General features: G+C 50.4%; 1 long non-coding RNA gene and 1 pseudogene across 1 annotated transcript; one reads left to right on the forward strand and one right to left on the reverse strand.

Annotated features, from left to right (window-relative positions):
* Positions 1 to 12135: 12135 nt before the first annotated feature.
* Positions 12136 to 12969, reverse strand: LOC144096871 (uncharacterized). Its single transcript, XR_013306860.1, has 2 exons — positions 12755 to 12969; positions 12136 to 12207 (listed from the first exon to the last, which is right to left on the reverse strand). It is a non-coding gene; the product is annotated as an uncharacterized LOC144096871 (long non-coding RNA).
* Positions 12970 to 34871: 21902 nt separating this feature from the next.
* Positions 34872 to 35001, forward strand: LOC144116711 (U2 spliceosomal RNA; annotated as a pseudogene).
* The last annotated feature ends 22022 nt before the right edge of the window (positions 35002 to 57023 follow it).

A 57023-nucleotide genomic window follows, 5' to 3' on the forward strand; every position in this document is an offset into this window, starting at 1 on the left:
TTAAAACTACTGACATATATAGCTTCAAGTGAATTCGATGCTACAAGCGAGTAATTAAGGGGAAACTTGAGACATTCTTATCACAGGCAAACTTAGAGAGCACACACAGCGTCTATCCCTATCGTCGTCAGGTACCCTGGAACATTCCTTTTTCGCGTACATACTATGGCCAACAAAGAATTGCGCACACGCTGCCAAGCATTCTTAACCGCTTCCACTCGGAAGGCGTGGATGTGGAAAGGCTTAGAAACAACCGCATTTTACTGATATTATCATGTCATAGTGAACATTTGTGATGTCAAGAGAAATTATCAATTCAGATAAGTCTTTCATTTCATTCAAATTATTAGTGTTTTCGCATTAGACAGATGCGTGTAGTATGTATGTGTCTCTTCCACGTGTATTTGTCCGAATCTTTCATTTTTTATATTTCTTTTTTTCTCCTGTAAACAATGATTGTCCTTTGCCTGGTCCCTTTGTAAACTTCTAGGCTTTGAAACCTGTAGTCTTGTATTCAGTATTTAATCTTTTTTTCTGTAATCTTGTAACGGGATATATGCAAGCTGTTACTGTTGCCTTTGGGGGGATGGAGCCCAGTCAAGCTGGGTTAAAACAGCTTTTCCTCCACCCTCCCTTCTCAATTTTTGTTCGGAATAAATAAATAAATGTTCAAATGTTCAAACCTGGAGGGGATACTTATGTAAGCTCCGCCTTGAGGTTATGACGCTATAGTGCAATGCGTCAATTCCCATATATGCAGAGGGTCATTCTCTACTTTACGTTCATAGATCCCCGGGAGTCCTCGTGCCCCTCCTGGCGCAGTGGTGCAGCGGTTAAGCGTGCTCCGCCGCCCTGCGATGGCAGGTTCTCCAAGCAGTGTGCCTTGTACGGTTTAAGTTGCCCTTCCCGAGCGACCAATCATTAATTTAACTGCTACCTGTCACGGTTGGCACTTTGCTCACTATGCGGTGGGCAGATTGTGGTGCACAGCAAGGTCTCGTGACCTATAGGCTGCCCACCTAAGCTGCTTCTCCGGGTTTGGCTGCCTGGGACACCCTACGTACGCCATTCTAATAATCGCTCACAACGCCAATGCCGACGCCGGTTGTTCTGGGTAGCGGGGTTTTTAACGCTATCGCTTTAAATGAAAGCGCTTTGGCTGCAGGAGAAATTTTCTTAACACTTTTTAAAACACCTTCCCTCGGACGTGCACAGTACATTATCCTGTACAATTGTGTTAGGAAGAGTGATTCACAAAAATCTTTGAACAGATTTTTCCCAGTCCTTGTACTGAGACAATCTGAAGTAAACCATGTATGCAGAAAATGACAGGACTGCACAACTTCCTGAAAATATCCACTAATTGCTTCTTGAGCTCAGTGTGATGTCATGAAGAATGCAGGCAAAACTCAGTCCAATCTCAGCTGACTACAGAACTTTAAAAAATGTCTCTAGCGTCCTTAAAGAAAAGAAAGTGGTTGACAAAGTGTCCGACAAACAAATTCACCCTGGCCAATCCCCCCCCCCCCCCGGGGATATGTGCACCCACTTCAGAGGAAACAACAAACCACAACCTCCATGGTGGATCCGCCGAATAAGGTTGGTTCGGCTAGCCCGCTCCCAAAAGAAACCCCACACAACCACTGCATGCGCTCTGTAGAGCTTTTTGTACATTCAGACGCGAACAATGTAAGACATGCATTGCGCACTACTGTTTGTTCACCAAGAAAACTGCATTGCGGTAACTGAACATCCCGCTGCCAGTTTCGCACTCTGCTCTGGATGCCATTTCTTCATCAGCTAACATCCGTGCGTTATAGATTCTAAACATACCGCTATAGCAATGCGCGCTAACTTGTAACTTTTGGAAATGAAAATCAATATTGGTTTTGGGGGAAAGGAAATGGCGCAGTATTTGTCTCACAACAACTCGCCGGACACCTGAACCGCGCCGTAAGGGAAGGGATGAAGGAGGAACAGAGAGAAGAAAGGAAGAAAGAGGTGCCGTAGTGGAGGGCTCCGGAATAATTTCGGCTGCCTGGGTATCTTTAACGTGCACTGACATCGCCCAACACACGGGCGCCTTCGCGTTTCGCCTCCATCGAAACGCAGCCGCCGCGGTCGGGTTCAACCCCGGGTAATGCGGATCAGAAGCCGAGCGCCCAAACCACTGAGCGACCACGGCGGGTAACTTTTGGGCGCATGTTTTCTTCTTTGTAATGATGCGTAAGGTACTACTATACATTGATCAACAAGTGGTATTCTCCTAGGCCAATAAATAATTTATAATAGAATTTCTTCCTCGTGCTGTTTCGATTTCAACAGCCGAAGGAGGACTGCGACGTCAGCGTTGCTTACAGGTGACGTGAGGCATAAAAGAAACATTGATATTACGAGTAACAATAACCTTGCGCGCATTAGCACGCCTGACGTGATTCTTGGTATTCTTGCGCAGGGCCGCTATTTGGCCAGGAATGTTAAGGATTTTGGCAGTCTCGAATATTTTTTTTCCGCCCCGTCAGCTCTTTGGGTTATGGCTCCATTCATGCCGCGCCGTTGTCCTTGTCGTAAAGCAGAATGAGCTGACGTCATGCATGCGTCATTGCAAGGCACGAAGATGATGGGCCAGAATACTGATCACTGATTGGTCTGAAAACAACGGATGACAGCTGCGGTCTCGTGGTCTCCCTTTGCTGCCCTTCTTCCCTGTCGTTCACTGTATCTGACGTGCTGAACGTCTGTCTTACATGGGGATCATGCGCCAACGTGCGTGACCTGCGTGACCTCATCCCCACGCAACTCCCCAACTCCACCTCCACACACATCAACTGGCGACTGCACTTGGCTACTCCCACCCGGTCGCAAAAAGGCACCCCTTCCCAAAATTACTAAACCATTCCTGCGTTTCCCCTCGAGCCCGCTGTCTCAGGAGTAAACGCCCCGTATTTTTTTCATTTGCATGTCTTACAGGTGAAGTTGTTCTTTGAAATCCGGGGTGGCCGCTGCCATCAGCAGCTCGTCGTCAGACCTAACAGCAAGCTGCTAGCTTTTCCTCATCATACAAGATATGCTACACCCGTGTCATTACGTTCTGATAATGCTTACTAGTATCGGGACGCCCGTTCCAAGCACAATGCGTGAAAATATAACTGCGCTTTGCCTAACAAATCTGCTCCTAGTAAAATATCATCTGGGGCCAGATTCTCGATATTCGCAAATCCGCCCAGAGCGGGGCGTACCCGTGAGTCCGTGACGTCCACATCGGGGCGGCACCAAGGAATGTAAACGCAGAATAGGATGACAAAAATGCAAAATAAAGTAGGAAAAAATAAATGCTGTCGCCAGCTGCCTCATTCCGAGAACAAAAGCTCCAATGCTCTAAAGTCATGCCTGAAGCCAGCTGCGGGCGATGGGGCTGAACGCAACGCGAAAGACCCAGCAAGGCGGTCGTCACTTGAACAAGAGTTTAGCGGTAATTATACTCATGAAGCGATAATACATGAAGCGATCTTCACGACGCTGCCACTGGTACATCAGCATGAAGCGATGAGACTTGGCGGCAGATCAGCGCGTTTCAGCAGCATTGCTCAGTTGTGGCCGCTTCTGTGTTCTGTCACCTCGCATTATGAGACAGTAGGCTTGTGGTAGCAGCCCGTTCAGACATCCGACAGCATGAAGGAGAATGAAGAGATGCCCTATACAACAGCCTTTTCTGTTCCACCACTCCTCCCAGGCTTTCACTCAACCATTTAGATCCATGGATATTTATTAAGCGGCGTCGGCAGCTTCGGAGAAACCGCTCTCAGCTCACTGCCCAAAGCCACCGCGCAGCACCTCGCGTCTAATTTTCTCCATATGCGGCGATTCCGCACTTGTGAGATCGAAGCGGATCAGCGTCACGGAGAGAGGAACTGGCGGAAAAACGGCTGGCTATCGGCTGCCTATCGTAACAACAACGCATCAATGGCGTTGTAAAGCTTGTGGGAAGCCTGCTAGATTCCCGCCGTGGCGTCTGCGTGGCATCCCGCGTCGCTCTCTAAAGGCGGAACCGCATGGCGCGATTCAGGCGCGATTGACGCGCGGATACTGGGACGCGCGCGTCGTTTTGACGCGTGCCCAGCACGAAATCGCGCCGCCGCGTGCTGCTGCTCGGAGTAGAAAAAAACGCCTCGCGCGGCGCGTCCGGGGCGCGTCCGCCAATCAGATTTCAAGTAAGTCACGTGGTATTTGGTCACGTGGCATTTTTGGTTTTTGGTTTTGCCACTAGATGGCCCTACTCTCTGCGCATCTCGACGGAACCTCTTCGGCGCATTTTTTTTTTTTCGCTCTGCAGAACCGGCGCGCACGTGAAAAACACGTGCTACTGTTTCGTGCGCGCATCGTGTTCACCGAAAATGGAGAAAGCAGTCTTCAACGAGGCCCTTATCACGGAAGTGGAGAGGCGTTGCGTCCTGTGGGATACACGCGACCGCCTCTTCTGCTCTGTAGTAAGCGCCCGACACTCCATTTTCTATGTCGAGTTGTAAACAAGCAGCGGCCTCTTGGCATGCAGAAAGTACATAGTCGCAGTTTCGCACACACTCTTCCTGCTTGAAATTAAGCTTGATAAATATACTTCGGAAAAAAAATGTCGTTGTGTAATTACACTTAGATTATTTCTATTGCAGTGTTGCGTAAGTTTAAGGGCATATTACATATGTGGTAGCAGGGACAATTCATGTCGTTGGGAGTTACGTTGTCTGGCAACCCGGAAAACGCGCCGCGAAGGCGCCGCTCCCCTTTTTTCGTGCGGGTGCTCGCGCGTTGACGGCAACGCGGGCGTCCACCGCGCGTCGCGTTTTTCGCTCGCGGAAAACGCGCCATGCGGTTCCGCCTTAACCCTTTCTCCCGCCTCGGGCGGCGGAGAGACCGCTGGTGGCTAATCGCTGTCATTCGGCCGCCGCTCCGCCCCCGGCTTCCCAAGGGCCTTTGCCATTGGTGACTTTTGGCGGGAATTCGGGACCCGTTTGGGGTGGTCGCGCGGCGCGCGACCGTCCGAGCGGGGCCCCGTGAGAGAGATCCCTCCGAGACAGCGTAAGGTGCGTACGTTACTGTTCGTCCGGGCCGGCCTCTGCCGTTCGGACCAGTTCATACTCGAGCTCGCCAGCGTGGGTCCTCGATCCGCCGCGGCTCGAGCCTGTCCAGGGGTCCAACGACCTCTGACAGGCGCACCTTGCGTTGACTGCCCACTCTCTCTCGCAAACGGCCCAACGGCCGACACGAGAGAGATCACAGCACTGCCGCGGGGACAATCTCCTGCAGCGGCGTGCTAGCGGCGCGCATTTCTCTTGTTGCCCCGAGCGCGCACCGGAGCCTTGCTCTGAGCGCGCCCCGGGACGGGGTGACTGTTGAGTGTGTGTATGTACCGCTGGAGGACGGCGTCAATAAACGTCTCCTTTGTGAACTTGGAGGCCTGTTTCTTGCGGCGAGCCGCTCTCCTCTCTGCCGAGGTTGAACGCCGCCGCAGCGGTGCCCCAGGGTGCGTGTGGTGACGGCTGATCGGGGCCCTTGGCTCGCGCGAAGCTCGAACCCGCGGTGGGTAGTGGCCTGTGCCTACAGAGAAACCCACAACTGGCGCCCAACGTGCTAAGTCACTGGCTCTTAGCCTTTGATAGCACATTTGCCGAGCAGGTCGCCATGACGATCACGCTTGCGCACCATGTCTGCCACCCCCATCGGGGCACTCGGCAGCTACGTGTCGGCTCCCTTAGGAGTCGTAGCGTCCTTTGATCCGTTGGCTGCTGTTCCTTCGAATAGCCAAACACCGTGGGTGGCCGCGGACCCCATTATGGCATACGGCGCTACAACCCCCAACGTCGATCACGCAGCTTCCATTGGAGCTGTATCGGGAGCACCCTGCGGTGCACCCGTCAATCACATGCCTCCGCTGTGCGTGCTTTGCGCCCCGTGCGAAAGCGGTGCGTGCGACGCTGCCACAACCGGCCGTCCTGCACAGCAGCAGCCGTGCCCCGCGAGCAGTCAATTCTGCTCTGGGAACGGTGAGGCGCTGGCCCGGCTCCCTGTGGAAACCGCGCCGCTCATCGAACTGGGCGCCTTGCCTCCTGCGTTCGTGCAGCCCGCCCAAGCCTCCTCTGAGGCCGGGGCGCAGTCGCTGCTAAGGAGTGCTGCCCAGATGATTCAGTCGCTGTCAGGGACGGTTGAGACGCTTTTGGCCACGCAGAAGGTGTCTCACCCCGCGGTCAAGTTGCCCATGCCAACGTACCGCGGGTATGATGACCTCCTCAGTGCCCGGGATTTCCTTGAGTCCCTCACCCATTACCAGATAGCTAAGGGTCTCACTGATCAGGTTGTGCTTGCACACATCATCCCCGCAGCACTGACTGACACGGCAGCTAGGTGGCATCGGCTTTCCGGCCACCGATCAGCGACTCTCGAGGAGTTCCGTGCAGCATTCTTGCGCGAATTCCTGCCCGCTGACTATGAGCGTAGGATGCGGCGAGAGTTGGAGCTCCGTACACAGGCTCCGGATGAGTCACTCCTGGAGTACGTACGTGCGATGGAGGACCTTTTCTCAATCGCCGAGCCCAGAGCCTCGAACGAGGAACGTGTGGCGACCTGCACCTAGGCCTAGTAGGCTGCGCTTCGGCATCGCCATGGTGTGCGTGTTGAAGTTCCTGCTTTTGTCGGCGGCTCTCGTCAGCGACCCTTGTGTAGAGATTTTGCGCACTACGAGACGAAAAATGCAATGCTCTGGTTTCAGGCATGCACGTTAGGCAGAAACAGAACTTTGTTCCAGTGCAAAGTGGAGAATCTGTGAATGCTAATGACCACAACCATTTCAGCCGATCCAAGCAAAAAAGAAATGGGTTCAATTTATATCTGGTGTCAGCCTCAACTGATCCAGAGTTGCGTCAATACTGCATGGCTCGCAGGAATGAGTGCAGACTGGTATTGCAAAGCCAACCGCCACGCAACAGTGCATAGCACATTTCAAGGCATTAAAAAAGCCTTGTAACTGTTGTTTGATAACATGTGCAGGAATAGTGCTGTCATGACCATGAAACAGATGGGATCGGATAAGTGTTGCAGGCAACTTATATAAGTGAGGAATGTTCAATTATGAATTTACTGATGAGCAAATAAATTTCTGCTCGTGGAAAATGCGAGGAGGGCTAAGAAAATCCCGGAACATACTATATTGCCGACACAAGTTCTTGCAGGCCAACCAGGGTTATCATCACCCTGCAGGCAAATAATCGTGTTCATAGGCAGTCACAAACAAATGAAGGCAGCATATGAACATGCAAATGTGCATGGATTACATCTCTTGAAGGCTTCGATAATGCCTCATCAAATAAACTAATGCAGCTGATAGCATTAAGCGCTGCTGCTCAACAACTGCTCGGCAATGACAAAATCATGTTGGCAAACAGGCCTCCAACAAAAGCATAGAGACAGCTTAATTCACTTTGGTACCTTTGTTTGACGTGTGGCACACACACACACACACATACAAAATGACGGTGCCCCCGAACTGACATTTGCACTGCGCACCGATTTTTTTCACACAGGCTACATAATGCCGCTGGCACACTGTCTCAACCTGCGCACCCATGATCATAAAACGTACCACTGTATCGTGCACCAAGACGCACAAGACTGGCGACGCTGCTGTTGTCGCAGCAGAAAACACTGCGACGGCCGTGCAGCCAAGATCGTGTCAAGTCGCACACGCAGCAGTTTGCTATGCAGCAGAAACAACGTCGTGGGCTCGCCTCGGTCACGATCACTGCAGCCATCGCAACGGAAGCGACCAGCTGCACAGCTCCAAGTTCATTTCAACATTCGGAAAACGGCGGGCGTCGCGAGTTTTTCGCAGATGAACATATCGCTGATTTGAAGGGAAAGCACTCGCACCGACCATAATCACTTTCACTACGCGGACACTTGTCGCTATGCTGTGAAACTTGCGCACGCACAGGAAAATAACTCGCAGCAGAAATTCAAAACGCTTGCCACAACCACAAACAGCTCGAAATAAACACTTCGTGACACCGCCATTGCACAGGTCTTGCGTCGGTTTGCAGAGCCGCAGCAGGAATTACAAACGCATGCAAAAACCAAAAACAGCTCGAAATAAACACTTCGTGACACCGCCACTGCACAGGTTTGCATCGGTTTGAAGAGGCGCTCTGTCAACTCCGTCAACGTAGATGATTACAGAATTCAACTAGTGGAACTATCGCTCGCCACTGCTGAACGCGGCGAAGTTTGCAGTCGCTCTGAACACTGGTAATATCAAGATGTGTACAATATAATATGCTTCGCGACATCGCTGCCACTGCCCAGGCCGCGCTCCCCAGTTCAGTCGACGGATGGCCATCTTGCCCCGGCAGGCCGGGGCAGAGCAGAACCGAGGCGGAGGGAGGAGGGGCTCGGACGTCACTGACGTCACGGGAAAAGCAGCCAATAGCTGCAATCCGGTCCCCGGCCGGATGCGCTCGTCCGCCAGAAAGTTGAAGTTCACCAACTTTCCATCCGTTCGCCGAACGAGGCGGATCCGCCAGCTCCGCTCCCGAAGCGGACGAGGCGGAAGGCGCTCCGAAACGATCGTAAAACGGCCCTAACCCATTCCGCTAGCCAGGCAAGCAGCGCTTCGCAAAGCGGGCGAGAGGCAAAGCTCCGCGTGAGCGCCTCGGAGACGCCGTCGCGAGCGGAAATTTTGGCTACAAAACCTGAAGGGGGACGAGACCAGGCCCCCTTCTGGGGTAACTGGAATCGTTTTCAGCCGGAAAGAGCTGCTGAAAGCCCAGCAAAATGACTCCATGTGTCGCGAGATGAGCGACGGACTCAGGGAGACGGAGCGCCGGGACGCTGCTTGTATTGAAGCGGGCGCAGAGGGTAAAAGCCAGCGTGTGTCGCAGCGAGCCCCGGGGGATTCATATTTGCTGGACCATGACGGGCTCGTGCTGAAATACATAGCCACCGATGATGAGTCCATTGACCCGTTCAAGGTGGTTATCCCCAAAAGTCTGAGAGGCGCACTGTTGCGATTTTCTCATGACGAACCACTGGCCGGTCACCTGAGTAGCTCCAAAGTTTTTGCAAAACTGAGTCAATCGGTGACGTGGCCCGGCATGAAGCGTGACATTTTCCGCTATTGCCGTTCCTGCCATGTCTGTCAAGCGGTGAAGTCAAGGGGCGGCAAGCCGCCCGGAATGATGAAACCAATTGACAGTGTGCGTCCGTGGCAGATGGCCACCTGCGATCTGATGGGGCCTTTCCCCAGGAGTAAGCAGGGGTTCATTCACCTGATGGTAGTAGCTGACCATTTTTCCAAATGGGTCGAGTTGTACCCGCTTCGGAAAGTGTCAGCACGAGCGGTGCTGGATAAACTCCAGGAAGTGTTCTGTCGGTTCGGCTTTCCGGAAAGACTGATCACGGACAATGCGTCCTATTTCACCGCTCGGGTGTTCGGTAACGCGTGCCGTTCCCTCGGAATTGAGCACTACACCACTTCACCCTACCATCCCCAGTCCAACTTGACCGAGCGAATCAACCGAACGCTCAAGCCAATGCTGGCGGCCTTTGCCGAGTGTCAAAAGAACTGGGCAGACCATTTGAGCGAATTTGCGTTCGCCATTCGAACAGCTGAGAACCGCTCAACTGGTTTCTCTCCCGCCTTCCTCAATTTCGGGAGGGAGCTGGCGAATCCGATGTCAAACGTCGTGCAGAGCCAGCTCGGGGATGAGCAGACGCGGGCAGACTGCCCTGCTTATGCGTCGACGCTTCGGGACCGGCTTGGTCGGGCTCTCAACAGAGCAAGGCAGAGTTTGGCGGCAGCCAGAGCCCAACAGAAGGCTCAGTATGACCGCAAGCACCGCAGCCTGACTTTTCAGGCGGGCGATCTTGTCCTGAAGCGCAACCACGTTCTTAGTGATGCGAGCAAGGGGTTCTCAGCCTCGCTCGCTCCTAAGTGGCTTGGTCCGTACCGAGTGGTCAGAGTCTGGTCGCCGCTCGCGTACCTGTTGGAGGATCCCCTTACGGGGAAAACCAGCCGTGCCCACATCGCAGACCTGAAGGCCTATGCGTCACGGTCTGACGAGTTTGCGTCGGTACCCATTGGTATGACAAGCAAGCGCAAAGGCATAACTGGTGCTGCGGAACGCAACCGTACCGAGCACCGGTACAATCTGAGGCGACGGTCACCGATGTGATTGATGCCGGATGGCGGACTCTTCCGCAACCGAAGGCACGCAGCCTCAGCTAGCTGGCGAGCTTTCTCGTCGGGCCCTACCCCAGGTGAAGCACGGCGGTTTCTTTCTTTTTTTGTTTGCTGCATGCTCAGTTCCAGCCTTGTGCAGTTATTTAGTCGTTTGTTTGTTTTAGTCAGTCTTTAACATGTTTTTGTTTCCAGTTTATTCGTTGTTTCTTCTAACGTTCCGGGATGTGTACATATGTAATATACGTTTGCGTTGGCGTTGTTTTTTTGAACCAGTCTTGTACATATGTAAACTTCAGCCTACTCGCGATTGCACTTTTCTTGTAGCGCAGAGATGGCCTTCTTTTGTACAGCGCGCTTTCTTTTCATTTACGTTCTGACCCCACGGGTGCGGCCTTCCTCGCGAACACGGGGACCGGCTGGTTCGCGGAGGGGTCGGCGAAAGTCCCCCCTTCCGGCTGGGGAGTGGTTTGCTCGTTAAAGAGCGAGTGTCTCGCGGCATGGTTTTTGTGTGGCTATGGGGAGCGTGAAGAGTGCGTCTGTGTGTCCTTTGACCCCTGCCACGGCGCCTCGGGACGATTCCGACGAGCGGGTCGTTGTCACTGATGAATGTCCGCTTCTGTGCCGGTGCGTGCCTGGGATGATGTGCGTGCTCCCAAGATCAAAGGCAACGCCGAGAGGGGGGCAGGAAGGACAGCACCGAAGGTCGCTGCAGTCTCTGACGTCGAGCTTGCGGCGCTGTGCCGCCGGCGGGCGGAGGCCAGCCCGGCGTTCGCCGCGCTGTTGGCGCCCGGAGTGCCGGCGCCTAGCGGCGGCCAGGCAAGTGGTCCACCGGGATCGGAAGCTCCAGGCGAGGAGGTGTCGGGCTGCGGGTCCTCTTCGGGATCGTCGAGCGTCGTCGACGTCCTCATGCTCAACTTTGACGACCTTGTGGAGGACATGGGACCGCCGTCAATAAATCGTCCACCAGGAACCTGAAGGCAGCAAAGGCGTGAGTTGGCCGCCGACAGGCCCAATGGGCCGCGCCACCGAACATTATGAGGCAGCAGGCCACCTGTCAGCTGGCCTTGTGTACAGTGTAGTTAGTTTTGTCTCTTTGAAACGTACGCAAGTGTTGTTTGTTTTCTGTTCTTGTTTTTTTGTCGTTTGAGTTTATGGCTGGAACTGAAGTGTGGTAGTTTTATATGGATTAATTTCTTTTATTTTTTTATTTTGCCGCACGCTTTCGCCGATGGGTAGGAGGGCATTTAAGGAGAGGAGGATGTGGTAAGGCTGCTAGATTCCCGCCGTGGCGTCTGCGCGGCATCCCGCGTCGCTCTCTTTCCCTTTCTCCCGCCTTGGGCGGCGGAGAGACCGCTGGTGGCTAATCGCTGTCATTCGGCCGCAGCTCCGCCCCCGGCTTCTCAAGGGCCTTTGCCATTGGTGACTTTTGGCGGGAATTCGGGACCCGTTTGGGGTGGTCGCGCGGCGCGCGACCGTCCGAGCGGGGCCCAGTGAGAGAGACCCCTCCGAGACAGCGTAAGGTGCGTACGTTACTGTTCGTCCGGGCCGGCCTCTGCCGTTCGGACCAGTTTATACTCGAGCTCGCCAGCGTGGGTCCTCGGCTGCGTTCCAATACTCTAGACGTCTAACAAGACGTCTAGTGTGACGTCTAGGAAGCAGTCTACATGTCCATGTATTGGAACTTGTCTACTGCTCACGCCGCCTCGCGGCATAATAATGTAACTAAAGCTTATGAACAGTTGTACTACCATTTTTCACAAAGTGAGCAATAACGATAATTAAAAACGTGTTTTCAACAAGTTTACACATTTCTTCTGCAATGACTTTGCGCGTAAACCAGACTGGTGGATGTGCCTATCGGTCAATCTACTTGTAGCAGACGGGGCCGCTCTCCGAAGACGACGCTAAAGAGATATGCGATTATTCTTTTATTATTGATGCTCAACTGTACATGCTCCTCGAACGTGCTCGTTCAGACGGTCCTGTAAACATAAGAAAGAATACGAAAGACTGTAATCAATATGCGCGAAATGCGATACGGCTAATATACACTGCAAAAGGAAAACACATACGTGACATTAAACCTGCTGTCTGCCCTACGTGGCACTCGGAGAAAGCGAGAGACCTAAATACAGCAGCGATCTTTAATCCTGCAAAGACTAAAATCAATTCGCAACATGCCGGTGTATTTGTTCTGAGAGTGTAGAGATAAAAAAGAATGCACCCGAAACAGTTGATGCAACTAATACAGCAACAGAAGAACACATTTGTTAACCGTCACGCCAGCCGTCTTAACGCCCGTCGAGGAAACCAACGACAGCGACCAGTATTCCCTAAAATCAAGGTGCTAATTAAGATCCGGCATCGTCAGATGCCGGACCATGTAAACAGACCTACAGCGTCCGCTACTGTAGCAAAGCTCTCAACTGCACGATTTTCTCCTGCGTGATTCACTTCTAGGAATCGCACGTCCAAGAAGATTAATTAGCCACTAGTTTGCGTACCAAATAACATAATAGAATGACTCACATTTTTCCTTTCCTATACTCCGTGTACAGTCCGACGCCCGCAAGAGCACGACTCGCTCATCCGCGTACATCAGCTCCGCCATCTTTAGACAGCAAGTTAGCCTGCATCGATGTGGACTTCGGCGAAGCAGTCTTATGAGACTGCTTCGCCGAGAAATGGAACGCGTCCCAAGATGGCGGCTGTCCGGCTAGACGTCTAAGTAGCCGTCTACTTGGGAGTATTGGAACGCAGCCCTCGATCTGCCGCGGCTCGAGCCTGTCCAGGGGTCCAACGACCTCTGACAGGCGCAACTTGCGTTGACTGCCCACTCTCTCTCGCAAACGGCCCAACGGCCGACACGAGAGAGATCACAGCACTGCCGCGGGGACAATCTCCTGCAGCGGCGTGCTAGCGGCGCGCATTTCTCTTGTTGCCCCGAGCGCGCACCGAAGCCTTGCTCTGAGCGCGCCCCGGGACGGGGTGACTGTTGAGTGTGTGTATGTACCGCTGGAGGACGGCGTCAATAAACGTCTCCTTTGTGAACTTGGAGGCCTGTTTCTTGCGGCGAGCCGCTCTCCTCTCTGCCGATGTTGAACGCCGCCGCAGCGGTGCCCCAGGGTGCGTGTGGTGACGGCTGATCGGGGCCCTTGGCTCGCGCGAAGCTCGAAACCGCGGTGGGTAGTGGCCTGTATCTACAGAGAAACCCACAAGCTTAACCTCAATGTGTCCCCTTCAGCGGTGTACCGCGTGGGGTGGAACGGTGTAGTGCGCGCAGGAGGTTGGACTAAACAAGTGGGGCTTTACACAGCGAGTGCTGGCTGCGAAAACGCATGCTTAGCACGGCAATCCGTTATAGATTTTAGGAATCGAGGTTTATCAAATCAACGCTATACTTGGTTACGTTTGCAAGCGGCCGCACACGAAACGTACACGACTTCGAACCGCGTCAAACGCAACGCTCCGAACACGTAGTGTCTTATTGTCAAAAGCTTGAAATGCGAAAGCGAAATAGAGATATTCACTATTTGAGGACATACACCTCATTAGCATGCCTTGAGATACTGAACCTTTGCTTTGTGAACATTCAATATAAAGTGCGCCTGCATGCAGACTTCACAAAAACTGTATAAAGCACGACACGTATCCAGTGTGTACAGTGGCAGGTACACTATTTTATTTCAAAAAAAGCTCTCAAGAATGCTAGTCGCTTTTCAATGTTTGGAAAGGCCCTCAATCTCATTAATTCTCTCTGACATGAGCACATAGCTCTTACCAAAAGCATATAGGCAGCTACACTGCTCGTGTGATGCAAGTACATATCAAAATGAGATGTGAAACGAAGTTTGTCATGCACAGCCCTACATTCCTTTGCTGGATAAAAACTGCAATGTATCTACAGCAGCGCCAAGCTGCACCTTTCAATGCAGCAATACTCCTCGTAAAAGGGAAAGGTTTAATTTCAGGAAAGGTGAAGTCGAATGGAAAAAATGTATTCACATATGCTACTCAAGATTGGGGAAGGAGAGGAACATAGAGGCAGAAAGTAAAGATGGAAGGTGAAGACATTTTACAATGGCTTTAATTTTTACTGCTCAAACAAACCGCTCATGTGTGCAGAAGTGTTCAAGAAAAGTTCTGTTTTCATGGTCATGGTTGTGGTGAGCAAAAAAGGAAAAAAAACTTTTCAGGGATGAACAAGAAAAAACATCTGAGACCCCTGCGGTAACCCGCATTAGAGGAATGCGAAAGCATGGACGCCTCCTCGCCATTCTTCCATCAATTTCCCATTTTGAGTTTTCAAATTTGGCTCCACACTTCGGTTTCAACTTTCGTGCCACGCTTGGCTTCACTCACACTTTTGGTTTTTCAAATTCAGCGCCACACTTGGCTCCGCCCACTTCAGGTGCAACATTAAAAATTGGCTAGCGTGGCTCGCACAAGGACATGAATTTTTTTGACAGAGCTGCATTCTATGAACAAAAAGTGGAGAAGCCAACAGTAGCTTTGTTAAACTGTAAAATGGCAACATGTTCATCATCGATGGCCCAGTCATACTAAGATTGTAGAGGGTAAGCAGGTTGTCTGCAGTTTTCCTTAAATCACCAAAAAGCATCACCAACTTCCATAGAGCAAAGTGCAAAATGCGGAGTCAATGAAAGTGTGATATAACACAGTGCCACTGGGCGTACAGGTCGACAGTGATCTTGTGTCACAAGTATACAAGTTTGAGAGCCCAGGTAAAAAAGAGATCTCATTTCAAGTTTGATTACTGCGGTGGAAATCACATCCTTCCAGCTGGAAACCATTCTATTCCAGCTGCAAAATGTCTTTCGCGGCTTAATTAATGGCACATAAATTATGTACAACTGGATAATTTATACTTTCAGTTAGCTTCAGCTGAATTAATGAAGAATTTGTCGGTTTCCATCTGGCATACCCATTCCGAATAGAAAAGCTAAGAATGGTTTGCCTGCCAACACTCTGTTTAAGTCTTGCATTTTCATCACGAATTTAATGACCATGAAACAATTGCCTGACTTTTCACCCAAGAAAAATAGTTCTTTGATGTGTAACTACATGCAGCACGAGAAAAAAGCAGTCTAAAGCAAGCACAGAGGCAACCAAACGCCACGAGGCAAAGAAGCTTGCGATCTTATCACACAAAGAGTGCCACACAAAATGTGTTCCACCCTGAAGAAGAGATGTAAATGAGTACAGATGTAGTGGCCATGCTGTACGCTGGGCACGTTATGGACTGAACGCTCTCCACAAGCACCAAAGCAAAGAGAAAAGCAGTGGTGAAAGCATGTTCAGTCAATACCATGGTGCTAGAAAGAAAACATTTTGGTGCCATCCTGTTTTTCACTGAACTGAAGCACCAAATAAAATGTGCGGTGCGTATAAGCAGAACACATAAGGAGGCGCCAAACCAAGGAATGGCATTTCTTCACCATCACAAAAGCTTGTGTTGAAGCACACACTTAGCAAGTTGGCAGACGGTAGGCGGGAAGTGTGCCAACACTTGGCACACTTCCCGACTCACAAGAAATTGCAGCACCAGGGAAACCTGATCTCTATTGTGATGCATACCACTAATAAATTGAAAGCCAGAAATATGGTCCTGTTTATAGAAGAGCACCAAAGTGATGACTTCACCAGCTTCCTTGCAGTATGCTATCAAACTTGAAGCAGAGAAATTGTACAGTGATTGCTTGGACAATAGCTACCCGAGAAAACAACTGAGTGAGATTCCCACACGCAGTTACTGTCTATCAGGCAAAATACAAAGGGTGCTATGTCCTGCTCCATGTTGTAGATGTTGGTGTTCCTGCTATTATAACAACTCTCAGGTGGTGTCATGGTCCTGCAGCTGAGTGTGGATGAATATGTTGTGTTGCACAATGCAAACTGTGCAGATCTTCGAAGAGAACCCTTGACCATGTCGTACAGCACTCGACACCCTTGCAGACATACCATGTAGTCGTTCAGGAACCTGGTATAGCCACCCACCTAGGTAGCTATTCCTGCCAAGAGGTGATTGAAGACGAATCTGGCATCAGGGCTCTGAACACATGAGACCCCATGGTGAGACCGGTGCGCCACATCTGCACAAGGTGCATACATCACCTGGATGTTAACCCTGTGCACTGAAACATTTGAACGGGCTAGACATTGGGCTCCCAAGTATGTTAAATTGTTGAAGCTGCAAGTTAAACTACAGTCTAGTTTTACATAAAAATGTAAAATGTAATGCCCTCTGCAAAACCAATCATTAGTACCGAAACGAACTGTTTCCCTAACTGCTACAGGTACTTGATGGCAGATTTCCCAAAATGATGGGCAAAAAAATTATTAGTCTTTTTATACTCAAAGGAAACCACAACACAATGCATTGCAGGGAAGGGCACAAGCTCAATTATTTATGACTACCTTGAGTTTTGCACCAATCAAAATGAGGCTGCCGTGACATTGTGGTCATTAAGAGAAATCCAAAGCCACCGAACTCGTATGACCCACACCTATCTCTACTCTCATCTGAAAATTATAGACATGATTCATTTACACTATTTTGATATGCAGGCTCTGTTTACGTTGTCCTTCTTTGCTCAATAAGACATATATAAATGCAATCAGATATCACTAGCCATATGCAATCTTACTCCAGGTGAACACATTATCCCTTCATCACTGTCACAGAACACTAAGCATGTGCTCACCAGTTTCACGATTTCCATGCGGGCTGTACAGGAGAATGAAGAGGTATTCCACACATGGATGAATTCCACTCATACTTATGTGCTGGAACCTTCGCCGGCATGTACAGCACACCTGTAAAAAGAAATGCACAAGACTCATATATTTGTTTTCGCGTGCCCTTACACAAAGTTTTTCTGCGGTCATTTCTACGTGACTGCTATCAACACTGCTATGAAAATTTCAGCTTGAGCAGCGCAATTTTATGCGCTTTATTATTAATGCTTAAGTCCGGTTATAGTAAATTTTTTACGCTGTCACGCAATTTTTTTTGCACACTTAAGGAGACGACTTCTCCCAGCTGATTTCACCTATGCTTTCTTTCACATACACCGACACCGAAAACCAACAAATCGTCCAACGCACTAGCATGCTAGGCTTTGTCTTCTCAATTTGGCGCTGCGCGCAATAACTGAAACACAGTATGGTGCACGAAGCAACGCGAAATCCCGAAAACAAATTTTGGATTCGAAGCATGCGTCCTGCACATACTCATTTCCAGCCTGCATGCAAAAGAATGGGGATGAGACTGCACTAATTATTTCCTTACCTCAATGATGCTAGAGACGATGTCACGTTGTACCTTTCCCGGCAGGCGTTCACGCTGTCTTGCTGACACCGCTGTGATCAAATAGTGCGCCAGTGCACACGGATGTCTCGTCGAGAAGGCCTACACATTCCTGGAGTTTGTTGCTCGGCAGCGCGAACATCTGTCGTGTCATCCACTCATCACGCGCGCAAAGCCCATCCGTTCAACGACGTTCACGACTGGCGACCGCACTTCACAGCTCGACAGTTAGGCACTGCTCACTGCAATGCATCCTTGCATATCCACCACACCATACGTCTCGTCAGGTCACGCACGAGCTGTCTAGTCAGAGACAGCTCGACAGCACCGTGGTGCTCGCGAAAGTGGATCACCTCTCGCAGTTCTCGGGTTTAAATAGAGGACGAATAAATGCAACGAGCAGCAGAACTCATCAAAGCGCACAGCGGCTGGCGCCGCCATCGCCACCCTACATTAACCGCACAGACCAATGATTCATCCGTGCGAGCGAAGGGTTTGCAACGGGAGAGCAGTTAGCGCCCCTATGCGGCTGTACATTTAACCTCTCGCTATTAATGCTCTTAAACGCTGCTAATTTCAGACGTGCCCTTATGACGCCGTTTCATTGCACACACTTTTATGAGCTGAGTTTTGACTTCAAATAAATACCTGTTAAACTGCGGCGACATAATGCCGAATAAACCAGCGTTTCATTCACTCATTCGGGTACCTTGCATCAGGGCGATATTATGGCGGTGAATAATAATAATAATAATAATAATAATAATTGGTTTTGAGGAAAGGAAATTGCGCAGTATCTGTCTCATCATCGTTGGACACCTGAACTGCGCCGTAAAGGAAGGAATAAAGGAGGGAGTGAAAGAAGAAAGGAAGGAAGATGTGCCCTAGTTGAGGGCTTCGGAATAAATTCGACCACCTGGGGATCTTTAACGTGCACTGACATCGCACAGCACACGGGCCCCTTAGCGTTTTGCCTCCATAAAAACGCAGCCGGCGTGGTCGGGTTCGAAGGTGGCGAATTCGAAGTCCCCGGTATCGAACTCGACCGCCGCGGCTGCGTTTTGGTTGAGGCGAAACGCTAAGGCGCCCGTGTGCTGTGCGATGTCAGTGCAAGTTAAAGATCCCCAGGTTGGCCGAAATTATTCCGGAGCCCTCCAGTGCGGCACCTCTTTCTTCCTTTCTTCTCACACTTCACCTTTATCCCTTCCCTTACGGAGCGGCTCAGGTGTCAGCTGGTATGCGAGACAGAGAATGTGCCATTTCCTTTCCCCAAAAACCAATTTTCATTTTTGCCTTTTTTGCCAATGGCGACCCATTGTATATATGGTGACACGTCATGTTTACATCACTCCATAATACGTGCGTATCACGTATTTCACGTGACATTGTTGCAGCAATCAGATTTAAGGAAGCGCCTATTTCTAGTACGCAGCTGTTTTCTCCAAATTGGCAAGTCGAGAGCATGTATTCTCGCACGTACCAGTTGTAGATTCTTTTGCTCACCACAATCATACATAATTTCCGGGCACCAAGAACAGCGCTCCTAAATATCTATTTTCGACGCCACGTCAAATTGACGTCGACGGGAAAAGAGCGTCTGTAACTGCAGAAAGTGACGCACACTGTGACGCTGACTGACACATCTGAGAGCCAATCAGAGAGGAAGCATGGCGCCGACAGGTGAATATTAATATCGAGAATCGGGCCCCTGGATACTTGTGAACTAGAGCTGGTGGGACCTGCATGACGCCCGGCTGAACCTTAACACGCGCCCTGACCGAAGGCATTGAACTCAGGGTTCCAAGCAGCCTAGAAAAAAATCCCGCAAGTGCATCAAAGCCGCTCGGCAGAGTAGAAGGCTTAGAAGCGAACTCACCCTGCCGGTTGCGGGGAACGGCTGACGGCTGTGGCCGGCTGCGTGTATTTCTGCGCAGGCGCTTCTCGGAGCTTAAGCACCTCTTCGCCTTTCCCACGGAGGTGGTGGTGGTCACCAGCGGCTTGTCCTCCGATGGTGCTGCGTGGCCCCGAGGCGACGAAGCACTTGGAAAGCTCGAAGTCCGGTGGCTGCCCCGATGGCCGCGTGGCACAGGTTGCGATGTTCCGGCAGCTCTCACGGTAGCTGTCAGCTCCTTGGCCAAGATCGTTCTGCATCGCGAGTTGGAGCCTGCAACCATTCTGACGGGTCTGAGCAGCCGACTGTTCGAGAGGGACGGTGTGGACGCACATATCTTGGCGGTGCCTCATGATGGAACGGCTCTAAAGAAAAGATGGCGTGCGTTCGATGTCTCGTGCAGCTCGAGCATAGAGAGCTAGAGCAGCCGACTCGAGATGATAATTATGATGATGATATTTTCGGTATGAATGGCAAATACCCACGGCGGCGTATTGTTGTTGTTACCCTCTTACAATGACACATGCCCACATAGGGGGATTGGCCAAGAATTGGGGACACGGAGAGTTTTTCAGATAGATATTTCCTGGGCGAAAATAAAATGAATGCTGAGGAAGGAAGAAGTAAACAAAAAGGAACAGCGAAATGAAACTGGAAATACATAAGGCACGCAGGAGGTCGAGACTGATGTTTATTGCCAAATGGTTAAATGTAATGATAATTGTAAAAATAAAAATAATATTGTAAAAATATATTATTACCAAGGTAGCGTATTTAATTCCATTAAAAATTGTCTGTGCTTTAGCTCTGGTTAACCCTAGTCGAATTGCGAAAGCTTCGTTTCCTCGGCACGTCGTCTACGCAGCGTCTCATTCCGACGCTCTCGAGAATTCAAAGCGGTCTCTTCCGCAGTTGAAGAGTAACTAAGGGAGGTGTCACTTCTAGCCGCATCTGCGTTACGACGCTTCTCGAGTCTTGCGGCGCGTTCTTCTGGCGTCTCTTGAGCGCGTTGTCTCTTGCTCGCTTTGTTCTGTCATTGTTGCGTCTCTTTCGCGCTCTCCATAACGACTACAATATGCACGCCGTTTAGCTAAACGTTGTTCCCGCTCTTCATCTGTTTCTTCCGCACGCCGCCACTTCTTAGCTGAAGCACATCGTTGCAGCTTCACCTTATGCACATCATCCGACATACCGTGGAGGATTCGCTGGGACGATCGCGACGAGCCGAGTTGGGGGAAGAGAGAGAGAACAAACTTTATTTTGCTCTAGTTTTGTTCATCTGCGGTGTCAGATGACTTGGGTCATCTTCTCTTGCACAGGGTCGTCTGCCCTTATTCCAGTGCTCCGTTGGATGCCGCCGCCAGCTTGGCCCGCTGGATTAGACCAATTTGGTCGCACCGGCGGTGGCTGGAGAGCAATCCCTCCCACTGCTCCGCACTCGGGTTTGGTATGGCTGGGACCACGGTATTTTCGGGCATTCCCACGAAATATGATATAGCGTGGGCGTTTCGTTACACCATGGACATGTAACTTTATATTGCATGGGGTGAATTTTGCTTAGTATATGTAGGTTACGGTAGGTACCCGTTTGCAGCTGCCTCCAAGCTACAGCCTCTTCCCTGCTAAGTGATTTGTGTGGTGGGGGTAGCGTCTTCCGAACCCCTTAAAATAATCTAAAATCGCCGTATATCCCTGAGGGATAGGTACGAAAACCTCGGGGCCGCCTACGCGGGAAGCTCGACTTTTCGTATGCTCTCGAGCTACCCTGTCGGCCTCTTGGTTGCCGGCCGCTCCTTCGTGACCTGGCGTCCATACTATCGTATGCAAAAGTGGTCTTCCTTGCTTATCCTTTTGGGGTGCGCTGCAAGAGCGCAGTATGCGGAGCGCGCTGCGGCTGACTCTGCCGTTCATATAGTTTCGGCAGGCTGCTTGCGAGTCTGATATGATCGTTAAAGACTGCTTGGACCGGTAGCCCTCCGCTGCCGCTAGAGCTACGGCCGCCTCTTCGGCCTCGACTACCGTGCAGTCGTTTAGAGATTCGCTAGTGATCTCGCGTAGGTCCGAGCCTATCACCGTCGCCACCATGTTGTAATTGCCTTGTCCTGGAATTTTAAGTATCTGGCTGCGTCCACATACACAATTGTGTACCTCAGGGCTAGTTTTGTTTGTATATAGGTGATATAGGTGGCTCTGGCCGCTCTGCGTGCAGTGTGCAGATTTGTGTCCATATTTTTTGGCAGTAGAGCCACCTTTAATATTTGTCTGTGTTCGTCGGGTATTGTGTCTGTTCTTTGAATTTCTACTAGCGCTCCTTCACAACCCAGTTTTCTTAATACTTGCCTCCCCGTTGGTGTAAGCAATAAACGTTGTAGCTGGGTTACAAGCTGAGCTCTTTTGAGCTCGTCTATTGTGTTTAGGACACCTAGGGCCATCAACTTTTCGGTCGGTGTGCTGTTTGGTAATTGTAGGGCAGCTTTGTAGGCGCGACGTAGAATTGCTTCTGCTTGTTGTGTTTCTCCTTGGGTAAGGTTTAAGTAGGGGAGACTATAGGTCATCCTGCTCACCACTAGGCTCCTTACGAGTTTAATCGTGTCTTCCTCGCGCATGCGTACCATCTCTGCGAGACCCGCTTAATCATGCGAGCAACCTGCAGCGTCGATGCTTTTAGTAGGGAGAGGGTGTGAGTACAGCGCTGGTTCGATTGTATCCACACACCTAAGATTCTAATCATGGGTTTCTCTGGGATCGGTTTGCCTTCGAGGTAGATTTCGAGTTTTAGCTCCTCGTCATCTGGCGGAACCCTGCGATTCTGTTTGCCTGCCAGGCGCGGAGAATTTTCGATTTTTCTGTCGAGCACGCGAGGCTTCTGGCCTTGACATAGATTTCTACTCATGTCGCGGCTTCCTGAAGTTTCTCTTCCTTTTCCTCTAGCGACTCTCTGGTCATCCAGATTGTGATATCACCGGCGTACATGGCGTGGTGTATGCCGTTGATTGTTTATAATTGTTTAGCTAACCCAATCATCGCCACGTTAAAGAGCGTGGAAGAGATGACTGAGCCCTGGGGCGTTCCTTTGTTTGGGGTGGAGAATTTATCCGATCTAAGTTCTCCTAGTCCAATCGTAGCTTTTCTGCCTAAAAGAAACGCTTTAACATAGCCATGGATCCTCCTCCCGCAGTTTAGGTCGTCTAGACCCGTAAGGATGGCGTCGTGGCTGACATTGTCGAAAGCTCCCTTCATGTCAAGTGTCATTATAACGTGTTCCCCGTTGTAAGGTACTCCTAAGAGTACTTCTTCTTTGATTTGGAGAAGTATATCATGGGTGGATAGTGTGGCTCGGAAACAAAACATAGAGTGGGGGTACAGCTCATTATCCTCCATATTCTGTTGTAGCCTGCGCGTTACCACTCTCTCGTATAGTTTGCCTAAGCACGAGGGGAGCGATATTGGTCTTAGATTTTCAATCTGTAGCTTTTTGCCCGGTTTAGGAATCATGACTACCTAAGCATGTTTACATTCCGCCGGTACAGTTTCCGCTTCCCAATGTGTATTGAGAAATTCGCTTAGTTCCTCTACCAGGGTGTCGCTAAGATTGCGGATGAGCGCGTTTGTAACTTTGTCCGCGCCTGTGGCCGTATTTTTAGTCGCGCACTGCATAGCCGCTTAGACTTCCTCCCTCGTAATGGGTCTGTCTATATATAGATCGTTATTTTCTTTGCCCCTGTACCCGTCCGTGTAGGCTGCCGGGTTTGAGTCCCCGTAGCATTTAAGGCGAACCTTCTCGAGGAGCTCCGCATCCGGTCCTTTGTATTGACGGACAAGACGGTATATGGCCTTATTATTTTTCGATTTAGTTTTGGTTGGGTCGATGAGCGCCTTGAGAATACGCCAAGTTCTCGTTGTGCTCAGGGTCCCGTTAAGTGAATCGCTAAATTGCTACGAATTTTGCCTCGCCAGTAGGGTGGCGTGCTCTTCGGCCTTCGCCGTAATCTCCGCAATTTTGCGTTTAAATTTCTTGTTGTACTTTTGGTACTTCCACCTTTAGGTGAGCCCTCCCCTAGCCTCCCAAAGCCCTAGTAACCTTGTGTCTACTTCGGGTGTTTGGGTCGTTTTCGCTATCTCTTCGGTGAAATGGTTCTGTTTTCCTTTTAGCATTTTAGTCCAATCCTCGATCGATTGTATCCCCGTTTATTCTAGTTTGTCGCATGCCTTTCGGAAGGCGTCCCACTCAGTAATTTTCGCGGTTCCTAATTGACGTTTAAGTCTTTCGGAAGAGATTTGCGTTTTTATGATGTAATGATCGCTACCTAGATTCTCCATTAAGTTTTCCCATTGCGCCAGCTCCGTGCCGCGAGTAAAAGTGAGGTCGGAGCTCGTGTCGTTACTGACGCTGTTGCCTATTCTAGTCGGGGAGTCTGGGTCTGTGAGGAGCTCGCATTCGGTAATTTCGGCCGCCTCCGCGATTGCCTTTCCCTTGGCTACGGTAGTCCTGTATCCCGAGATCGCGTTCCTAGCATTAGTCTTAAAATTAACATTATTAGGGCGTTGTCCTTTGCTAGTTTTCGCGCGCCCTGAAACAGTTCCTTAAATTTTGCTTTCCTTTTGTTTCCGAGGGTTATAAGCATTTACTGTGAAAATGCTGCCGCGTTTGCTCTTCTTTTTGGGTATAATTTCGACTATTACGTGTTCTACGTCCGTTTCCTCGATTATGTCGTGGCTGATGGCCACCAACGATTTACTGACCAGGGTGGCCGTCCTGCGTTGTTCGATCGGCTCGTAGCACGTGTAAACTGATAGTGGGGGGTTGCGCCAGTCTCCTGAAGCGCTATAACGTCCCGTGGGGTGTCGTTTGTGTATATGTATTGTTGCAGTAGGCCCTGTTTTCTGCGGTAGCCTCTACAGTTCGACTGCCAGATGTTGAAGTATTCTTTTCTTCCTTTAGTCGTTCTGGCGATATTAGTTTTAGCGGTGGTGTTGCTTTGTGCATCTAGGGCGGCGAGGCCTGGACGGTGAAAGTGGTGGGCCTTTTCCCTTATATTTCTCGAAAATTCTTGCTTTCTGAGATTACTTCTTATTTCAGCAAACTGTGATTGTGTTTGCTGCATAAATTGTAACAGAAATTGCATCGTAGCTTGCATTTCTTCCTTGAATTTTGAAAACTCGTCATCTCCCTGCTGTTGCATGGGTGTTGACGGTGTCCTAACAATTTGGGGCTGTGGGTGCGGAGGGCTGCCGGTCCTCAGTTCCTGCATTTCTCGTCTAATTGCGGCAATTTGTCTTTTTAGTCCTTCGTTACAGGCTAGCGATTGTTCTAGTTTCCTTCTCAGTTCTGCTTTTTCGGGATCATCCTGTTTAAGAGCGGAGGGATTTTGTTGTTTGCCCGAGTGCGGAGCAGTGTTGGAAGGGCCTGCTCCCCAGCTCACCTTGGTGCCGGGCTTTTTCTTCTTCTTGTTAGAGGGGTTATTGTTGGCCCAGGCCCCCTGTGGTGGTGGTGGTGGTAGTGGCGCCTTAGAACTCGAACGGCTCCTCGAACTGCTCCGTGTTCGACTCCTGGATCTCGAGTGGCTCTGCGACGAGGCGTCTCCCTCCGAGCTGAACCATCTCGGTTTCCTGGCGTCCTTGTTGCGGCGGCGACTCTGCCTGCCGCCGTCGTATCTCGAATTTTTCTTTAGGCGCTCTTGACATTCTCTTGAGACGGTGACGTGGCCGCCCCCACAGATCATGCACTTTGGAGGGCATTGATGACCTTCGGTCGGGTTTTGCGTCCCGCATTGCTTGCATGCCTTGGCGTCCGGTGTTGGGCAAACATCGCACCGGTGACCATGCTGGCAGCAAACGTGACAGTATTGTTTGGTTGGTTGGTATGGAAAACATCTGAACTCGCCTCCGCCGTACATGACGAATTTGAGTACAAATGGTCCCGCACGCAAGGCGTCACCATCCACAGCGCCTGAAGATTGGGAAAAACGACAGCCGTCATCATTTTCAACGGACCATTTGTACCCGACTTGGGGGGGGGGGAGCTTTTCTACAGCTGGCATGACGTCACGTACAGCGAGCGCCCCTCGCGGCATTGGCGCGCAGTTGCAGCATGGAGGATTCGCTTGGACGATCGCGACGAGCCGAGTTGGGGCCCCGTTTTTCCACAGCTGGTATGACGTCACACATAGGTAACGCTAAAGGTCAATGGTGGATTCTCCGGGACGACGGCCGAAAGCGGAAACCTCGAGCAGTATTGCTTTCGCAATGAAATTTTTGGACGGCGGCAAGAACAGAGTTGTGGTTGTACCCAAGTATGGGTACAGCCACAAGTCTGGGTACAGCCCGGCATCGGAGTCAGGCTCAGTTCCTTCCTGCCCGCTGCCCGCCTGCGTTCGGCGTCCAGCAAGGGCCGCAACACCGCAATATATTTAATATAACTTCGGTAATATTTACCAGTATATTATTGATCGTTGTATGCAGAGATATGGAACCAAATCATGTTCCAAATAAAGCGCAAACACTGCAGATATTTTCAGAAAGCCAAATTGAAAAATAGGCTTTTGGGGAAGGGAAATGGCGCAATGTGAGACAGGTTTTATTTGTTTTTCTTAAAACGAAATTTCATTTTCCTTCCCTTACGGTGCAGTTCGGGTGTCCACCGAGATATGTGAGAGAGGCGTCATTTCCTTCCTTTCAAACCAATATAAATTTCATTTTCCTTCCCTTAACCGTCGCGGTGGCTGATCTGAAGTACCCGGGTTCGAACCCGAACGCAGCGACCGAGTTTCGATGGAGGCGAAACGCTGAAGGCGCCCGTGTGCTGAGCGAAGTCGGTGCACATACGTTAAAGATCCCCAGGTAGTCGAAATTATTTACGCGCCGCGGTGGCTCAGTGGTTAGCACGCTCGGCTACTGATCCGGAGTACCTGGGTGCAGTACCGACCACTTCGGCCGCGTTTCGATTAAGGCGAAGCGCTAAGGCGCCCGTGTGCTTTGCAATGTCAGTGCATGGTAAAGATCCCCAGGTGGTCAAATTTATTCCGGAGCCCTCCACTACGGCACATCGTTCTTGTTTTAACGCGACAGCGTTAAGGAGCTCGTGTCGCAGAAAAGCCGGTGTCATCGGCGTCTTTGGCCGTGAGCGAAAAATGGCGCATCTCGGTGGACACCTAAACCGCGCTGTAAGGGAAGGGATTTTCCGTCCCTTACGGCGCGGTACGGGTGTCCAGCGAGAATTGTGAGATAGACGTCCTTTCCTTACCCTAAAAAACAATTTCATTTCAATTTCGACCCGCCGCGGTGGCTCAGTGGTTAGGGCGCTCGACTACTGATCCAGAGTTCCCGGGTTCGAACCCCACCGCGGCGGCTGCGTTTTTATGGAGGAAAAACGCTAAGGCGCCCGTGTGCTGTGCGATGTCAGTGCACGTTAAAGATCCTCAGGTGGTAGAAATTATTCCGGAGCCCTCCACTACGGCACCTCTCTCTTCCTTTCTACTTTCACTCCCTCCTTTACCCTTCCCTTACGGCGCGGTTCAGGTGTCCAACGATATATGAGACAGATACTGCGCCATTTCCTTTCCCCCAAAACCAATTATTATTATTACTCCATAAAAACGCAGCCGCCGCGGTCGGGTTCGAACCCGGGAACCCCGGATCAGTAGTCGAGCGCCCTAACCACTTAGCCACAGCGGCGGGTCTTTGAAGGGCCGGCCTTCGCCAATACGGTACCAATGTTGGGCAAATTACCTGTGCTGCTTGAGTATGCCCCCTTCCTTTGCTCAAAGCCATCGCAGTCTAGAACATTGTCAACGCCAACGCCAATGAACAAAGTGAACGCCGATATCTTTCGCTTTGTATATCCTGGATTAGCTGAGCTAATCCACATTACAGTTTTCCTTCCTTCTTTAACAACCCAATTACCCAACAAACGGCCTTGAGCCTCCCTTAATAAACAGCTTATCCATACATACATTCATCAAAATTGTTGGTCTCAGGTTCCTTTGCTCCTCTTAAACAAAATGATAAAACAAGAGCGACTATTGTCGCCTAAGGGCCGCAAACAATATCAACAGAGAGTGCCCATTTCTGAGTGTTAATTCTGTTCAAGGAAGATACTCGCCTCATACCTTCATGCAGTACTGCCGAACGGTCGTACAAGCACTGGTTGTTCTTAAGCTTTTGCTTCTTGAACTGCAAAATATACGTGAGATGTCAGCGCACATCGCATAGCCTTCAATTATTGCGCCCCTTCCGAAATTCTCTTAACCCAATTTTACTTTATCAGAGTAGCCTGAAGGATAAGCTTACTTTCTGCCCGCATTCGCTACCTTATTCATCACTGCTCTGATGGCAACGGTCTGGTGTCCACTTAGTGTGCGGCAGTTGTCGCGTTTTTTTCCTTATAAATAATAATAATAATTGGTTTTTGGGGAAAGGAAATGGTGCAGTATCTGTCTCATATATCGTTGGACACCTGAACCGCGCCGAAAGGGAAGGGATAAAGAAGGGAGTGTAAGAAGGAAGCAAAGAACGCATTCTTTGTCGTTTGAAGGCGGCCGTGCCCCTGCACGAGCCTGCGCGGTAACAAAGGAGTAGCTCAAGAGCACTGCCAGGATAACAAAAAATATACATTTGTTTCAGGAAAGCAAAAACGCAGTAATTTTCTCACTCGCGCTGTACACTTCATTCGATGTCTTTTTTTAAAGGTGCCGCAACTGTCGTTTATCGGTGGACCCCACAACGGGTACCTGGGGGACGCTCTTCTCTGCGTTTCTACTCGCCGCGGTGGCTCAGTGGTTAGGGCGCTCGGATACTGATCCGGAGTTCCTGGGTTCGAACTCGACCGCGGCGGCTGCGTTTTTATGCAGGAAAAACGCTAAGGCGCCCGTGTGCTGTGCGATGTCAGTGCACGTTAAAGATCCTCAGGTGGTCGATATTATTCCGGAGCCCTCCACTGCGGCACCTCTTTCTTTCTTCTTTCACTCCCTCCTTTATTCTTTCCCTTACGGCGCTGTTCAGGTGTCCAACGTTATATGAGACAGGTAGGTAAGTAGGTAGGTGAAAACTTCGTTGATGAGCCTTATGAATGTGTTAATGCCTGGGATTGCTCTGGCTCTTGATCCCGGGTGGTGGCCAACAGTCCATAACGTGAGGCAACCTTTCCAGCCCTCTCTAACAGCCGCCTTTCTGAGGCCGGTTCGGACCTGGAGACCGCGATTTCCCAATCCTCTTTGTCCGTGAGGTTCCAACGAGATGCTGGTTGGAAGTCTCGGCAGAGATTAAAATGTGGTCAAAGTTCACCCTCGGAGCCCCACAAAGAGAGCATTCGGGTCTGTATTGGCCTGGGTGGATAAGGGCTAACAAAGCCGGTGAAGGGAATGTCTGAGCCTGGAGCTGTCTCCAGGGAGTTTGTTGTTCTTTCGGCAGGTAGATGTGTGTGGGGGGGGTGGGTGGGATAGACGAGCATTTGCTCCCTGTAATGGAGGGTTATTTCGTGATAGGTGACGAGCCGGTTCCTAGCGCTACCCCGGTCTACGGTCTGCCCTGCTCGGCTGACGTACACTCGAGCAAGAGAGTGGGCCACTTCGTTGCTGGGGTAGCCTGCGTGGGCTGGGACCCAAACTTTTTGAAGTGGTCAGGGATCTGAGGAGCAAGAATCGAGAATTTTTCGCGTGATAGAATGAATCTGTCCCCTTGCAAAATTCGTGATTGCTGTTTAGAGTCACTCGGAATGAGTGTTGCAGCGGAGGAGAAAATGACAAGCGCTGTGTCTGCTTCTTCGGCTTCAAGTGAGGTTGTTGTCTTGATCGAGCACGAGGCTTGGTGTTTAAGGTTATGCGATGCTAGTCTTGGCGTAGGCCGAATTGTGTATGTACTCTGCCGCGCCCACATAGACCGCGTCTTGGTAGTTTGCATGAGCTTTATGTAATGCCTTCGCACGAGCTTCGCGTCTGGCCTGGTTGTGAACTGGGTGTACATATTTGGGAAAAGGGTGAACTATGGGTCTGTCCCTGATGTATGTCGGGGTGGCGTGGGTGTTGTTGGGGGGTGGGGGTGGACCTGTTGGTTGAATCTTTAGAGAGGCAAGAATGTGTCTACCTGTATTTGTGCAGGAGTCTGTCACACTGAGCCGTTAGATTAGCTTCAGTTAGTTCTTGCAGTGTACTGCGAACTCCCATACGTCGGAGATGGCTGGTTGGAGCTCGTTGTGGGAGATTTAAGGCTGACTTGTATGCGTGTCTTATTAGTTCATCTGCTTTCTCCTTTTCCGCCTTTCTGAGGTAGAGGTCGGGAAGAGAGTAAACCATCCGACAAATCACGAAAGCCTGCACCAGCCGCCCCAGGTCATGTTCACGCATGCCTCGGTGCTTGTTGACTATTCTTCTAATCAGTCGGATGGTTTGATATGTCGTGATTGTAAGTTTGGAGATGGTCTCCGTATTGCGTCCATTGTTTTGTAAGTACATGCCTAGGATGCGTATCTTTTCAACCTCTGGCACTGGTAGACCATTGACCTCGACGTGTATGGAGGGGTTTTCTTTCCTGTTGCGGTTCGGGGTCGGGTGGAGTAGCAAGAGTTCAAACTTAGCAGAGGAGCACTCGAGGCCTATAGAGGCTGCGAACTCCACTACCACGTCCGCACCTGCTTGAAGGGTTTCTTCCATGGTCCCAACATTGCCCACGGTGGTCCACAAGGCAATGTCGTTTGCATAGAAGGAGTGGGAGAGGTTCGGGATGCGCTGTAGCTTGCGAGCCGAGGGAATGAGAGTGATATTAAAGAGTAGGGAGATAATACTGACCCCTGGGGTGTCCTCCTGCTGCCCAGAGGGAAGGAGGGGGACTCTATAGGGCCTAGTTTGATTTCTGCTGTGCGGTCTCGTAGGAAAGCTGCTATGTAGGTATGTGTTCGAGTCCCGACTCCTAGATTGGATAAGGCATCCAGTATGGCTGTGTGTTGGACATTGTCAAACGCCTTAGTGAGGTCTAAGGCTAGCAGCGCTCGTGTGCGTTTTCAATGTCTGTTAAGGAGGATTTCTTCTGAAATTTGAAGCATTGCGTCTTGTGTTGATAGATGGCTTCGGAATCCCAGCATTGTGTCGGGAAAGAGCTCTTTTGTCTGCATGTAATTTTGAAGTCTGTTTAGGATTACGTGCTCAAATAGCTTTCGCAAGCATGAGGTGAGGTAGATTGGCCTGAGATTTAAAAGGTCCTGCGGTTTTCCGGGCTTGGGGATGAAAGTGACCCTCACGTGGGTCCACTCGGAAGGAAGAGTGCCTTCCTTCCAGTGCTTGTTGAAAAGTTCTGTAAGGGCTTGGATGGAGTTCTCGTCCAAATTTCGGATCGTTTTGTTTGTGATCCTGTCGGCTCCTGGCGCAGACGTGGTGCGAAGTTTGAACATTGCTGCTCTAACCTCCCACGTTGTTATGTCCGCGTCGAGCTCAGGATTTTCTACGCCCAAGTAGGAAGGGGGGGGGGGGTAATTTAGGAGTGGTTGTGAGGTACCTGTCTTTGAGATTCTGGATCAGGGTATCATCATTCATAACTATTCTGTGAATGAGGCGCATTACATTACGCTGTTGGGTGCTCTTCGTGTTGTGGGGTTCTAAGAGTCAGAGTACAAATTTTCATGTTCCGTGTATCCCTTACGCCCAGGTTGCCCTCCATGCGGTTGCATAGCTGTCCCCATTGCTGACGGGTTAGTTACGCCGCGTGTGTCTCTATTTCCTTGATCAAGGCTGATATCCTTAACTTGAGTGATCTGTTGTGTTTGTTACGAAGCCATCGGTTTTGCAGGCCGGAGTGAGCCTCCCACATGTGGAGGAGTCTGCTTCGACCACGTCCGATCCCTGATTGCTCGGGATCTCAGATGTGGCTGTAGCGACGTCCTTTGTGAGTCCTGCCACCAATCTCGCAAGGTGATTGATTTTGGGTGGGGGCGTCGTTCCGGAGGTTCCAAAACTTGTCCCAGTCTGTGATCTGCACCTTCTTTTTCGTGAAGGGGGTGATTGCGTTTAGCGAGAGTGAGGTTTGAATTATGTAGTGGTCGCTGCCTAGGGAGGTCTGTGTGTGCGACCACTTAGATTGTGTGATTTTTTTGTGAGTGTGAGATCGGGGGTGATGTTGTGTTGCACGCTGTTACCGATGCGAGTATTATGTTGCGGATCATTGACAAGGATGAATTCCTCGTTCTGAATTAGTGTCCAGAGCTGTGCTCCTTTCCTGCAGTTGAATTTGTACCCCCAGCTGACGTGTCTGGCGTTAAAGTCACCAACCACTATAAGCGGGTGTTTAGCGCTGATCAGGAGTGCTTTGCGTATGGCAGCGAGGAGGGGCTGCTTTGCCTTTCGGGCTGCTGTATGTGTTGAGGATGTATAGGCTAGTGCTATTTCTAGTTATAGGAAGGAGCTCTATTAGGTGAAAATCTATGTCTTCAACATCTATGGTGTGATCTGTAGCGGTGTATACTCTGTGAACTAGGGTTGCTACCCTTTGTGTGGGTTTGTTCATTGGAGTGTGGGGAGTGTAGTTGACTAATTTGACAGGAGCTTGAGTTTCCTGCAGTGCGATAACTGTGGGGACTTCTGTGTCGGAGCGAGATTGAATGTGGAGTTGCAGATTGCTTCGCTTGGAGCGATATCCTCTGCAATTCCACTGCCACACTCGAAGTTCCTTCTGGTTTGCTGCCATTATTTACTGGTCTGGAGGCAAATGGGTTGTATTAAATTTATCTAGGGGGAAACACATGCTCTAATTTGCTCTGCACCTGAGCAGCGATGGCGTCGTGGGCGCTTGATCTCTGCTCGAGTGTCGTCATTCTGTTGTTGAGATTGCTGAACCATGTGCTGATGTCTTTGGTCATGACTTCTAATTTTTTTTCCATTTTCTGTTTAAGGGTAGTGATCGCGTTGATCAGGGTTCCTAACATTGTGACTTCCTGAGTGGAAGTGCCTTCTTTTGCTCTGCGCTTAGCAGGAGTGCTTTGGGTGGGTGAGTTCGGTGTGCTAACTACCGAAGTGAGAGAGGGGATATCTTGAGAGATTTCAATTTTCTCTGTTGGTGGGATTCTTTTGTAGCAGCGATTGAATTTACTTGCTAAGGCTATCGATTTGTTGACTCTTGAGTTTAATTTGCTCGCTCTGCTGTTCGAGCTGTGCTTTAAGTTGATTATTCTCACGGACAAGAGAAGGAGATCGCGGACCCCAACTGACCTGTTTGTCAGATGTGGACTGTCCGGTCTTTCCTTGATTCTCAGACGTGGGCTGTCAGGTCAGGGGTGAGAATGACTCGGACCGGGACCGGCACCGGTGACGGGAGTTGGCGCTTCTTCTCGAGCTTGATCGCTGCCTGCGGCGGGATTCCAGGAGGGTTGCGTTCTTTGTCGTATCTTCTTTGGGTGTAGGCCTTTTGTTGCCCGCTCGGTTGAAACGCTGCTTGCTGCAGTCCTTGGAGCCCGTGAAGTGGGATTCATTGCAGATGATGCATTTGGCTGCGCATGTGGGTGGCTCGACTGGTGGATGAGTCTCTCAACAGCGCTGGCAGAGATTTTGCTTGGGTTTGACACAGACGTCGCTTCTGTGACCGGCTTGCCGGCAGTTGATGCATGCCTCGGCTTTCGCCAGGAAGAGATAGGACTTATATACGGATCCGTAAAAACGTAGTTGATTAGGAACCGACTTTGTGTTGACGAAAGTGACGAGTATGGACTTAGTCTTGTCCAACTGTCTTGTGTCTGTAAAGTCATACGAACAACTTTAGTTGAAAGTCTAGTTCTTGAACTATCTTTTCAGGCGTCTGGTCGTAGATAGCGTTGTAGAGAACGCCTCGGATGGCGTTCTCTGGTTGGGCGATGTAGGCCTTTAATGAGTAGGTCATGTTGGGGATTTGAAGAGACTGTAACCTAACGAAGCGTTCCGCTCTGTTTTCTGATGGGGTGCTGATTGTGAAGGAGTTGTTTCGAGGATTTATGCGTATGGCGTCTTGTTGACGTACTGCCTCTATGGGGAGTTTCAGGGCGGCGCATACCAGGGATAGGATGTTGCCTCCATTGTGTTTTCGGAGATCTAGGCCGTCGCTCGGGCGGTAGATGATTTTCAGGCCTAAAGCGGGTAGCTTGGGAAGCGGAGCCTGACGCTTTATAGTTGGTGGAGAAGACTTGCATTGCTTGGGCTGGGCCGGTGTGGCGGGTCCGTCCGGTGGCTTGAGAGGCGAGCTCGAGGTGGCGGGCTCGTGGAGCGGTGCTGGGTGCGCCAGTTTAAGGGCTGTGAGGGCCCTGGTCCATCTAGGATCTGTGGCGAATTCTTCAGGCGAGATTGCTTCTCCACCGACTTGGTATACTCTGCTGCTGCAGGCAGGCTTGGCGTTTGGTGAAGGCATGTGCGCACTGTGAGGCTAGACCTAGCCTAGCCTAGGCGCGGCAAGTTCCTGCTAGGCCTACTGCAAGGCCCAGCGAAGCGTCTGCCGCTCTGTGTCAAGTACAAAATTCGGCCTCGAAAGTCCCGAAAAGTGGATGAAAATGCTGCACTACACCTTCACGAGCCGTTTTCAGCACTTTTAGTCCATGAACAGTCGAAAAACCGCACAGAAATGTAGAAAACTCTGGAGCCGACGTGAGACGCGTCCGTGTACTCCGGCTGCCACCTGGCGGTCTCCATATATAAGACAGATACTGCGCCATTACGTTTTCCCAAACACCAATTATTATTATCATTATTAACATTATTATTATAGTGGAGGGCCCCGGAATAATTTCAACACAGCACAGCACTCGGGCGCATACTCCAGGAATGTGCTCGAATAGCACGCAAAAACCAGCTTAAAGTATTAAGTGGCGTGAACGCGCCCCTTACGACCTGGGGGTATACAAAGCAGACCAGAAAAGGCACCTCCTTGTTGGAAACAGAGGACAGGGAAGGCTTCAGGCTTGCCACGGACCTTACGACACCTACCAGAATCGGCAACAGCGTATGCAGAGACACCACTCCCGATCTATCATTTACAATGAACGCTACTAACGTCACATGGACAAACTTCGGTGAGACCCTAGGGAGTGATCATTAAACCCTGAGTACAGCAATCTCCGCTCCCAAGCTCAGACGTTTCACTGGAGATTGGAAGATCACTAATTGGACAGCATTTCGTAAATTCCCCGCACTCGAAGAATGGATCACGAGCGTAACAGAGTGGACACGACACATACGAGATACTCATGCTTCCGCTACCCAAACCATAAATCGCACGGCCGTCACTCTGGAAATCGATCAACATCTTCTACAGCTGTGGGAGACGAGAAACTCATAAGACGTTGGAAACAGCAGAGACTCAATAAACAACTCCGCCTGCGCATTGCCTCCATCACGAAGGAAGCTCAGCAATATTCCATCCAACTTGCCCACAATATTGGGTACAGTTCTGTGCCGACTTGAAAGGAACCCCCAGTACTGCTCAAACCTGGTCCCATTTGGACCCAAGATAATAAACTTATTTTTGTAAATATGGCGGAGGGCTTGAAGTTTGCTTCGTCTCCGCCACAGGTTGGCCCCGTATTGCACTACCTCCGGGACTGGCCTGGGACATTATAGCGCGCGTCTTTTCTATGCCATCTTTCAACTCTCCTACTTTCAGCACGTAGTAGCAATTGTGGCTCAGCTTGAGCCGGTGGGCAGGCCTGTGCACTTTACTTTTCATTCTTCCTGACAACAACAGCAAGCAAGCAAGCCAACCTGGTCCATCCTCCGCAGTCTCATTGAACCCGACAAAGCCAAATCGGCCACAAATCGTATACTCTAAACAAAAGCTCAACAATTCCATGGGACTGACAAGGAACTCACGGACGCTTTGCGGTCACGTTACATTGATGGCACTCGAATACCACCTTGTCCAACCACCTACAACGGCCTTCCGAACACCACGCTGGATGCCGCAATAACCATAGCCTAGGTACAACCCGCAGCCCGTGCATCGCAGCGCAACACAGCTCCTGGAGCGGATAAAATCACAAATGCTATTATTCGTAATCTCAGTCATGCCCATATCCAAGCCATCACTGACTACTTCAATGATAAACTCTGGCAGAAGGGATTGGCGTCAGGATTGGCGTCATGCCGAAATTATCGCCATTTCCAAGCCCGTCAAGCGGCTGTCATTTGATTCCATCCGGCCCATCTCCCTAACAACATATTTAGAAAAACTTTATGAACGCGTCATCCACACTCGCCTCCAAAATTATATTGAAGACAATGATCTCTTCCCTCCTACTATGGTTGAATTCAGGCTATGGCTTGCGGCTCAAGACGCCTTCCTGCTCTTGCGAGAAGTGCTTACCAAGATCCCCAGAGGTCAAAAACGTGTCACCTTGGCCTGAGATTTAAAGAGCGCCTTCGACAACATATCCCACGAGGCTATCCTTCAAGCCATAAATGACCTTAACTGCGGAGAAAATGTCTTTGCTTACGTGCGTGCGTTCCTCACTGGCCGCGCGGCCACGATAGGCATCAGTCAAACCCGCTCCGAGGTCAAAGATATGCCACAGAAAGGCACACCTCAGGGAGATATTATTTCTGCCCTGCTATTCAACATTGCTACGGTCAGGCTGTCGCGTGCACTACAAGCACTTCCAAATGTAGTGTTTATCATATACGCGGATGATATAACTATATGGGTCACAAAGGTTTCCCTAGGCCAAAAAGAAGTCACCTTACAATCAGCAGCCCGGATCGTCGAGGACTTCGCCTCTCAAAGCGGCCTCCACTGCGCCCCGGAGAAATCGGAGGTAACACGAGTATATGGCCAGAGATACGTCTCTCCAGGTCCCATCAACCTCACGATCGAGGGTCAAGCCATCAGGGAAGTTAACCTGATCCGCACTCTTGGCCTTCGGATACAAATCAACCTCCATGTTACCCACACCATCCAGACTCTCAAAGCCACCGCAAACCAGATAGCTCGAATGATCAGCCGCATTACCAAGCATCACCAAGGAATGCGAGAAGACACTCTTCGGCTGGTGGAAACACTGGTACTTAGCCGAATCACATAAGAACTACCCTTTCACACGCTAACAAAGAGAGAGGAGCAGCAAGTTGACATCATCATAACGAGGGTATACAAGACGGCCCTTCACCTTCCTAAAAACACTTCGGCGAAGTGTCTGACCGCACTAGGAATCTTCAACACATTTACGGAACTAACAACCCATCCGTGCATCTCTAACACTAAGATTTCAGACCACCCAAGCTGGACGAGCTTTCCTATGCCGAGTAGGCACAGTTGCGGACATCCGCGCACTAGATGCTCAATCCTCTCTATAAAAACAACGCAGGAAATACATCAGCGTGGCCCCGATCCCGAAACATATGCTTAAATACATTCACACAGGCAGACGACGAGCGCGATTATCCTACCTACGCCGACTGCTAGCCGATTCCCCGAACGTGGTTTACGTTGACGCCGCAGCATACCTTGACCATGAAAATTACGCAGTGGCGGCAGTGGACCACCGCTTCTCCAATCTTTCACTGCTTCAGTGAGAGCCGAAACCCCAGCGGCCGCGGAGACCACCGCCGTGGCCATTGCCATTAGGCATTACGAGTCGCAAGGTCGAAACGCTCATGTGATAACAGACTCGCAACACGCGTGTCGAAACTTCCTGAGAGGCCATGTTCCCAAGTACGTCAGTCGGCTCATGGGCACCAAACCCCTCACCAAGCACCACCAAATCGCCTGGACCACAGGCCACGAGGGTCTGGCAGGAAATGAGAGGGCACATGCTCTAGCTCGAGGCATCATCAACCGAGCGGAGCCACAAACCGTGTCCGCTTTTACCCATCTACCTTCTAGGTAAAGTTTTTGCTTCAAAATCTGCACAATTTCAGTGAGATCTCAGCGCACACCGTATAGCCTTCAATTATTGCGCACTATTCCGAAATTATTTTAAACCAATTTAATTTAATCACATTTGCCTGAAGGATAAGCTTACCTTCTGTCTGCCTGAAGGGAGCAGCGTAAGCTGCCTGCTCGCTTCATAGCACCGGCCTGGCGTCCACCTAGAGTTTGACACTTGTTGCGCGTTGCTAAGCCTTTTAAACGAACGCACTGCTTGTCGTCTGAAGGCGGCCCGCGCACATGCCAGCACGTTAACTACGCAATAGGGCAATATCGTGGCCAATAAAAATATATAATTTTTGTAGGAAAGGAATAAGGCACTAACTCTCTCACTAGTGCTGGACATCCCATTAGTGTCTTTTTCCTTTTTCGAATAAAGGAAACGTGCAGTAACTTCCTCATTTCTCGGTGGATACATCGACCCCACCTTGAGAGAAGGGAAGAAGGTTGGAGTAAAAGAAGGAAAGAGAGAAAGAGGTGCAGTAGTGGAGGGCCCACGAATAATATCACCAACATCGAACAGCACCCGGGCGCATCTTGCTTTTCTCTTTTATTTAAACAATGCCACCGCAGCCGGATTCTCATCCGGATTCTTCAGCTGAGTAGTCGAGTGCTCTCACCACGAGCTACGGCGCCGACCATGGTCTCTGCCCTGTTCTTGCCTACTTTCGCATTGAAGTCGCCCATGAGTACAGTGTACTGTGATTTTACTTTATTCATTGCCAATTCGAAGTCTTCATAGAAGCTTTCAACGAAGGCGCGTAGACCTACACCACCTTCAGCATCTACCTCTTAGGCCTAATTACGATACCTGCCACCCTCTCGCTAATGCTTGTGGGGAATCAGGCCCGCAGTTTCCCCTTGCGGTTTGCTTTCACGCGATGCGCCGTGCAGCCGCACCCTCGCCTCAAGATGGGGCGCATTCCCTGGTTAGTTACCTTAACTAACAAGACAGGGCGCCAACGTCACAGCGTGAGAGACGGCTTGTAGCTCACGCGCGGCAGAAAGCAGGGCTCTTCAGCTGGGATCGTCGGCGCAAGCGGACGTGTCGCTCGTAGCTCCGCTCTTCGCCAGCGGGGCGAGGAAGTGGCGGGGAGACTCGCTCCGGTATCTCGTCCCGTCCGGCCTCGGAGTATCCCTTGCCCTAGAGCGGGCGAACATTCGCTTGCTACCTTGCTAGTGAGTCGGACGACCTCGATTCCTTAGTGCGTTTTGTTACTAGCTGGCGTTATTGTTGCTGTAGCAATAAATGCCTGTTCGTGTCAGCCAATGTGTCGTTCCTTTGTTCCTCAGAGCAAGGCCCGCCGTGGTCGACATGCGCTCGGTAGCGTACGCGATCACGGGGTGGGGTCTAGCCGTTTTGAACTGTCAGCCGCGGTTAAGTGGGGAGAACGTATTTATCTCCCCAATTAAAAACCCAACATCTGGCGCCCAACGTAGGGCCTGCTCTTGATCATTGGACGTCTGTCCGTTCGGTTCGAGGAACGCTCTTTGTCCGGACTTGAAAAGTGCTAGGCCTAGAGCAAATTTTGATCGCTAGGACCTGCGGCATGCTTTCTTGGGTGCGAGGCGTATTGCGCTGCAGCATGTTTGAACTTTTCGACATGCTCAGCACATTTGTGGTGAAGTTTTCCCTGGAGTCTCTTCACGAGAACCACTTGGTCCGCATCGAGGGAGCGCGAGGCTTAGCGCCCGCACAGTTCCCGAGCCCGAAGCAAGTGAGTACGGAAGCCGCGTGGGTGGTCCGAATTTCTGTATATATTTTTCTCTGCTCTCTCTTCTTCGACTCTGGGAGTCGCGGCTCCGGGAACTGGGAGGCCTGGGGCCACGGGTGCCGCTACGAGCTCGCTGGTATTGCAGCTTGGCACCGGGCGCTCCGACACCGTCCGATACGGTGGGCGCCGACCGCTCAGAAGCTGCTTCGTGCAGTGAGCGGGGTAGGACCACCCCGCAAAGCTGATGTCTCCTCGCGGCTCCTATATGCTGCCAGCTATATCCTGATTGATGAGGAGCCCACACCCAGTTCTCGCACTGTCCGCTATTCCACGATAGCACAGTACGTTCCCGCCCCTTTGTACTGTATACGCCTAATCTGTCCTCCTACCTCACTAAGCCCTATGACATCCCATTTCCCGCTTGTTCCTCGAACAGCACTGCTGAGCTAGCCTCACTGAATAAGGTTCTAGCGTTAAACGATGCCAGGTTCAGTTTCCAATGGCGGCCTGTCCGGAGCCAGAGATTATTAGCACTCGCCGCTGCGTCACAGGTCTCACCTTCGCCTTGTCCAGTTGCTTCGCAGCCAGTATGGACTGAAGGCCTAGAATTAATTGGGTTGTTCATAGAAGGTTTTGGCTAAGTACGACACCAGGGTGGCCAAGTCCTGCTCTGGTCAGGGAGTGCGTCGTCGGTTCTGGTCACCGAGAGGTCCAGGCCGCATCCCAGGCCTGGTTATCCAATTCCATCTAGATGCGGAGATTTTTTTTTGTAACCCGGTGGAGAATTTTGCGGCACCGGAGTTCGAGCCCCGGTCCTCTTGCACGTGAGACCAATGCTCTACTTCTAGGCCATCACTGCCTTCTCTAAATGGAATAAATAACGCAGCAGTATTCTTCCCTTAACAATTGAGTGACTGTATACTGGCCAATTTTGGTCACAGTAGGGCCACGTTTAGCTTTCACATTTGCCAGCCGTGCTCGCTTTTTCAAAGCATGTCCTTTCGAAACACGCCACTGTCATTTACTTTTTTAAGGGTACATAGTATCTCGCTTTCTTGAAAGTGTTTCTTTTGCCCTGACTGTTACCGCAACTTTGTTTCTAGCGCACCAAGTTCTCACTACCCTATTCTTGTACTGAGAAAGTTTCTCCTACCATCACAGTTTCTCGGGTCTCTTAACTTCTGCACGTTTGCTGGCGGTACAAAATTTTAATCAGTATACACTCGAAACCTGGTAACGTTACCTGTATAGAAGTTACAAGCAGTAATGGCCGCGTGAATTAATTTTAAAAAGAGGGTCGTTTTAATTTTTTGATTATTCTTGGCCAATCTAAAGGTTGCAACACCTGAAGACGAGCGATTTTACATAAATTCAGAAGAATCTGCCTTGTTTTTATACGGAAAGCCGGTTTTCGCGATCCTAGCTTACACAGTGAGACACTCCTTTTACAGCAATTTATAAACAGCTCTGTGACCCCCGTGCCATCGAGAAAACAAAAAAAAAATTTGCAAAGCCACCTGCGTCCGACGTAGACCGACCATAAAAAAGCAGACTTTTTGTAGCGATAGCTACATTACGCTAGCACTTAGAGACTTCAACGTGGCAGCACTTGAGCTCCGTGGCTGGTTACGTGGTGCGGAGCAGCTGCCGGCGGCGCGGCGCGCAGGCAAAACCGAGCGGGGGAGGAGTGGAGAGGGGGAGAGTGAATCTACGTCCAGGATCGAAGATGAAGAAGGAACGCCCAGCGAAACGGGGTGACGAAAGAATTCTACTCAGCGAGTTCCACGCGGCCAGCTGTAGCTATCGCGTCACTCCAGGTTTAACCAGAGCTAATCCATAGCCATTTTTCCCCTCCAAGGCCACCAGCGTTCGACGCGGCCACCCATGCTCCCAGTATGCAGCGCGTAGCAGAAAAAACGGGGAACGAGCCGGGGGTGCTCATCGCCGACTCCTGCCATGTTTGACGCTTCGCGTTTGCCTGTGCAGAGCCCTGAGCGTGAGGAGTCTTTGCTCTGGCTTTCTACCATTCTTGCCCCGCGTGCTGTTCTCTTTGTGAGGTATGTGTACACGCGTGGCTCCGAAGCAGCAATGCGTGCCGCGCTGCCAAAATTTTCTTCATGCGCTCGGGGGACACATGGCCGAGGATTCATTCCGACAGCGCGACGTGAGTAACGCCTGTTCATGCGGTGAACTTCTATAACACATTTTGAAATCAGGCTCGAGAATTTCACGTTTCATGAATTCCGGTTGGCGGAGCACGTTTTCGCGCAGCTATATCCGGCCACGCATGTTGATTAATACGGATGCTTCGAGATTATGTTTGCTGAATTTTTTGTTTGTTGAATACGGCTAATTGTCATGCCGTCACCAGTTCACTTGCGCAGTTTTTCAGAGGGAATAGTATAATCGTGTAAGCGAGCGGCTTCACTCTTTTATTTTCTTTGCTTTATGCAATCCGACCAATCTTACCGAGATGTGTGCTCGTGTGTGCTGAGTGTTATGCGCTAAGCAACTGCACGTTCCAGTGTGTAACTTAGGGATTTAGTTCTCTGCGCAGTAAACATTTCTGCTTTAGCTATCTTCTAACCCATCATCTCTGTGTACACTGCTTGATGGTAATGGTCATCAGGGAATTCGGTATTCAGTTTTTTTTAATCTGCACTGTCGCAATGTGTAAGTTGATTTACAGTGATTATATCAATATTTGTTTGTTTTCGGTAGTGTTTAATGGTATATTTTCAGCCACAGCAAAACAGTTTCTGTGTTTGCCAAACCGGAAGATCAGACGGCCCAGTGAGACGCTCAATACAAGCTGGCTGGCATGCAGTAACAACTAGCCAAATATCGGGAACGTCTAAACACGCTTTCTGCGACGCTGCTGTTACTTCTTACGCTGGAAATCAAACCTGTGCCAGCAGGACGCACCAATAATCGCGCAAGCGTTTGTTTTTTTTTTGGAATATGCCAGAAAAGATGATTATTGCCATAAAGGCAGCAAAAAAAATTTCCGCTCCTTTGAATGATTTTACATCATTGCTTTCCTGCAGCCGTTCCTGAAGCAGTGACTTTTACTTTTTCTTGCTTCTCAAACGCAGTATTCATACTGCGTTTTGCCGTGGTCTCGGTGCACACTAAGATTTGGTTTTGTTTAAGGGGGTTTAACTTCCCAAAGCGACTCGGTCTATGAGGGACGCCGTAGTGAAGGGATCTTGAAATTTCTACCACCTGGGGTTCTTGAACGTACGCTGACATCGCACAGTACACAGGACTCTAGAATTTCGCCTTCATCAAAATTCGACCGCCGCAGCCGGGATCGAACCTGCGTCTTTCGGGCCAGCACCCGAACGCCATAGCCACTTAGCCACCACGGCGGCTGTGCCCACTAAGATTTCCTGACTTAATACTGAAAATAGGTTCATTCATAAGTACACTGGCTTTAACGTCCTTATGAGTTGAGCTGAGTTAGTTTTTGTATGCTACAGGTGGGATTAGCCTTGCTTAGTCTGCCGGCAATTGCTCCCCCGTAGCGTCACTTCTATGTTAATTACGACCTAAAACCTGTCGGATCTGTCCCGCTATGCGCCCAGTCACTTATAATAGTACATATTCCACTCTCGCATTCACCATCTGTGCACACATTAACTCACAGCAGAACAAAGTCCACTCCAGAAGTCACCATCTATACACATATTCAGTCAAAGTAGAACATCGTCCGTTGCAGTGCCAACATCCGTGCACACATTCAATCACAGTATAACATGGTCCATTCCAGAAGACACCATCTACGCACACATTCATTCACAGTAGACCATAGTCCGTTCTTACTTTCACCATTTAGAGACAAGATCAGTGTCCTGCAGAAATGTTCAAAGAAGGCTTGCAGCCTCCCTTCTGCATGTCTGGTTTCCACTCGGGTAGACAATGTCCGGAACTCTACTAAGAAGGGTTCCTGTCTTTTTGAAGGAAGCGAACATATCACACACCTTTCCGCGTTGTACTCTGGGCAATATACATTATATAATGTTCTATATCCCCGCACACACCACATAAAGAACATAGCGGAGACGATGCTGTGCCCGCCTTATGTATCCAGGCTGGAGTACGAGCAGAGCCCGTGCGAATTCGATGTAGTAGAGTGGCCTGGGATCTTTTCAGTCCCTTGGCCACATATCGCTTGCGAGGCGAACTCCACAGGGTTCTAAAATGATCGAGCACCGTTTCTCTGAAGAGACGTTTTCCATCTTGAGGTACTTTTTTGATGAATTTCTTGACAGAGCTTTATGGGCGAGACTGTCTGCCACCTCACTGCCTCTGACTCCTATGTGAGAGGGCACCCATTAAAAGTATAAAGTCTCTGCTGTGCAGATTCTGCACCGACCGTAGAGAGCTTATAGACAAGGCATCAGTGGGGAAACCGCGCTCTAACCTCTGAAGGGAAGATTTTGAATCAGTTAGGATGACAACATGTTGAGCCGGACAAGACCATAACTTCCGTAAAGCCGCCTCAATAGCAACACTTTCAGCTGCTGTGGAGGATACGACAGCATTAAATCGTACAGACCACTTACAATCCAAAGAAGGTATGTAAAAACCCGCTGCGCTTGCTTGTTTGACCATGTCCACAGAACCATCCGTGAAATTTTGAAGATGGCGGACATACTCTGTTTCCAAATGTTCAAGTACGAGCGAACGCGTTGCTGCCAAAGCACAGCTGCGCTTTGCGCTCAGGTGGGGAATTGGGAGCTTCCCACGCAGCACACGTAATCGGCCCAATATTGCAACAGGATGGTTCCATCCTGGTCCTTTATAGGGTCGGCCTTTGCCAATACGGTTCCAATCTTGGGCCAATTAGCTGCGATGCTTGGGTTACAGTTGAGGGTCGGAAAAGACCGGAGGGGGGGGGGGGGGGTCGACCGTTTCCTTTGCCTTCGAACATTAAGACCTAAAAACTAAGAGTATTAAGTGCCAAGTAGGCCTTCGACTCATGTCTCTTGCAGAGCCGCTGGAGAAGGGATTGCCCAGCTACCGTCTATCCTAAGCGCCCAAGATGCGTTAGTAGTCTCTGAGAAGCGACAAGGCTAAGAAGTTTCGATAGAGACTCATGAAATACTGCCTTGTTCGCAGCCGCCTGGGGAACTCCAATGGCTCTTCTTAGGCCCTTTCTATGAATAACTTCGATATGCCCAAGCTGTGATGCCGAGGGGTAAAATAAAGGTAATTGATACATTATGCGACTGACCGCCAGCGCTTCATGAAGTTTGACCATTGAAGAAGGCTGGTTTCCCCATTTTTCACTTGCAATTCTACGGATCACACTGAGACGCGAAGATAGAGATGAAACAATCGCGTCGACAGCTTTTCGCCACTGTAGGCGGCAGTCAATAATGACACCCAGGAAGTGCGTGTGATTAAACTGGCGAATGCAAAAGTGACCAAGGTCTATCTTCAACCGCGCTTGACGTCTTCCTACACCTGGAAACAGAACAAAGCCGGATTTTTCCACTGATATAGACAATCCCTAACCTTGAAATTAAGCTTGTACCAAAAGGAGAGCCTGTCGAGCAATCAGGGCTAATCGCTTGTGTTGGTAGCCACTAATCCAAATACAGATGTCGTCGGCATATATTGACATACGCACTTGGCTGCAATTTTTTTTGCAACGAATCGGGAAGGCCAGCCAATCTTAACTTTGCATGGGTTACAGACTAATTCAATTTACAGTCCAGTAGGCAGACCAAACTGTTAGAAAGGTGCTTTCGTCTGTACATTAACGTCATGAAGTCTGTTTTGATGCTCGCGTCTACAGGGGCAAAATGGTTTGGTTTATAGGGGTTTAACGTCCCAAAGCGACAAAGGCTATGGGATGCCGTAGTGAAGGGCTCCGGAAATTTCGACCACCTGGGGTTCTTTAAGGTGCACTGACATCGGACAGTACACGGGCCTCTAGAGTTTCGCCTCCATCGATATTCGACCGCCGCGGCCGTGGTCGAACCCGCATCTTTCGGGTCAGCAGCCGAGCGCCATAACCACTGAGCTACCGCGACGGCACGAGCAGGCAGATATAGTATGCTGTGTAAGTCACTATAATGATTAAAGTGTAATGAATGCTATAACGCGAAGGATGTTACCAATAATAAAAATTGTTACATTTCTGCAAATCAGCGAGAATGCCGTGGCCACGAGCTCCTCATTTTGTGCCCTTTCTAGTACACTTTGCTGTGCCAGAAGCTATTGCCCATCCAAAGCAACGAAAGCTCCTCCAGCTAGCCGCCTCCTGCAGCCAAAAAGAGCAGAAACACGCTCAGCGCCACTCATCTCTCTGCCCCGCGAGCACCGAAGAAACGCAGAGACGTATACCACGGCGGTCAGGAACCGCAACTTCCGCCGGACAACCCGGGGAACGATATCGAGCGGCACCAAGAATTCTGCTTCCCGCCCGGCGCACGGGACGTTGAGCACGTGTGAGCATGAGCATGAGACGACGCTGCTTGATCTGTTGTCACCTCAGCTCAGTAATTTTGCCTTGTTTTCTAGTTATTAACTAGGTTATTTCCATCCTTGGAAGACGGCCGCGTCTTTAAGGCGGTACTGTCCCTACGGGAAGGGTTCGGCAGCTCCGGCGCCGGTATCCTTAAAGGGACAGCGCCATCCGAAGGAGCCCAGTGGGGCGGAGGCGGCCATGGCATCACATGGCGGGGATCTGCCAGTCATCAGGGACGTCCAGAAGTGCAGTGCGTCATCATCGCTCAGTGGGGACGACTCAACTATCATCGCCTCTGACGAGGAAGTGGCTGACATGGCGGAAATGGACAACGATGGCTTCAAAGTGGTGAGTCATCGGAAGCACCGGACAGTCGGCATCCCAGTTATAATTCAGCCAAAAGAGAAAGGTGTTGACTTCAGAGAGTGGAACCCTATCAGGCTGTTCGATGATATTAAAGTACTGCTGGGATCTGCTCCGATTCGCAGTCGCTTCACAACGCAAGGGGCTCTTCATCTAGATACCTCAGCGGAAGAGCAAGTAGGCATTCTTCTGCGGTGCTCTCAGATCGGTGGCATACGAGTTCAAGCCCGGTTGCCACACTCCTACATGACTAACACATGTGTTATAAGGGGAGTGCCAGTGTGGTATTCGGAAAGTGCCCTTCTTGACTACTTGAAACCGCAAGGAGTTTTGCACGTGCGACGGTTAATGCGCCGGGTGGAGCCTGGAGAACAACAATGGGCAGCGAAGCCTACAAACTCTATTGTGCTAACGTTTGCTCCCAACACCGAGCGCCCTGGAATAATTGACCTTGGTTTCACCAAACATGCAGTCCACGAGTTCGTTGAAACTCCTCCCCGGTGCTTCAGGTGCCAACGCTTTGGACATGTAGCGAGAGTTTGCAACAAAGATCAAAGTTGCAAGTGGTGTGGTGGTGGCCATGATTACAAAGAGTGCAAGGCAGATTTTGCTTGCGCTAATTGTGGAGGTGACCATCCAGCGAGTTTCAGTGGCTGCACATTCCGTGTAGGCGCCTTACAGCGTCGCAAGTCCTTCATTAGTGGCCCCAAACCACAACCTACTGAGAAGCCGATACATGGAAGTGAAGAGTTCCCTGCGCTCGAGTCGGAAGCTCGGGACGTGGTAGCAAGCGACGTCGCTGCACGACCTGATCCGAGCAAGTCGGCAACGGCCTCCGAGGGTGAGCTGGCTGTTCGATCTGCTTCTGCAAAAAGTGTCCATGTTTCTCAGCGACCAGATCACAGCAAGACTCGACAACATGGAGGACATCCCCTTGCCTTAAAAGAGATGCAGACACCAGCTACCGTGGCCAAGAGTGGGTCCCAGTCCCCGTCTTTTGTCGAAGTGGTGCGCCAGTGCGTGCAGCAAAATAAGGAGCTCAAAAGCCGGAATCTCTCCGACCTTCTACGCGTTTTGTTTGATGTCCTGCGTTCATATAGCCAAGCGATGCAGCCTGGCACTTTGAAGAACTTCATACAGCTGGTGCTTTCCTTTGAGACCTTGATCACCGCCTTCGCCGAGAACTTCAACTCCTAGATGGTTAGTTTTCTTCAACCTGTTGCAACTAAAAACACTAGAAAAGTGCCGTTTATCATGCAATAGAACTGCGCTGGGATTATAAGTCGATTAGCAGAACTAAAATTGTTCTTGAAAGAGACCTGTGTTCCAGTACTGGCCCTCTCGGAGGCTGGCTTGCCAAGCGGGAGGTCTTTGCCGGGATACGTCGCCCACAAGAATTGCAGCATAAAGTCTTTTCCCGCAGGAAGTGCCGCCCTTTACATACGAAGGGAGATTTCTCATGTGGCTTTGAACGTCACCGATCTTTGCACCGACAGTATTGAGGTAGTGGCTGTGAGGATTCGGCTCGCCTTCCGAACTCTGTCCATTGCATCAGTATACGTGTCCCCGCGGAAGAAGGTCGATATGGCTTTGTTCCTCCAGCAACTTTGTGACCGCTGCCCAGCACCCAGAATCATCTGTGGTTACTTCAACGCCCACCACCCTGCCTGGGGTGACAGGAACACAGATCCTCGCGGACGCCAACTTGTAGAAGTCATCGACAGTTTGGACCTGTGCGTGGCCAATGACGGAAATCCCACTTTCTTTCGGCCTCCAACCTCACCCACATCTATAGACCTAACCTTACATTCACCTGACGTCCGTGTGCAGTGGTCAACTAGAGCTGACCGAATGAGAAGTGATCACTACCCGATATTTGTGTTTACTGCCGACTTCCATCTGCGTGGTCCTAAAATTTGCCATGTTGTTAATTGGGACAACTACAGAGAGCACTTAGCCTGTGTTTCCAGTGATGTGACAGAAAAAATGATTTATGCTAAGATGGCTGCTACCACGGCGCTCAAGCTACCTGATCATTTTCCGACTCCGGATTTAAAACTCAGCCACCTCTCCGCAGCGCGCAGAAGGGCGGAGCGACAACTGTTGCGGAAGAAGGACGACAGAGCCTTGAAGACAACTTTCAACAGGCTCAACTCTGCCATTAGACGTCATGCGAACAAGCTCTGTAGGTCCCAGTGGGCATCCTTTTGCGCTAGTTTCACTGTTTTCTCACCGATAACGAGAATTTGACGTGTCGTTGGCAGTCTTGCTGGTGGCTCTCGTCCGAGTAAACCTTTCGAGGCGCTTGCATTGCGCACGCAGAAACATCTCGTGTGCTTGGCAGAGGAATTTGCGGATGCATTTGTAAATTCCAGACCAGGCATTCATCCCTGCGCTCTGCCTGCTACGTCTCCGTCTGTTATGGACGCCCCGTTCACACTTCGAGAACTACAGACAGCGCTCCGCAGCCTGCGGCGTCGCTGTGCACCAGGTCCTGACGGCATTACCAATCAAATGTTACAGAACCTGCCTCTGGAACACCGGAAGATGCTCCTAACCTATCTCAATCGAATGTGGGAGTCTTGTGACGTTCCCCCTTCATGGAAAGTGGCTTGTGTAGTCCCACTGCTGAAGGCCAGCAAAGAGATGACAGACGCGGCCTCGTATCGTCCTGTATCGCTGACGTCGTGTGTGGCTAAGCTCATGGAGAAGATGGCAAGTAAGCGTTTGTCTTGGTGGCTTGAGGACAGAAGGGCACTACCAACATGCATGACTGGATTCCGCATAGGTTTAATCGCGCAAGATAGCGTCCTGGACTTGATAAGCCACATTGAACATCAGAGTGCTTTTGGACTTTCAACACTAGCTATTTTCCTAGACGTATCAAAGGCTTATGATAGCCTCCTCCAGAGCTCAATACTGAATATTCTGCAGGTCATAGGCGTACAGGGCTATCTTCTGCGATTCATTCACTCATTTCTCAGTGATCGTAAATATCGAGTGCGGTTACGCAGTACAATGAGCTCCGAAAGGGTGGTATCGCGAGGGGTACCTCAGGGTAGTGTCCTGTTCCCAACACTCTTTAATGTTGTCATGGCTGGTCTTCCCGCAAAAGTTCAATAACATTGTAGGCATGAACATATGTCGATATATGCAGACGACATTTGTCTTTGGTTAACCGGATATCAACACAAACGTTTAGCTCTATTAGCGCGACAGGCCGTGCTTTCAGTTAAAAGTTACCTTCAAGGTGTTGGGTTGACTCTCCGGGTGGAAAAATCTGGCTTCGTCCTGTTTCCAGGTAGGGGACGACGGTATGCGCGGCTGAGCATAGACCTTGATCAGTCTTGCCTTCGTCAGGTTAACCACATACGTTTTTTGGGCGTCACTATTGACTCACGTCTACAGTGGCGACGAGCTGTGGACTCGATTGTGGCTTCACTATCTTCGCGTCTCAATGTGCTTCGTAGAGTTGCTAGTGAGCAATGGGGAAACCATCCTGCTTATATGATCAGGCTTCACGATGCCCTGGTGACAAGTCGCATAATGTACCAGCTCCCTTTAATTTCCCCCTCGGTATCGCAGCTGGAACGCCTTGAGGTTTTGCACAGAATGGGACTAAGGAGGGCTCTCGGCGTTCCGCAGGCTGCTCCAAACAATGCAGTACTGTATGAATCTCAATCGAAACCTCTTCGGCTAGCCGCTTCACAAAGACTTTTGCTGCAAATTGGCCGCCTCAGAGAGACTGTTGCCGGGAGAGCGCTTCTACAGCGCCTTCGAAAGAGATCTGAGTCCCGGGCGTACTTGGCTTTAAATACTTTTCGTTCTCTGGGTCTCGACCTTCGAGATCGACCTAAGACGTTGAAGCCACCTTGGTCCTTTCCGAGCCTCGATTGTTCCTTGACAATTCCCCACGTTCGCGCTAAGCGGAATTCTCCTTTAGCGACAATGCGTTCGTTCGTACTGGAACATCTTGAGACCGAATATGCCAGTCATCTTCTAATTTTTACAGACGGCTCTGTGGACAAGGTCAGAGGATCTGGTGCAGCTGCTTTTCATATTCCGTCTTTGAAGTATGATTGGTCTGTTCGTTTTACTAAAGTCATGTCCTCCACAATGGCCGAAAGCGTTGCCATTGAGGCAGCTTAAAGAAGCTACGTTGTTGTACGCCTCAACCTACTGTCATAATTACGGATTCAAAATCTGCCCTTCAAAGGTTTGAGTACGGGTTCCCCACTGATGCCTTGAGTCTTAGATCCCTACGTTTGGTGCAGAATCTACATAGCAAAGGCTTCTCTATACGTTTTCAATGGGTGCCCTCGCACATAGGTGTCTTAGGCAACGAGATAGCAGACAACCTCGCCCATACAGCTCTCTCCGGGATTCCAGTACATGGAGTCCCTCATGAAGTCAAGCAAATGTTCAGAGATGTGGTGTTGTGCCACTTCAGTTCTTTGTGGAGCTCTCCTCATCAGCCATGTGTGACCAAGGGTCTCAAAAGGTACCAAGCCACTTTGCTGCACCGCGTTCGCACGGATTCTGCTCGTACGCCGGCGTGGATGTATAAGACTGGCCTAGCGTTGTCACCATTGTGTTCAACGTGTGGTGTGTGTGGTGACATAGAACATTACCTCTTGGGCTGTACTTTGTACAACGCGGTACGGGCTGTGTTATTCGGATCCCTCAAGAAGGCAGGAGTTCCTCACAGTTCTTTTCAGGACATTGTTTTCCCGCGCGGAAGCCAGTCGAGTAGAAGGGATGCTTCTCGCCTTCTTCTACTTTACCTGCAGGACACGGATTTGGCCTCCACATGGTGACCTCAGGAGTGTCTATTTGGGTTTTTGCGGACAGTGTTTCTGTGATTTCTATTTAAGTGTCGCTACGGTGGAGCAATTGCCGGCAGCAACTGCCAGGCTAATCCCACCGGTAGTTTACAACCACTCAACTCATCTCAACTACGCGCGCCGTCGCGAAGGGTGGAATATGAAGTGCCCGACGTAATCTGTAAATTGCCCACAAATGATAGTAAAAATGAAGGTTACAGTGTAACCGGCATATTACTCACAAACTACAGTAAAAATGAAGGTTGCGGCGTAAGCTGTAAATTGACCGCTACCGACTGCAAAATTAGAGTTACGCTTACAGCGTTAAAAAGTATTCTGAGCGTTGTTCGTTTCATTAATAGAGGTGCTCAAATTTGATAAACTGTAAGGTTACTATAGGATTGGAGTGTAAGCCTACACAGAAGGGCGAGGTTGCGCGACAAAGCATGAACAATAATGCCACACTCCACACATTCTGCCGGCGCCGCCATGCGGCCGAGCGCCAGAATGTGAGCAGTGTGGCATTGCCCCCCTTTTCGAGGCAATCCGTTCCGCGGGTCTGTCTCTCAAGATTGAAAAGTGCCACTTCGCATTTAGGGAGCTCAGGTTTCTTGGCCATATTGTGAGCGCTCAGGGCGTTAGCCCCGACCCCGAAAAGACTGCCGCCATTGCCGCATTCCCCAAGCCAACAGATAAACGAAGCTTGCGCCGTTTTCTGGACTCTGCGCTTATTATCGGAGGTTCGTTCAAAACTTTTCGCAGAGGCGCTAACTCGCCTTACCAAAGAAGCCGAACCTTTCTTCTGGGGTCGGGATCAGGAAAAAGATTTCAGAGAACTTAAAGCATGCATTCAATCTACGCCTATCCTTGGCCACTTCGACTAGGAAGTCGACACTGAACTGCACACAGATGCCAGCAATGTTGGCCTCGGTGCGGTGATTGTGCAGTGGCAAGACGGTGTAGAACGCGTGATCGCATACGCTGGTTGCACTTTGTCCCGTTCCGAAGTGAATTATTCCACCACAGAAGAGTATCTGTCTATTGTTTGGGCAGTCGCGAAATTTCGTCCGTACCTGTACGGCTGTCCGTTTCGAGTCGTGAACGATCATCACTCCTTTTGTTGGCTTGCGAACCGGAAAGATCCCTTGGGGCGGCTTGCACAGTGGAGCCTTCGGTTGCAATAGTTCGACGTCACAATCGTGTATAAGTCCGGTCACAAACATAGCGATGTTGACTGTCTCTCCCGAGCTCCTCTTCCGTGCCCATCGGCTGAGTCCAAAAATGATTCTGCTTTACTCGGCGCTATCACCACATCCGCTCTTGCACAACACCAGAGGGCCGACTGCGAACTGCTACCCTCATCGAGTACCTCGAAGGAACCGCTCCTTCTCCGCCCTGACTCTTCTCGCGTGGACTCTCATCGTTTTGTACACGAGATGGAGTCCTCTACAAGAAAAAAGTGTCTGTAGTTTAGCTCTGGTTAACCCAAGTCGAATTGCGAAAGCTTCGTTTCCTCGGCACGTCGTATACGCAGCGTCTCATTCCGACACTCTCGAGAATTCAAAGCTGCCTCTTCTAGCCGCCTCTGCGTTACAACGCTTCTCGAGTCTTCTGGCGCGTTCTTCTGGCGTCTCTTGAGCGCGTTGTCTCTTGCTCGCTTCGTTCTCTCGTTGCTGCGTCTCTTTCGCGCTCTCCATAACGACTACAATATGCACGCCGTTTATCTGAAAGTTGTTCCCGCTCTTCATCCGTTTCTTCCGCACGCCGCCGCTTCTTAGCTGCAGCACATCGTTGCAGCTTCACATTATACACATCATCCGACATACCGTGGAGGATTCGCTGCGACGACTGCGACGAGCCGAGTTGGGGGGCCGCTTTTCCACAGCTGGCATGACGTCACGTAGAGCGAGCGCCTCCCCCACGGCAGCGGCGCGTGGAGGATTCGCTGGGACAATCGCGACAAGCCGAGTTGGGGAGGCCGCATCTCCACAGCTGGCATGACGTCACGTACAGCGAGCGCCCCTCGCGGTAGCGGCGCGCAACTGCAGCATGGAGGTTTCGCTGGGACGATCGCGACGAGCCTAGTTGGGGCCCCGCTTTTCCATAGCTGGTATGACGTCACACATAGGTCACGCTAAAGGTCAATGCTGGATTCTCCGGGACGACGGCCAAGAGTGGAAACCTCGAGCAGTATTGCTTTCGCAATAAAACTACGGCCCGACCGACACTGCGTACCTCCTTGTAGTCCCATCCGCGCTTCGTCAGGAAGTTCTCACTGCATGCCACGACGACCTTTCTTCTGGCCACCTCGGATATTCCAGAACATTGGGAAGCCTCCGCCACAAGTACTACTGGCCTCGGCTTGCTGAGGTTGTCCAACGTTACGTTAGAACCTGTTGTGAGTGTCAACGGCGGAAGATACCACCGACAAAACCGGCCGGTCTTCTGAACTCAATTGATCCACCTCAAATCCCATTTCAGCAGGTCGGCATGGACTTACTAGGCCCATTCCCTGTGTCCTCCATGGGTAACCGGTATATTGTTGCTGCCACTCACTACCTCAGCCGCTACTGTGATACCAAGGCTCTTCACTGTGGCACCACGGCTGAAATTGCACCGTTCTTTGTTCACCACATTGTGCTTCGCCACGGCGCCCCCACGGTCATATTTACTGATCGGGGAACCACGTTTACGTCGGCTCTTACACATGAGGTCCTGGGTCTCAGTGGCACCACTCATAGAAAAACGACTGCTTACCATCCTCCAAAGAATGGACAAACTGAAAGGCTGAACAACATCATTGAAGACAGGATATCTATGTATGTCGACGATGACCATAGAAACTGGGACGAAATACTTCCTTACGTCACGTTTGCGTTTAACTATCCTCCAAGAAACGACGCGCTTCACTCCGTTCCGTTTGGTGTATGGCCGTGACGCCCTGACCATGCTGTACGCCATGCTGCTTCCCGATTGTGCAATCTCGTCTGTCGCGGGCACTGGCCAATTCGTTCGTGACGCAGAAGCCGCTCGCAATCTTGCTAGACGCCGAATTCGACACCAGCAGGAAACTGATGCCCGGCGCTACAACCTCCGCCACAGGGAGGTGATTAACAAGCCCGGTGAGCACGTCTGGGTATGTAGCCCAATACGTGTACGCGGGCGCTCTGAAAAGCTTCTGCGCCGCTACTTCGGCCCCTACGAGGTGATACGTCAACTCAGTGAGGTCAACTATGAAGGGTTCCCGCAGGGCACTGTCCGCTCTTCTCGGCCGCCCAAGTCTGAAGTCATCCACGAGTCGCGCATGAAACCGTATTACGCCCGGTAGCCGCTGGCAGGGTTCACATTCAGTGCCGGCGCCACACACACGTTTGCACTTTCACTGCCTCTATACTGTTTCCCCCTTGGCGGTGGCATCGAGGCGATGCCTTTTGAAAGGGGGGGGGGGGGGGGCAATGCCACACTAGGGTCCCTAGAAATACTTGATAGTCTGGCGTCCGCCGGCTGCGGCGGGGTCTGCTGCTGAATGACCGCCGCGGTGGCGCTGCGAGCAATCGGTGTGCCTTGACAGCCACGGCGTCCGCGGTAGACGCGCGCGTTTCGACCCGCGAAATGAATTCCCTTCGTGTTTTCAGATGACTTGCGCATGCAATTGCACTGATCTTTTTTATTTCAGCTGAGCGGTGGTTTTTCAATGCGCAGTTGAGTCATCGGCGTAGGGACGCAAACGATTTTTTTTGCGAACAAATTTTGTGCGCGTACTCCCGTTGGTGGTAGTTTCGCAAGATTGTAGAATGTGAGTACATTAACAGTAACCAAATACTGAGCGGCATTCCGATGGTCAAAGATCCTTATGATTGCCGAACAATGCTAAATACGCTTTCAAGTCTGTCTTGGCTCAAGTTTGCAGTCATCACACACTTAAAACGATGTGTGCTGAGATCTGCATCTGCGACTAAGTGTGCTCTGAATTGAAACACAAAGTCCCTCTGCTATGCTGTTGCTCAAAAACCCGCCGATTGTGGCCTTTGCATGAATTTCTGACTTTGTGAGGTGTTCAAGAAACTCCTTTAAAATAAAAAAGTTTGTTGACTGCGGGTATAACGCTCCTTTTGGCACACGCGCAGTCATTATCCCGATAAGCTTAATTATTCTTTTGCAAAAGATTCAGTGCCTTCCACGAAATCATAAGAGCGTCCTAACGGGGTGCAATAAATAAAAAGACATTTAATTATATGATCACCAAATAGCTGGAATGCTGGAGCAACTCTCGTTTTCTCAAAAGAATTGGGATTCAGGTGCATGCTGGTGATCTTCGGCATGTCTTTAAGCGAAACACTCTTGCTGCCCATTTTCCAAGCTTCTCGGATCGGTTTGAGCGTGCACCAGACCCTTAGGTGCGTTAAACCATTCGCCTGCAAATGTATTTCACACGTTTTTAACTAGATGGTGGAAATCTGAAGGAAAGTCAGATGGCGAATTGAACTGGCAAGATGTGACACTTGTCACGTTGTCTAGACATGACGCGATCACACATACATAAGAACACACACACCAACACACACGCGAGTCAGCGTCCATGGATTTCGCAAAAAAAAAAAACACCAGTATTAAGGGCTTGCGACCAAGAAGCAGCGCGCACCACTACCGCAGCCACGGCACGACCGTTCCTGCAGGCACGACGTTCCGAATGTGTGCAGCGCCCCCTGCGCATTCATCCGAGGCGCGGCCAACCGGTTCCGTAGAGAGCTCCGCGCGAACAGCAGACTAGCAAGTATATCTAGGGACCCTAGCCTCACTGATCACATTGTGCCGGCACCGCCATGCCGCCGAGTGGCATGCTTTGGCTCGTGATGGATCTAGGAAGACGACGTTTCCGCTCGGATGTCGTAATCTCCTATGGAAATTTCCTTGTTCATGCCACTACACCTTGGCCAATCCCCCCCATGTGGGCATGTGCCATATTTTAAGAGCAAGAAGAAGAAGATGCGAGCTACTGGTCTTCTTGGCCATCCGATTAAAAGCCCCTTTTAAGTCGCCCTACGTTTGTCGGCGACAATATGTATCAACCACAAGTGCGGGAGTGAAAATCTGTGGTGTAGACAGGACAAAGGCAAACAACTCACACAGCTAATGGCACACTGTGCTAATGAGGCCAACAAGCGATGGCCTGTCATGTGTTCTATTTTACGCCACATTCTTCTAGAGAAGTCAGGAAAGGGTGCTGAGTATCTTCAACGCACCAGGCATTCTCAGCCCTCATTGGCCAATCGTCGCGTCTGGGACAACGTGCCAGGCCAAAAATTATTTATGGGTCTGCCACGATGCTTGTTCGGCGGAAAGCTCTGCAATGCGTAATTAATGCACAAGTAACGCATCCGAGACACACTGCCGAGTTATTCGCTCATACGTATGCGATGCCAAAAAGGGCATGGAAAGTATTTTCAAGCACGAATCGTGGGACCTTACTGTATAGACGTTGACCACAACGCTGATTACATCATATCCCAAAAGTTGGTCCCAAACTGGCTGACAGCGTCTGCCCGCAGCTTTGTACCCACCTCACGCACGCACGCTCACACAATATACATGCACACGCAAAAAAGATAACTGGCGTCATCGGCGTGAAATTTTTGCGCACGGTGTCGTTAACTGATACCGAAACGAAAATAACTGTGTTATACCCAAGACTACAAGAACAGAGGCTCTTCCGTTTCGGCAATGCACAGAGACATGACAAAAAGTAAGCTGACGAAGAGGTAGCTCGCGCATGGCCAGACATTGCACCATTGGTCGTCTGCCTCAAATGGCGCTGCATTCAAATGCTGGTGCCGCAGTCAAATGTACTGTCTCAGGGGCCCAAAATCCAAACCGAGTCGGATATATTTAGGATAAATACTTAAATTCTCCAGAAATTTAAAAAGGGCAGTTATTTCTCAGTCTCGCTGCACATTTTCCTGTATATTTCCTGATTGCAGCACTGTGTATCGATAAAAGACAAGCGGACGTAGAATTTTTTTTCAGCTACCTTAAAGAAGCGTGAGTTTTGGACGCCACGGACAAAAAAAAAATTGCCGCAACCACTACGCAGGTTGTCTATGAAGTGCGAGAGCATCCCGCATGATACTCACGACGCCTGTAAGTTTGAATACAACGACGCAGTTTCTTCATTTCGAGTTTTCTTTATACATCCATCCGTGTAAAACGAAGCTATTGCTTCTAGACAGTCTGGGGATTTCTCTTGCGCATACACTTCCCTTGCGCGATGAGCAAAGTACGAGCTATTCGCATCTCCGGTTCGGAACGCACTTGACAGTGTCGCGGGGTGTAATT

This window comes from Amblyomma americanum, chromosome 1 (assembly GCF_052857255.1).
Source record: "Amblyomma americanum isolate KBUSLIRL-KWMA chromosome 1, ASM5285725v1, whole genome shotgun sequence".
Lineage (NCBI taxonomy): Eukaryota > Metazoa > Arthropoda > Arachnida > Ixodida > Ixodidae > Amblyomma > Amblyomma americanum.